At 44.1% G+C, this 71,831-nt stretch overlaps 3 long non-coding RNA genes across 3 annotated transcripts; 1 reads left to right on the top strand and 2 right to left on the bottom strand.

Moving 5' to 3' along the window:
* Positions 1–17,885: 17,885 nt before the first annotated feature.
* LOC119152736 lies at positions 17,886–20,875 on the bottom strand. Its single transcript, XR_005105868.1, has 2 exons — positions 20,632–20,875; positions 17,886–18,728 (listed from the first exon to the last, which is right to left on the bottom strand). It is a non-coding gene; the product is annotated as an uncharacterized LOC119152736 (long non-coding RNA).
* A 1,213-nt stretch (positions 20,876–22,088) lies between these two features.
* Positions 22,089–38,297, top strand: LOC119152737. Its single transcript, XR_005105869.1, has 4 exons — positions 22,089–22,173; positions 31,483–31,568; positions 36,036–36,260; positions 38,223–38,297. It is a non-coding gene; the product is annotated as an uncharacterized LOC119152737 (long non-coding RNA).
* LOC119152738 lies at positions 35,154–40,230 on the bottom strand. Its single transcript, XR_005105870.1, has 3 exons — positions 39,581–40,230; positions 39,410–39,453; positions 35,154–35,700 (listed from the first exon to the last, which is right to left on the bottom strand). It is a non-coding gene; the product is annotated as an uncharacterized LOC119152738 (long non-coding RNA).
* Between the last annotated feature and the right edge of the window lie 31,601 nt (positions 40,231–71,831).

Raw genomic sequence — 71,831 nt, 5'->3', positions numbered from 1 at the left:
ATTGTACCTGGGGAGGTATTTCAAGAAAGACAACTCCTTGAGACAAAAAGCCAAAACAACAGACACGCTAGGTTGCATGCCAGAATTGTTTATTCCTCAGTTAATCAGCTGTGTAATGAATGTCCAGAAACAATCCCTTCTGCCCAGGTAGTTTAAGTTTCAAACTTCGTAAGCTTTTTGGCCTTCATAAAATGGATTACATGGAAGTTGGACAAAAAACACATGTTTCTGAGAACATTTTGGTTCAATAAAAAAAAAAAAAGTGGCAAAGTTGGTGCCAACAATTTACTACAGAATATCCGAACCAGATGTTAAACTATAATTCCAAACAATTTGCCAGAATTATGTATTTACTTTATTCTTTAAGTCAAACTAAAGATATGCATGGTTTTTATTACTTGTGGATATAAACAAAAATGTGGTGTGATTACAACTAATATAAGGCAGACAGTGCCAAACAGTCGTGATTTCTCCGACTACTGCACTAGCTAAAGAAAATTGGAAGCTCTGTGGGCAATTATGTGTGAAAGGGTCGTCAAAATGTGGCTGCTCAGATTGAGACATATCAGACTGCAGGCTGCTTAGTCACCAGATAAGAGCGTTGGCCAGAAGCTTCTATTTCTCCCCTTTTCTCACAGAAGTACAATTTTTCCCCCCTGGAGAGAATGGGGAAGAGATCTGCAAGGCATGCTGAGTTACATTCCTAACTAAAATAATACATGGACGGGACTCTTGTTAGGAGATACTTGTAGGCAATCTCCGGCTTGCTGGTTCTTACCCAGATGAGCTGCTATCCGATGGTTGAAAAGACAGACATTGACATCAAAATTGCAATCTTGAAAGGACAGAGTGAGTTTTAGCAGCAGTTTTTATGACATTATATGTCATTCAGGTTATAAAGGGTTCTAGCTGGCACTCCCACAAGCTGAAACAATCTTTACCTACTGTCAAGAGGCTCTCAGAAAACCTCAAATAATTTCCTTGAGTGAAGTGGCTACCTCAGTCAGCTGCGGCTTGACGTGGAGAACTGCTGAACATCCTGTAACACCCAGATCCCCAGGTCGGGCTCCAAATCAGCAGGGAGAAAAACACATCAGAAAGTAGAGAAAAGAGTTTTGAGAAGAGGCTTTGACTCAGAGAATTTTTCAGCGGATTCACCCAAGTCGAATCCCTCTGTGTGTTATATGGAAAAGAAGAATCTGCAAAAGATTTGCTGTGGAGTCTCTGGTTTCATCCAGACATTGGCTTGCTGGGACACAGCGAGCTCTGTCTTCTGACCGAGGGATGTGGTGTCAGATCCTGCTCGGAGGAGCATGGGAGCTCTGCTCTTCTGCAGAAATCCTGTTTGATTTTGGGAAAAGCATGCTTTCATGTAAAGCAAAAAGGAGTTATCTGGGTCTCCCATCTGAAGAGCACCTGCTACATAAAGCATCCTCTTCGTTTCACATGATTCAAGGTTAACATGTACTTTGTTATGGACAGGATCAAGACCAGCGATGAACGGGCTTCCTCCTGCAACACGAGATGCTTTTGTGTTTTTGAACCTGCCAAATCCTGAAGCAATAGCTGCAGGAGAGATGAGAATTACCACTGCAATATTAGTGCCAAAGCCCAACACAAATAGTTTAGTGTCACAGCTGACATTTTTATCAGACACACCCAGCTTATGTGTGTTTATGATTCAGTTACGTGAGGCAGAAATTGAAGATGGGTGAGATTTGCTAGTCCTAGGGTGTCCTTCACCTTTGCAATGCCAGATTCTTCTGACGTTCTGGTTCCTTGGTTCCTCCTTCACCTTGCCTCCCTTCTCCACCTCACCTCCTCAAGGAGCCACAAGTGATACTTGCAGTCAAAGTGGACATTGGCAACATTTTTGTTTTGCTCTGGAAGAAACTATCTTGGCATTCCTGGCCTTCCAATTTGTACTAATCCTACCAGCTTGTGGCTAGGCCAAAAAAAAATATGCTGTAGCCCATCATGCTAGGACTACCAGAAACCCAGGTCAGGTAACGGGACTGTAATTCCATGGGGCTCGCCAAGAAGGAAACATGCCAGTGTAATTATAGTGGTAATTATAGCACCGTAGTCACCGCCCACAAAGTACGACTCTCTGCAGAGTACAATGATTCCAGAATCAGAGTCTAAACAATATAATGATCTTAAATTGTCCTACCCGCCAGTCGTGGCTCTCCGTTGGATTGACCTCAGATTGAAAGTGAATCTGCTTCTCCTGTGAATGGCCGTGCAGATGCCAGCAAATACACATGGAACGGATGGTTTGCCTGCCTCTCCTGTGCTTGTTCTCCACTGACTCACTTCAGCCAACAGCTGATGCTGAAATTAAGGCTCAGCTTTTGTTTTCACATTGGACCCAACACATTTGAATGCAATTCTGCAGAGCGGGTAAGAGCAGTGAGACAGAAAAGCACCTCTACAGTCCTATCTTGGGCTCTCATCAGCTTCTCATAAACCACGTTTGACTTTGTGTGTGTAGACGGTCTTCCCACGGCTTTGGGACTTCTCAGTGCAGACCAGAACAAGAACTAACCTGTAGATCTGTTCCCGTGGCCTAATGACAGTTGCTTGGTGGATCCTCTCATTTCACCGTACGGGGTCTAGGCAGATGCTCTGACGCACAGCACAGCCTCTAAACCCCCTTGGCTTAGAGACACCGGTGTTCATGGCCTATGTGACATGGTTTACGGGTTTGTGTCCTTCCTGTGGAATAACGAGAGCTGTGGATTGAAATTCACGTTAAAAAAAAAAAAAAAAAAAAAAAAAAAAGCTTAGTTAATCATCAAGCCCAGACAGTTGAGAAAGAAAGATTCCCCAAGTCTTTTCCTCAGTTTTGCAGGACTTGCAGGCAGCATGTAGAAAAACCAGGGCTCGCTGCAGCGAGCAGAGTCCACGGTCCTGCTGCTTTGCGGGTGTGCGGGTGTGACACGAGCAGTTACCAATACTGGAGCAGGTGACTTTTAAAATACAAATTAAAGTCCTGGTGCTGTCATGTGGTCTACTGATTCCAGTGGGACTACTTGGATGCAGGAATCTGCCTGAGCCTTTTTTTTTTCAGGGCTGATGCTAACATCTCTTTTCAAATTAAGTTTATTAATACCTTCAATTATTATTTATCACAAAGTAACATGCGGTTTGCCACTATGATGTGCATGTTGCCTGCATCACCTGTGTCTGTATTTATTCTGACATCATTTAATGTGGTTTTATTATGATTAATTAAGATGAGGGTTTTCTTTGCTGTGGAAGGCTTTTGTTTTGCAGTGCTGTGGTGGTGGGAGCTCTGTCCGGTTGTTTGTACATCGCCATGTGCTTGCTCCAGGGACGTTGTGCACAGTGAATCCACAAGCATGCATGCCTGCTTTCAGCGGGATCTGATGCCAATGAAAACACATTCTTTGAAGAGATAGGTAATTACTTAAGACTTTGTCTAATGTTATAACAGGACCAATAGACTATTTGAACCAGTTTAGCATTCATAATAATACGTGGTTCGGAGCTGAATAAAAGGCTATAATTCTTTTCAGGGGTTCCACTGACATAATAAACCACGAGAGTTCAGCTAGTCAGCAGAAAGCAAAGATTGGATTATAGCTGGGCGCATCAGCATGGGACCGTACATGGTAGTTTCTCATGTCTGTGAAGGGATTATTTCAGAAGGTTTTTTTTCTCCTTATTTGAAATTACTTTAAATCTATAACCCCGAATGGAAGAACTGCTGTTTTCTGTGAGAAAAATCCTCAGAGATAATATTTGCCATCTTCTCTATCCTAGTGTAATCAGATTTTATTCTGGAAACGCCTCCGTGAATGCAATTTTTCCAGTCTTTCACCAGTCCAACAATAAACAAGCTGTGGTGCTGCAGTACCGTACAGCTGTATGTGCACATCTGGCTGGTGCATGCATGTCCCCCCCGTGCTATTGTTCAGGTGGTTCTTCTCCCACCTGCTTAAGAGTTTTGCCCATCTATGGACCAAGACTTGAACCTGTATTTATTTAAATGTGTTCTGTATATGGGTTGGGTGGGTCCTTTCCTGGCACTATTTCAGCTGCAGCTGTTTTCATGGCAAGTAGTGGGTCCCAAGTGCTAAATATGCTTTGATTTTTGGTTGATGTCACATTGCATTTATAAGTAGTTAGGGACCATTTTAAAACAGAGATGTGTTTATATAAATATTTTATTTTTTGATAGCCTCAGGAAACCAAGTCAATAACTGAGGAAATAAATAGGCATGGAAAAAATCATAAGGGTATTGTTTATGAGTAGATTATAGTCAGATGATAATAACAAGCAGAATGAATAAAGTGGAGAGGCAGAACTGACATGACAGATACTAGCTTTAATACCACGTACTGAACTTTCAGTACATCTTGTTTTAGGGTTCATATTTCTTGAAAATCCACAGGAATAAATTGGACTCTGGGTAAGTGGTTCAGACAGAGCTGACTGGAGGGTGGAATGTGCAGAACAAGACCACAGGCAGGGTGTCCATGGTCTTCTGCTGCTTCCCAGGACTCTGCTCTGCCTTTCCAGCTCTTCATGTTTAGTCAAGTTTCTGTTCTGATAATTGATGGCCCACTAGCCAAGGTAAATACTGCCTGTGCTTTTGTGTCTTCTTTCATCAGCGTGCTTTGCTGGGTGCCCTGAGAGCATCTGCTGAGATTCATCTGTGTGTATGATGCCCCAGCAGGAAGGCCGGGGTTGGTTCTCCCCAGTCTCACTGTGCACATGAGGTGCTTCATCCCGTGTGGAAAACAGGCGGGCTGTCTCTGGCTTAGCTGTGTAGCCGTCATGGAGCAGACCCTGCTCCAGGGGAGCAGAGCACGAGCAGCCTGGAGGAGGACACAGCTCCCGGTGGTACGTGGCTGGTAACATGGCTCTGTGTCAACCTGTCTCACCCTCGTGTTGGGGAATATGATGGAGAACGGGCACAACAGCCTTAATACTGACTGTCTAGCTGCCAGAGTCTTTCTGGGAAACTGTTTGCAGGGCACAGCCTTAAGACCAGTATAAATTGCACTGAGGCCAGCCTCGGCTTGGATGGCACTAGGATTGGATTGCCAGAAGGTTTTTCAATAATAACAGCAACTGTCCTAACTAGTGACATAGTACTGCTCTTTTATATGATTTATGGGAACACTGTATGCAATGATTCCAGCATATACAAGCAGGACTGAACTTCTTTTTAGCTTCCTGAATAGAGGCAGCCGTGTAATACACACAGGAGCTTAGTACTCATGGGAATATCCAGCACTGCCTGTGGCTGGAGGAGCTGTTTACATCCATCATTTCAACTGGCCCCATTAGGAGTTTTTGAAAACAGCAAAGAAATTTCTCTTGTGTTAAAACTAGGAGACCAGATAGCCTGCTAGCTATGTTATGTTTCCACGTTCATCTGCCCACTTGAGTAGTGTAGTCAGGCGTGGGGATGTTGTTTGTATTTGGGTCTGGATTATCAGTGAGTATAGAGCTTGTATTGTCTTGGCTGGGCCCAGCATTGTGGGCAGACTGTCTGACTGCAGTGGGTTGAGTCCTGAGATCATACCAGCAATTCTTCTTCCACAGCCAGTCTCCCACTATAGGCTGCTGGAACACACTGGGGTATTTCCAAATTCTTTTCTGCATCGGTCTGGGAGGGTTAAGGAGTTCCCTCAGCATTTGCCTTTCTTTCAATGAACGTGTGTGGCAGGCTCAGTGTACTAAGCAGGCCAAAATCTTCGGGTTTGCATTTGCAAAAAAATAGACTGTTCAGTTCCTTCATTGCTGGGTATGATTTGTTAGGTATGGAAACCACAGTGTACCCCCCAGCAGAGCACTCCTTACACAGAACAATCCAGGGCACCCCTTGGATGTATGGGTATACATGTCTATGCATACTGTACGTATACACATTCCTCCCCATGTGCCTGGAAAGCAGCGTTCAGTGCAGATGTCCTCAGCTGGCTAAGGAGCGGTGAGAATAGATTCTCACTGGCCTTGTGACAGTGTTACGCAAGAATAAGTCAGGGAGCCGGGGTTGTATTTTGTGCATCAACAAACCTAACAACAGAGACCCGGCCTTGGGAGGCTCAATTCAGCAGTTTGGGCGTGTTACTCATCCTGAAAAAAACGGGGGAAGCAGAGGGAATATAGCACACCCCAGGCAAGTCCAAACTTACTCCTGGTCTTCACATAGAACGTCTTGCAGTTTAGTAGCAGAATACTGGATTTTTGCTCTCAAAATCTTTATAGATTCTTCAGGTGGCACAATCACTGCCTACCAGTCATCTCAACTGGTTCAAATGCAGATCATCATCATCTTGAAGGTATTTTGGGAGAGATTAGATGGACTTGAGATCAGCTCGGTTTTGAAGTCCTCTGAATTAAGATAAATGAGAATGGATTGACTTTAGGCAATTTTAACTGTCTAAAGTGCATTGAGTATTCCTTTTTCCAGTCAAAAATCTCTATTAATTAGCTGACATAATAGTTCTGTGCCTCTTCTGTGAAGTTTTGAGCAAACCTGTACAATTGCCTGGAGCCTACAGACAGCTCCAGCACCTTAGTGTTCCAAGGTGTTTCTCCAGAAATAGACAGACGACTAAACGTCCCAGCAGGAGGATGTGATTTCTCTCAAACTGATGTCTAGTCCCTGCACATTTAAACTTTATCTCATTAAAATGATTTGGAGTCCATTACTCTCCTACCAAAAGTTCCCTCTGTGTTTTAAGGACACAAACAACATAATCTAAGCAAAGATGTTTACATTTCTCAAATCTTGGGTTAGATTGTGGGTCATTCTCTGACGTTATCTCTTGAAGATTTATGGGTTTGAATGACATTCAGTAGAGCAGGGTATTGCTGTTTTGCCTTGATATTTGGGTTCTGTTTTAGTCCGTTGACACCATATCTAAACTGCAAACATATTTCACTCTTGGTGTTTTATCCTGGGTGTCTGCTACGTGGAGATAACAGTAGATTTGTTTGTAAATGAAGGTTTCAACAGTCAATGCATATGCCTAAGTATCTCTTGGCATTTCTTACTGCTGCAATTGGGTCTGCTGAGGGCAGTTAAGGTAGTTGCCTCTGGCTGTGCTCCAGGATGTGATTTTTTTCTCTTTCATTGCCATCTGACCAGTGTGATGATGACAGAGCTTCTGTAGAGCTCTCTCTGGTTTGAGCACAGCCTGATTTTGGATAAGGGCTAGTTTCTAACTTCTTAATTTCCTGAGGAGGGACTAGCATTTCGTGAGAGCCGCTTTTCTCACTACATTGTTTCTCTTCCTTCTGCTGTCACGTCTGCCAGTCTTTGGCTCACTGAACTATTTCAGAGCCAGCCTCTTCTCCTGTGACACCAGGTACACTGAACTCTTTCCCTGTGACATAACTTTCCACCAGACACCTGCCACTTGGTCATGTCATTCTGCTGCAGAGTACAGTCTTTGGGCCAGCATGAACGGGTCCAGCAGGGAACAGCTAATTCCCACCAGTCAGTAGAAGTGATATAAACACGTGGAGAATCCTTTGTGTCATGGATGGGTTTCATGAGGAGGCTTCACCACAATTGTACTTGGAGTCCACATGGCGACTCCGTTCATCTCTGTCACCCTGGATGAACAGTGGGGAAACCATGAATTGCCCCCCAAGTCAGCACTTGTTCTTATTCCCATCCACTGGAAATGTCTGAAAGATATTCAGGAGAAAATGTATTAGCGGAGTTAACAGACAAATGAACTCACTCCAAAACAGCACCTTACTCAGCTAATTTAGCTGCAGTTCACAGTGGTAAGACAACAGGCAGGTGACGTGGAGGTCACTCAAAACCCCACAGCACTAGAGATAATGATCATTTTATTAAAAATCCACCCCTTACACAGACATGAACTTCACTAAGAGATGGGTTTCTCCTGATGCAGCTGATAATTTGTTTATTTACTTCTCGCAGTTCCCAGGTACTTCAGCTGTGCATGTTTTCCATGGGTCAGTTATTTCTGATCAGCGATGTGGCTTCCAAGCCATGTCATGCCTTCAACGGCAGCCCAGCAGCCAGCGTTTCACCTGGGCCTTGGGAACAGTTGCTGATGGTGACTCTGCTGCTTCAGCAGCTTCTCGTTTTCCCCAGTGTGGTTTCCCTACACTTGGGCAATGCTGTCACTGGTGACCTTTGCCTCTACGCTGCCTAGAAATGTCATCCGGCCTCAAACCCACGTGGGAAACAGACGGTCTCCTCCGAGCTGTGGGACACCTACCACAAGTTTGCACTTGGGTCTCCTCCAGTTTTCAGCCAGTTCACTAATGATCCTTTTTGGAAGGGCTATAGGAATGGAAATTACATACAGATGGGAATTAACAGCTGGTGCTTTAACGAGACCCCTATTTCTCCTTCCCTGAGGGAATCTGTCTAATCCAGGTTCATTCCGTACCTGCTTTTTCTTCACCAAAGTAGATTTTGAAGTTCCTTCTTTCAGTTGTTTATGACCTGACTTTTCACAAAAGCTTTTGAAATGGAGCCCTTGTAAGAGCACGCATCTTTTCCCATTACGAGTTTTGTGTTCAGCTCAGTACAAGCTGCTTCCACAGTCCATCACTGGGCTGAAGTGCTCCACCAGGACCTACCAAACCAGTCTCCCCATTGTGTGTTGTGTGCCAGGTCCATCTCCTCTGTCTGGCATTCCAAAAGGCTATCATTGTAGCTGTCTGCAGAACTCGAGTCCATGCAGGGAACAGAGAAAAACATATTTTACTAATAGCTGTTGCTAAAGCATTTTGGTATAAGGACCTAACATCCTTCATGAATGTGGCAATGGCTTCTCAGCAGCCCTCCGGTCCACACAGCCCCCCATTCGATGTGCTTTTGCAGACTTCTTCATCTGCCCCCTCCTGCACGTCTTCACCAGTAGAAAAACGTTTTCCTAGCTGAAAGCCTTTGCCAGCTGTGCTAATACTTGCTTATAAACTTGCTTTACAGAGATTTCACAATTCCAGCAGGCAGGACTTTACTCTTAGCCCCTGCTTAAAGTGCAGGCTGAAATCCTGAACTTGGCCCTTTCTAAGAAGTACTTTCCCTCTGCAGGCACGCTGCAGGGAGTCTTCGCTTCCCACTTCTCCATGTAAACCAGGCAGTATTCTATGAATTTCAGCTAAAAAAAAATGTTGATTGTGTTCTTTGCAGGGCAATAACAAGAAGTCCCTCACAATACATTTTCACCTGATTAAAAGAGATTATTTTAGTGATTTAAATTTTGGGGCTGAGGGTATTATGTTGGGCAAAGTTTGATAATGGGTGCTGGTGTTTTGTGGCTGATCCTGATGGGTTGTCGTAGCCATTTACCTGCTTATCATCTTTTTTTAACACTTTTCCTTTGAAAGCTCTGGGACAGGAGACTGGAAATCTCCTTCAGTCAGTGCTTGCACAGGCTGTATTCCCAGGGCAACTTAACCAAGCGCTGTTGAAGTACTGCATTAGGCCAAAAGCTGGGATCTCTGTCAGAAACAGATGCAACACAGCAAGAGTCTGCTGAGGGAAGCGCACTGGAGAGGGGAAGCATGTTCCCACGTACTACACCCGCTGCTAGGACAGTCCCCTGGACCCCGGCAGGAGAGGACGGGGCACAGCCTCCACGGGAGCAAGCCTGCCTCCGGCACCGCATCTGCCAGAGCGGCACGGCACCGGGAAACAGGCTCAGCTGCCAACCTGCTGCTCCGCCGGCACAGCTCCGGCCTCTGCCGAGCTCCTGGGTGGGGATGGAGGGCATGCAACTCCCTGCTGGGGTGCCCACCTCCCAGCCTTGTCCCTGCAGCAGGGGCTGGTGCAGATGTGCTAAAACACGAAATCCTGGGTAGCAGCAAATTTGGGTGGTGTTAGGGATGGGAAAGAGCAGAGGGGAAGGGAGAGAGAGGCTTCGTTCGGAACTCATTGACACCTATTATCTGTTTTGTCTCTGCCTCTTCAGCCTTGGGATAATATTTTCCCATATTAATAGGAAAATGTACACATTTCCTTCTGCTTGAAGCCCTGATTTTACAAAAAGGGAAAATTATCTCGGATTTAGACTCCTACTCAGGTCTTTGTGAGCATATTTCTAGGATCAGGTTCTCTTGCCCCCTCATTCATTTGGATCTGCAACCCAGCAGGTATCAGTGCCATAACAATTAACATACAGTCTATCTTTCTTTCATTATTTTTTAGCTTTTATTTTAAACTGGGAGTTCTGGTATTTCTGTGTACCATTTGCACAATGATTTTGTTGCTTTAAGCTTGATGTGTCAGTTGAGATAGTTTATTGCTGTGTTAGTACTGTGACTGTGAAGGAACAGTGTGCTTTCCATCCATGATATTCCTTTTCTGAGCAGATCAGTCCCAATGAACTCAGCAAATGATGTGAGCTTTATTAAACATTTGTTCAGAAAATACATTCCATTGTTAGATATACCGGCATGTTTGCTGACATGACCATGCTGCAGTAGTACGTGATCGGAGCTGGCCTGTGATTTATGATAGTGGGGTTGGTAGTAAAGCAAGGGCTTGTTGCTTCTTTATTTAAAAAAAAAAAAAAATATATATATATATGGGTAAAGCATAAGGGTAAAAATCAAATCACACTTTAAAAAGTATATGATATTTATGAAGAAAAGACAAAAACAATTCAGACTTCAGTTCTGTGAACCCTGACAATGTGCTTTTGAGTGCCCTATGCCAAAAAACCAAGCCCGAGTGAGTCTCAGGCTGTTAAAAAGAAGCAGGAGAAAGAGAGCCAGTCCTTTGCGAGGCGCTGCCAAAGCCTCGAGTAGAGGCAGACGCTGATGTCAGAAGGGAGCTGCTGTGATTGTCTTGTTTGCTACGTGATTGACAATACGTGTGACACCATCCCTGTGCCCAGTACAACTCTGTTGGAGTTTTCCATTGGCTTTGGTGAGAATTGGCTCAAATCCGACATTTGTCTTATGTGTTAATGTGTTAACTGTGTCAAAAACTTTGCAACACCATTGACTATTGTACAGCTGATGATCTATTGGATGATAACTGTATCTGAATAGGACAGACGACCACAGGAATTTCCCTCAATGTCTGTTGCATTGTTATTAAAGACAGAACTACAGTACGGCTCTGACAGTGCAATTTCATTATAACAACAGTAGATTTTCCAGGAAGTTAACTTTTGGCTTGTTACTTAATCACCAAACTAATGAAATGTTGTTAGACTGAACCGAGAACAGTTTGCCTTCAACTGGATCGTTATTATTTTTAAGTATCACTTATATAATTTAAAAATATAATTTGCTGTTATTATTTTTGGTCAAGAATTAAAGTCCCTGGTTTGTGTCTAAGCTTTAGATAAAGAATGTCGTAGCAGAAAGTATGGGAGGAAAGCCCTATGTGCCCTCCCTGACATTCCTGTCACCGAGGGGTTTATTGTTAAGGGTTGTATGTGTATAACTGATGGGCTGAAGCACTTCGTTTGCAGTTGTGGTATTTCATGGGAATTAGATAATGAATCTGTGCAGCAGTTACGTCTGCAGGGGAGGTTGGTCTTACCATTCTAAGACGTTATTAGGACAAACAGTCCACCTAAGTTAAAAATGAAGCAATGCTTCACGCTGCAGCTTTGCTGGTCAAGCCTGGGACCTGTGCCTTGTCCTTTCTCAGTGCAAAGCAGAGCATGTGTTTTTCGACGACCTTTCACTGCTCACAGGTTTTGTTCTGTAAGAACAAAAAATGTAGAACTTTTGTGTTTTCAACAGCTACCATCTCTTAAAGCCCTTGTAACGATCATGGCTGAACGCCGAGGTCCGTCCTTAGGCTTGACTCTGCTTCTTGATCACACTGAGCTCCAGTTGATTTAAATGGGAGTTTTGCCTGAGGAAGAGGGCAAAACTTGGGATTTGGTGCAGTACGTTCTGTGAAAGGACGTTCACCCGTAACCTGTATTGCCTTGACTTGGCAGTATTGTTTTATCTTGTATATCTGACACTCTCCCTTTCACTGCTTACGTAAGAAAATCGTTTGTACTGTCAACAGCTCTGTTTAACCTTTAATAATCAAATTAGTAACTAAAACCAAGAGGCCCAAGTCCTGAGGCCGATATTTGGGTAAAGCTTCCACTGAAGCCGATGGTAGTTTTGTGAGGGACAGGTCTGGAAAAGCCCTGAATTTTGAACTCAGAATTTACCCCAGCAAGCTTTTTCAGTAGCCTCTGTTTCTGCGCTACAAAGAACAACTAGGACTACAGTGGCAGGGAGGGGAAACGCTAACAGAACCTTCCTGTACTTTCCATTTAATGACTTTATTGGATGAGATGTCTGATGATACCAGGTTTTTCTAATTCTCATTTTTATAAGCTATCTAATACGCAGAAACATCAGTTCTGGGCATATGTTCCTGTCCCTGGAGTCTTGTTCAGACATTGGAGAAATATTTTCTAACTCAAAAGATAAACACTTCTGCTAGAGTTCAGGGGCGGAAATTGTTTTCATCGCAGCAGGTGTTGCCTATTAGTTCTACTAGATCTAAACCCCTAAGCTGGGCTTTAAGTGAGATGCATAATCAAGCTCTTACATCATTGTGAGATGTACCGTACTCAAAGCTTTTGCTTGCTGCGACTGTATTTCCTCCAAGAAACATCCTGTTTTGCAATCCCCTGAATTCCCCATGTGCCATACAGCATTAGGGATTTCATCACCTCGTGGGCACACAGGCTATGCTTTCTGCAGAAGACCCATAGGGAGGGAGAGACAGAGTGCCAGACCAGTCCGAGGTTTCTGTATTTCCTGGTAGGACCATGTGCTCTGTGAACGATAGCTTCATTTTTATCCTCCCTCTGGTGCGCTTCATGCTGTTTCCATTCTAGATCCGAGCCTGCTTAGTAGGCTGCTGAAGGCTGCTGATTGCATCACGTTGAGGAAGGGATCATGCTCTCCTCAGTCCTGCTCAATGATTTCAATTCCTATGTTTCTTTTTATGGCCTTGCCCGCTTTGTTTCTGTCCTTCACCTTGCTATCATGCATGCAGTGGACAAAATAGGCTAGTAAAAGGCATCGCTGTTTGTAGAGTCAATTCTTTATCTCCAGCTTTCATCAAGGTTTACTGTTAAAGGTAGTGGATTTATTTGCAGGCTCCATCTTTGTATTTGAGAATAGAATCTATTTATTAATGGCTTTTCACTTTGCATCTTTACTGTAAATCTTTACTTCTTTCTTTTGGACCTAATGTGACTCACCTGAATTCACTGGGGATTGTTAGTTTGGGTTTATAAATAGGTTTGCCAGACCTCAGGGGGTGCTGGCAGGCTCTGGCTGCCCTAAGCAGCTCCACCTGAGCCCTGTCCACACACCCTGTGCCTGCTGGTCCTTATCTGTGTTTAGGCTCAGCCAATGGTGGTGTGGGGCTCTTGTGCTTAGCCTTGCACCTTCATCTTCTGGCTTGAGTTGGGCTTACCTGAGGTTCTGGACTGTGGCTGACCCTGGCTGTGGCTACTGAACTCACTCAGCTCTTGCCCAGGTACTGGGGGGGCTGCATCCCTAGCTGGGGGTGCTGCTCTGCTGTCTCCCTTGGTCCTGCTTGTCTATCCCCTGCAGAGCATCTTGCTCTGTCTCCTCCTGGGCTGTGGGAAGCAAGTTCTGGCCTTCTTTGTTGCAAACACTTTCAAGAGCAGTTTGCCTTAAGGGTTGCCTGTATTTTTGTACAGCTGACCTAGGTCGTGGGTTGAAACCTGCTTACAGTTTTGCTGCTTTTGCACAGATAGTACCACAACCGCAGTACTCCTTTGTTGAGCAGCAACATTCCATTTTTCCACTTTTTACAGTCAATTGTATGGGTCTGTCTAGTACATAGAAGAAAATGGACTGGGTGTATTTTTTTCTAAGCATTTTTGGTTTTGTGTTGTGTGTGGGGTTTTTTTTATAGCAGAAGAAAGGTATAATGATGGCCGCTAATTCACTGGCCTCATCACTGCTTAGTCACCTGTGAAACTAGTTAAAATGGCACCGACTCAAAAAGATGCCAGGCAAAGCCGGAAAGAAAAGATTGCTCCTGAAGCTTTTTGGTGAAACTCACTGGGGCTGTAATCATGTCTTAGAGCTCACGTGCCTTATTAACACGTACCTAGCAGGTGTCTGGAGGGCTGAGGGGAGCAAAGAAAGCAAAATCTTAGCGTGTTTATCCTATACGAATGTTCTTTCGCTATTATGGCACATCGTCCTGTGCTGCAGGATAAAGCACGTGTGGGAGAGGCTGGCAGTCTGGAGCAGCACTTTTCCCTCATCCCACTAGAGGGTGGGTGCAGTTTGGACAAAGCGAGGCTTTGGCTGGCTGAACCCTGCCTGCCTTGGCAAGGCGCGCGATGGAGCGTGAGCGTTAATTTATCACCTAACAAGGGTGGTGGGGCTGCCAGGGTTGGCAGTTGGTACTTCAGAAAATATTTAGCTTGGGGAGGGATGCAAGTGTTTTCCCTCTTTAATTCAGGCTCTGTCATCAGAAGATGTTACGAGTATTAATAATATATAGAGTGAGCCAAATATTTTTCAGTAGCTTAAAACAAAGTGTCTATACTTTTTTTTTTTTAAAAAATTGATTGAGAAGTTCATCTTGGCACGCTTTACCAGGCTCACAGGCACAGCATTTTAAAAGTACTTGTTTCAGAAAGAGGAAAAATTGAAGATTAGACTGTATTTTATTTTGATTTAATATTTGCAAAATAATTCATTTTGTGACTAAAAGACATATAAATAAAACAGTCCTCTGATCACAGTCTCTGCTTTGGAAATGAAGAACACTTTGTGCTTAAAATAAGAATCAGCAATTTGGAAAGAATATGATTCATTGTATAGCTGTCAGTACCATTGGAGCCAACTCCCCTAAATTCTACTTCAGACACAGCAGGCCAGAAGATACCGTTTCAGTTCTGTTTGGAGCTTTTTGTTTTTTATTTATTTTTCATCTGACCTGTTGGTTTGCATTGTAGGAACTGAGAATGCAATCTTGGTTTAAGGTAGAGCTAATTATTTTTTATAGCTGAATTATATAAAGCTTGTCCAAGACAAGGTGGAATAAAGGTTGAAAAGAAAAGTTTATAAAGTTTGGGGTGAGAGAATATCTATAAAAAGCGATTGAACAGACCGACATTAATTTGATGTTGAATAAGGCTGCGATGCTGAATAAAACAGGGAAAGGTTCAAGAAAGAATCCTGACAAACTACTTCTTCTGTTACAAAGACATTAACATAAGTAAGAATAATAATGCTTTTTGACACAAAGTGGAATTAATTTGTAAAGTCCAGTCTGTTGAGAAATCAAAGATTTGATCTTAAGGAGAGAATGTGCAGTTATATTAATCAATCTAAAATAAAAAGGAAGAGAAAATGTTCAATCCTCTGACTTTGACACGTGTTTCTTTATGACAGCACCTGACAGTCTTTCATATCTGGGACAGCACAGTATAATATTATATTTCTGCATGACAGTAGTGGAGTTTTCCCTGGGTCCAGGGCAAAATATTGCACAAGTGACCCAGGTTCCTTGCAGGCTTCATATATCCGTTTTTTAATCTTCTGTTAGAGCATCATCAGTGTTGGCCTCCGCTGGAGACGGGAGACAAGCAGAAGATGGATCACTGAGTCTGTTCTGGCATGATAGTTCCTGTGTGTTGTTCCACAGAAAGGGTTATGATCAACAAAAACATTGCCAGCCCAGGTCACTTGCCAGTTTATGAGGTATGGGATTGCTTTTCTGGTTGATGCAGCCCTGGTTGTTTTTGCTGTTATTGAAATGTGACATTGGCTGACAGCTCTGTGGGATCTCACATATGGAGACTTTGCTCCACAGGGATGGGAGAAACTGGACAAATTGTAGCGGGTTTTCACATATGGGGCCAATTCATGCCTGATGAACCCCTGTGGAAGCTGTTGGCACTGCACCAGCTAAGAGGCTGACCCGTCATATCCACTGACTCATTGTGGTGCCGTTTGTCATGATTAAAGCGCTTGAAATTTTCCCCCTAATGGGGGACCATGCTGAGTTTCAGTGTGTACTGCTCTGCTGCCTGCCTGTTTCTGTTGTTGCTAGATCTTCTGGGGTTGTTTGTGTTTATTTAAAAGGAGAACAGTGAACTAAGCTGGTGGTTGAAGCAGCAAATGTGGTTTAGTTGGATTATAAAAACTTTTGACGTTCTTTGTCGCCTTCTTAAATGTGTGATGTGAATGGGTATGAGAACAGGCAATGTGGATAAAGAGGAAATGGATGATCGAAACGAGACCAGACTGGTGGAAAGAGATGGGAACACTGTGGTGACTTGTTCAAGGATGCTTTCAATCCATCCTGCATCCTTGGAAGGAGACAGTACTGCTGCAGCAGTGATACATGTGTCTTCAGAAGATGGTACCCTAAGAAGGTGACCAGGGATGGAGGGGAAAGGAACACACTGGCATCCGTGGAACTAGGAAAGGAATTCCCAGATCTTCCAATTACATTGAAAGATCTGCACGTGAGCAAGCGTGGGGGGAAGCATCACCAGTGGTCTGTAGCTAGATCTGTGCTATGCGTGGCTGACTGGCCTGGTGGGCCATATTTGCCGTATATTAGAGAAGTGGCTGAGGCCATAGATGTGAAGATACCACTGTTGTGCTGTTTTCCCCAACAATTTATGGCTGTGGTTTAGAAAGCAAAGAAGCAAAGATGTCAGTATGAGTGATTCAGTAATACCAAGCTCAAGCCTATTGTTACGGTCTCTCAGGGCATAGTATGGGGCTTGCTTCCACCACTTGCAGTGTGTTGTGGAGGAGAAGGCTGGAAGAGGAAAAGGAAAAATCCAAGAAAAATATGTGTGAAGCTTGAAAAGAGTAGTAAGGCTGTAGGCTCAAGAAGAGAACCAGAGAGGCATCTCACCTAAATAATCTAAGATGCTTTGGAATGGGCTGAAAGGGTGAATAATAACCTGGCAACTGAAAGAGTTGTGTGGGTTTTTGGTTTGGTGTGTGTGGTGGTTGCTTTGTGGTTTGTTTGTGTGTGTGTTTGTTTGTCTGTTGTTGTTGTTTGTGTTTTGTGTGTGTGTTTGTTTTTTTTTTTTTAAGAGAGCTAGCGGTACTGCAGCCAGCTAGGAATGGCAGTGGGGACACAGTAAAGTAACATGGATGGTGGAAGGAGAGGGTGGCTTGGGGTGGTGAAGAGAACTGAAGGCACCTTCCTTCGTCGGCAGCGGGGGCATGCAAAATAATGATTCTTATCCCTCATTTCACTGTATTTCTGATCACTTGTTCTGTTTTTGTGTGCTGCTGACTTTAGGCAGTAGAAGCAACGGATTACAAAAAAGGAGGAGGGAGTAAGCGTGGTCCCTGGGCTGTAACTGTGTCCCTAAGCCACCACCACCTAGGGCCTGGCTTAAAGCTGGCTCTTCCTAGTGTTTATTAACTGGAGAGGGACAAACATGAAGATAGGTTAAGCAGATCACATAATCTATCCAGTAAGACACCATGGCAGTAAGAACATTCTTTCTTTTGTGCAAAAGTATTTAAATTTTAGTAAACTGTAGTCCATCCCTGGCAGTGCTCAAGGCCAGGTTGGATGGGACTTTGAACAACCTGGTCCAGGGGAAGGCGTCCCTGCCGATGGCAGGGGGAGTGGAACTAGAAGGTCCCTTCCAACCCAAACCATTCTATGATTCATTAGCAGTCAGTTACTTTCTCCATGCACTTAAGCTCACATATAAGTTCTGCCTGAGGTCAAGTTGCTAGCACTGTGTTGTGTATAAATGAGCACAGCAGGCCATAGAGAAAAGCAGTTGTGATCATGCAGAGCTCTGAAGTTTCAGGATAAAAAGCTGATTTTTCATATATGTTCTGATAAGGAAAACTTGTATAATATGTGGAAAGCAATGAAAGCACTGTCTAATAGCAAAGATTTCTGTTTTAGCAATACTTTATTGTATATTTTGGAGGAGGAACTTTGACAGATGGTGGCCTTTCTCCATCATTTGTTTGAAATGGCTAGTGAGGTTTTAGTTTGGAATCAGAAAAACATGAGGCTAAGCAATGTGTGACATACAGGTGGTGTTGGTCATGTTTGTAGATAGACCATGAGAAAAGGGAAAGAGAGGGTGTACACATGGAGGACACAGCTGTGAGATGCAGGTAAAAGGAGGATGCAGAGATGAACATAGGCTAAAAATGAGGGTAAGTAATGTTCAGAGTCAAAGGGCGTAGGTCATTGTTAGTGACAGCGAGGAGGCTGAAGGTGATGCATATTGAGCTGTTCAGTATTAACACCCTTCTTTCTTGAGTTCTGCTAATTCTTTTATGTCCTTATTTTGTGGTCCAGAGTTTTGGACCCTGTTTCATACTCCTTCTACTGAGCACAGCTTTTCCCAGGTGTGCAGGAATGGGGATACTGCTTGGGCTAGAGCACTCCAGCCCCTAAACAAGCAAAAAAGTGCACCCCCTCACCCCCCAGCTCTGCCAGTACTGCTCCAAAGTCAACGTTGTTCCTCTAAAGCCACTGAGGTTAGACCTAGGGATGGATTTTGCCACTGTATTTGGAAGTATCTGTATTCCATGTGCAAGCTGGGCATCTTAAAAACTAGTAATAAAATAATAAAATATAAAGACAGCATTATTGCCTTCCACATCTTTCTTGTGTAATCTGCCTGCAGAATCTCTAGGCAATCTTCTCCCAATCTGGAGGTAGTTTTGGTTTCGCGTATGTAGTTTCTGAAGGGCTACCTCCATCAGTCACTATGCATTAGAGCTGTAAAAATAAGAAAAATAATAATTTTACTCCCTGGAAAACAAATCAAACCACAGTACAGATTTGTCAGCTGTCCAAGCAACTGAAAACAATCAGTAATAAAATGCCTTTAAATCAACAAATAGAGAACCAAAGAAATACCAAGTAAGATTAATTGCTATCAATTGTTCCAAGATTTTATAACAAAGGGGAAGGAGGAGGAATTAGTCTTGCAGACTTTACACACTTTTTTTTTTAAAGGCCAGCAGTTACTCAAGTCAGTAAAAATGAGGTAATTATATTGCAAAATTCTTTGGATGAGAATGAGACTTAGTTCCAAAATCTGAAGCTACATTTACCCACAGCAGAAAATTGCTGGAAATCAGGAGAATAGCAGCTTGCATGTTTATTTTTCCTAGAAGAAAACAATTGACTCTTCAGAACTCGTTTCAGAGTGACTGGAAACAGATGGTGGTGGAGATGCTTTGCAACCCAGAAGCATCAGGGTGGTTATGGATTCCTGGGGCCTTGTGTCGTGTTTGCCTGCCTCAGGCTTAAACAAATACAAACTGGACTGGGAAGCAAAAGAGACTTTTCAGGAGGCAGGAGTTCTCAATCACTGGTCTCTCAAACTGAGAGAATGGGTTCGCAGCTATGTTCTTTCTTTTGCTGTAATTATTAATTAGTTTGTTGTGTGCTAGGGGCTGGGCAGAGCTGCCCTTGCCTTTCCCAAATCCTGAAAAATTTGTGCTTAAATTCAGTAATAGAAGGAAAAAGGTATGCAAAATTCTAGACAGAAGCTTGAAAAGAAGGGGTCGCCACAATCTTGTTCGTGGAGTGGTTCAGTGGCAGCATATCTTCCTGGCGACTGTAACAAAGTTTATTTGTACTGCAGTAACTCTAGGTATATGTGACTGTAATGCAGTATTACACCAATAACGAAAATAAAATCTGTAGGCTGTATGCAGAAGCTCTGAGTGGATCTCCCAGTGTTTGTGGGGATGCCCCACTCCAGAGGGATGCAGTAAGGAAGACTTAGACTTGTGCTATGGAGATCTGTTTTCTTTACCAGAATAAAGCTGGTTGTTCAGTGTTTAAATAAGGCATCTTTTTGTATGATGCTTTTTCAATCTTAATACACCAAGAATTTGAATTCTCTTTCCAAGCCAACAAGTAAATTCATTAAATGGCAATCACGCTATGTTTCTGCTTGCCAGAACACCCAGACCAGGCTTACTATTATTCTATTTGCCATCAAGGACAGGGATATAAATGACTTTTTCTGTACTATATATACACACACACATTATACAAGACATGGACTTTCAATTTATTTTATGTATCAGTCTTCATAGTTTCTGCATTTGTGTTACTTGCTGCATTAGTTTTACCGTTCTGTCAATAGTATTGACAGAATCGGGTACTGCTTCAATGAGTTATGCAGCTAGAGGACACCCATGAAAATACTTTTCCTGATACAGAAAAGTATTTATATAAATGACTAATAATTTCAGACTGTGAATAGTGGCACTCTGTTTACAGAGGATCCTGTATTCAAAGGCTGTCGTATGTCTATACTTTGTGGATTGGGGAGCAGGTGCACGTTTTCACAATGCTGTTTCTTGTAAAGTTAAAATAACGCTGTGGGGAGATTCCAGAGCAAAATCCCACTTTCAGGTCAGACTTGTAACACTGCAAACTGCCTGGGATCTGAAGGTGAAACTGTACTTCTTTTTCTGTTTTCTTTACCCTTAGTTTAAAAGATGAAGATAGGCCAGACTGGCCTGCCCATGCAGCAGTCACTGGGGTGGCTGCAGGTTTTCAGGGTTTGCTGGTGCAAGGTTAATAAGTGTAAAGTTTGACCCCTTGCCCCCCACTTTCTCTCTCTGAAGCCACAACTAAGCCCTTGTGCCTTTTTATTTACCTTGCATCTTATCTCTCTTTGTTCTCCTCTCCCCAGGGGGTTCGGTTCGGTTCGCTCTTTATGGCTTCAGTCTCTCTTTCTCTCTTCTCTTGTTGTCATGCTGAGCCTGTGGAGTTCTCCTTACTGAAGAAAGGCTAGAGTGAAAAGTCCCTGCAGCCCAGTTCTCACATAATCTGACCTGAGTTTAATCCAATTTGTCTTGGCAGGGAGTTTTATAGCTGGGATGGGCAGCCTCAGAAGAGCAAACCTGAGCTGGCTGTACTGTAGCACACTCATGCCTTGTTGCATCACAGCTGGCTTGGTCCTGGCTGAGAAAGTGTTGTAGGTTAAGGTCTTTAAATAAACTAAAAATGAATGGATAGCCTGTAGAGAAAGGGCCTTGCATTGGTCTGCAGCAGAGAAAGAAGCTAGGACTGGGCAATTAGAGCAACATGTGTGTATGACTTCAAGGGCACTGAGAGAGTGGGTGGTTCCTGTGCAAGTCATCGTCCTTGGAGGTTTATTCCTAGCTCCACTCTTGCTAGTGCCATCTCTTAAGACCTTCTGGCCCCTGAACGAGCTAGCGGCTCTCCGTGCTGCTCTGATGCGGGAGAGGAATATGACTGTTGGTGACATCAGCTGGAAGTATTGATGGATTTATAGGAGAGCCTTTCTGCAGAGCGTTTTAATAAATAATCTGCTGAACTAGTTCTTGGTTCTTGCCAGCGTACACTTCTTCCCCTTGCAAACAGTGTCACAAAGATGCAGCAGAGCAATGAGTCCATGTGGCAAAATCTGTGGTGGATGGGACGGGTCTTTCCCTGTAGTCATTAGTAACGCTGAAGTTGGCATGTTGCTTCAAAGGAGTTACTACTTAACTCTGTTTCAGGCTTGTGAGCATTTTGGTGGGAGCGAGGCTGGAGAAATAGAGGAGGTAGTATAAGATTGCACATTGCCTCCATCCCGATAGCACCAGAAACCACAGCTTCTTCTAAGTCTTTTGACCCAAACACTGTGGTCATGGTGGAAGTGTGAGTCCATAATGCAGCTGAGGCCCAACTCTCAACAAATAGTTCTTCAGGTGCTTTCTAATTTAGAAACATGGCCACAGTGCTTTGGATGTGCAAAGTACTCTACCCATGTTTACAAAGCCTTGCAAAGGCATGAAATTGTGTTCCTTGTGTTAATGTTCCATTTTAATAATAGCCATCAGGCCTCCTAGCTAGTCCATTTCAGAGCATTAATTGAACTTCTTGGGTGCTCAAAGGCATTAACCTTTGACTGTAGCACATACTAGAGGCAAACTAATCATTCAAATGTTCTCCCCAGCGTGCCTTATTGCTTAACCGTACTGTAGGAATGTAGCATATCGCTGGATAAATCATTCACCATGATATCATCAGAACTGCTGGTTTGCCATTTAATTCTAGTGAGGTACAGAATGTTTCAAACCATGGCAATTAGCATTTGCATGGACTGGAAAACCTGGCTGAATGATATACGTGCATTTTTGAAAAAAGGGAGGAGGAAGAACAACAGAAGCAGTGAGATGCATGTTGGCAGGTAACTGCATTTTTCCCCCGGGCAGGTGCCTTAGCTATGTGGTAGTTTACTTGTATCTCTGCTGATCTGGACCATCTGCCAGGTCTTTGCCATTACTGTGCTGGAGGCATGGGGTTTGTTTGACATAATGTTGTGTTATAATGGAGAGTACTGGGATGTAGCTGTGCACGTATCCTGAAAATCCAAAAGTATCCAGAAAAAACAATGGAGATGGTTTAGAGATTTGTGTTAGAAAGTTTATTTTCCCTTGTTTTGCACCCACTGTCTGGGGAAGTTCTCTATGGGATGTTAGTTTTGAATATTTATAGAATTGTGGAATCATTTGGAAAAGACCCTTAAGATCGTCAAGTCCAACCATTAACCCAGGACTGCCAAGTCCACCACTAAACCATGTCCCTAAACACCACATCTACACGTTTTTTGAACACCACCAGAAGTGACGTTAAGCTGAAAATGTTAGTCAGTTTGCTAGCTTGGACCAAAGCTGACTGTCCTTCCTGGGATAAAACTCACCCAGAGTCTTAATGCAAGTTGGCTGAGATGACAGTGTTCCAGACTTCCTTTCTGGTACTTTCTGGACTTCTGTAATGAGCTATGGTTGGTGAAAGCACCAGGAAAATGAATTAAACAAAAATAAATAAAAAATGCATTGACAACTCATCCTTACCACACAGTTAAAACAAAGAAGCAAATAGACCCTCCCAAATCCTGTTCTCCCACTCCTTTTGGTCTCATAATTCCTGTTCTAAGAGGGGGGATTCCTCTCCTCCACCCAGCTCCTCTGGGTGCCCCCTTGTAGCCTTTCCTCTCCTGCTGGCTGAGCACTGAGCTATCTGCTCATCTGTCCCAGCAGTAGCTATTTGGAAGTTCTCAGATCACTGCATCCCAACAAAATTTTGGGTCTTTCATGCATGTGGAGACTATTCTGGGAAGGAAAGGGCTGTCTGTCCAAAGCCAGAGGCAGAGACAAGTCCTCATCATTGATGCCTGCTGATTCCAAGAAGTAGCTTTGGACTGTTCTTGTACAAAGGGCTGTCTCTGCTGCCTTGGGGCTGATGGGGATTTGGAGGGTAGCCACGCATGAGTGATTGCTCCCAATTACCCGTCATTGGTCCTAATGAGAGGGACTTTGGTACCAAAGACAATAAGATAAAATATTCTGCGTCTGTCTGTGTCAGTGTGACCTTAGAGCAATAGGACCAGCTGGTGGTTTCCAAATTACGTGGCCAGTGGCTACAGTCCTGAAGGAATCCAAAAACCTCCAGTGTGCCTATGAGCAAAATGAAGAGGGATGTGTAGCTACTGGCTTCATTCTAGGACACTGCAGTCCCTAAGTCTAGCCTAAACTCATTGCCAGAGCAATGAAAGAGCAGAGATGAGTTTGAGGAAGCGCAAAAGAACATTAGCTCACCCTGGAGGTCTTAAGCTGCCAAGGTTTTCCTGAAAAGGGAGCCGGTTTCATGCAGACAGAATACAAGGACTTGAATGTCCCCAATAGGAAAGTTTCTATTAAAAAAAACAAACCCAGACATGCACTTTCATATTAATGTGAAAATTCTTCTGTTGTTTATGAAATCAACTCTTTAAGGGGGTGGCGGGGGGAGAAAAAGAAAAGCTGTTTGTTAGCAAAATGAAATCCAGACAAATATTTATAGCTGCTTTCAAGTAGCTTGTTCTAACATGAGTTGACTATCCTTAATACCTTCCCTTTAGCACCATTAAGCATCTCACTGGCACTCAGAACAAATTTATGAATGTCTTATAAAAGTCAACAAGCCGCAGGAAAAAAATAAATAAAAAGGAGCCTTATGCAAACAGTGCTTCATCGCAAGAACTCAAACAAAGAAGGTCATATTCATCATTCACTGACAGAGAGGGAAAGCCAAGCAGACTGATGAAAGATGACACAAGACCTGGCTGACTTTAAATCTCCACCTAACAGGAGTTTCTGTAGGTGCTTCCAGGGTGGCCACACTCTTTGCAATCTGCTCCTCTGCCTCCTGCCACCTCATATGCTTTGGTAATTGCTGCTCTCCATCAGAGCATTGGCCTTTGTGTGGATGCAGAGGTAAGGGTGAACCCCAGGAGTCTGACCTGCAAAATCACTTGAGGAGATAAACTCCTCTCCAATGAAGTGTGCTGGTCAGTGGGTTTAATAAAACCAGGTGGAGGTGGCTTATATTGTTGGAGCCTGTCCATCAAACAGATGGATAGGTATCAGCACAGGGGAGCTGATGGTAAATCAGGTGGCCAAATGTGACTCTACATGAGATGGGAAGTGAGTGTGACCTAAGGTAATGTTCCCGCTGGATTAGGCTGTAACGTAACTTTTCTCTGTGGCTTTTCACGAGTTGATATAAAGGGGTTTTAGTTGTTGTTGGTTATCTGTTGTATTTAAATATTGTGGTATACAAACAGCAATTCATTAGGAGCTTGATGCAGTCAATGAGTCTTTTTATCAATTCCAGAAAGCTCCAAAGTCGGAAGGGTAATTTCACCATGAAAATGCCATTTTCAGTGACAACTACATGGTGGATCTCCAGAGGTCCAGGGGCTGTAGCAGGAGGAAAGATCTTATCCAAGGCAGTGAGGTTTGGCTCAGAGCATTAGTGGAAGCCAAGTCATCATGCTGTACTGTATGTACTGAGACATTTGGGACTGGGTTCAGGTACGGAGCATGGGTCTAAGTCTGGCTTTAGGGAAATGATAAAATCCTCGGAGAGATGGGGACTGTGGAAGGGATATGCCTTGGAGGATGAGAGATGGGGAAAAGGTTAGGCTGCACCACAGTGTGTTGATAAGCCTGGGTTAAACCTAGGATGAGAGGGTTTTTTTAGCATGTAGCTGGGTTTTTGGCAAAACAGTCATTCCGACTGGAGAAAATTCCTTTCTTGTGGCACCTGTGTCATTTCTGATGAATCACTGAATTGTTCTGCCAGCTCTCAAACCTGTGCTCTATTTTCCTTTCCCCCAGCTTTTGGAAATCTGATCAGAATTGAAACAGAGAAGGGTTTTGTATTCTATTCTTCCCATGATAGAGAAGTATATGTGTGCACACAGGTCACACCACACAGATTGCCAGTGTGATGCAAGCCCAGCGCTGCATTTTGCTGAAATGAGAGTAATTCTCTCCACATAGCTGCAGGGGCAAGTTTCCCACAATGTGACCACTTTTACAACTCTATAGCCTCCAGAGCTGTCAAATACTTTGAAACTGGATAAATGCAGACCTTTGTTACTGTTTGTGATGTTCCTGTGTTTGAAGTTACCTGGCAAAAGGACTGCTACCGTCACACATCTGTTTGCAGTTGTTTGGAGACCATGTGGCTGATGCCAAGCAGAGAAGATGGCTCTAAGGTCCTTCCTGCCAGGACCTTGGTGTCTGAGCTGCAGGGAGGATGGAGCTATGGCAGTCTGAGCTCAGCCTTACGCTGTGGCTGTGGCATACCAAGCTGTCGACACCCTGCAGCCCCACGGTGGATATGCAGAGAGTGGGTTAGCTTGTTTCCCTGCTCCAGGACAATGTACGCTAAATGACTCTTGCTATTGCTATCCCTGTTGTTTTTATGCAAGGGATGCTGAGAAGCTCTGTTACCAAATATGAGTTAGAAACAGTCACTGTTCCTTGTTAAGATTTAATGCCACCTTCACGCGCAGGTCACTTAAACCTCACTGGGAGTGGGGGACAACTTAAGTGTGTCTATTCTAGCTCATGGGGCATCATAACCCTGTGGGAAGGCAGCTGTTACAGGACGGTTGTCATTTTTACCTGTTAACTCATGTTCAAGCAAAAATGCAAGATGTGTGCCCGTGAGAGAGCCTGCAAAGTCCAAGTGAGGGGAATGGAAAAAGGCAACCCTTCAACTTTCCATAATTCACACAGAAAAGGATTGGTGGGTGATGGTGGAGGCTGGGGTGGGTGGGGATGAATCAAGCAGGGGATGATGAAACAGCCTCATGGGTTTTACCAGTTCTAGCTAGGGTTGAAGTCTGCCTGCTGCAGTTAGACTCTCTCCTGCTCTGCAACCATGCAGAAGTTGAACAGTTCAAGAGTATTTGCTGCTGTAAATTGTTACCCAGAATCCCAGCGCTTTTGGCTGCCTATGGATTCTCTCTCATGCATGTCTTCTCCTTCAATATTTAAGGTCATTTTCTGTTTTATGGCATGACCTAAACTGATAACAAACCCCTCAATAGTTACTTTATCCACTTATTTTCTTCCAAACATTTTGTCTTGCTGAATTATTGAGTCGGCTGTAATGACCTTGATGTAAACATGTACTTTTGAACTTATGTGAGGATCAAAGACAAAGCAATGTTAAATGGAGGCTTGAAGCTGGAAATGATCCATGTGAAGTTGGCATCAGTCTTCCATCTTTTTTCATTCATTTTTGGAATGTGGAGCCCAGAGTGAATTTGCTCAGTTCAAAAGCAAAGAAAAGTAATTTTTATAAATGCCAGTGCTACAACAATTGCGGTGTCTGAAAGTCAATCTGCCTTGTTTCTTGTTTTAGTATGATCATCATCAATATAAATCATGCAGAAACAGCACAGAAAAAACCCCACACCGTGTTATTTTTCTGATGGCTCTTTTGCTTGGATTCTCTGACTGGACTAAAATGCCAACCAGGAAAAGTAGTAGATCTCTCTCAAATACCTCAACCTGCACTTGACTGCTAATGTGTTATTTGTCTGTAGTAATTCTCTCTGATTTCTTTAAAAAGTGAAGAAAGTGGGTGTTCAACATCACTAGGCTGTGTTTATGATATTGTTTTTACTATTATTGACTTTGAGACAAATGGACCAGCTGTTTATCGTTTCTACAGAGAGCAGCCAAAACTGTACTTAATAGTAAAGTTAAAACTTTGCTGCAGTGATCTGAAGAAATGAGGGATGAGTTGTGCTGGCAATAGCAGTTTTGCTTCACAGTTTTTCTGACTGCTGGCACTGGAATTGAAAAGTTTTGTAATCTATTAAAACTGACATTTAGCTTTGCTTAAGGTGACTTAGAAGTCTAAAAACAAATGCTCTGGAAATCTTAGATGCTGCTGTGTGGACCTGCAGAGAAACAGCAGTCCTTTTCAGAAGTGGCCTCTGATTTCGTCGACCTCCCCTCTTATATGCGTGACCTGAAGTACTTGAGCTGAGATTTGAGAGCATCTCCACCTTCCCTTGGCTTTAGCTGGAAAAGAAAGGTGGCCATCTGGGAAAATCAGGCCTGCTTTGTCCATTAGGTTGGACATTCAGAATGAGGAGACATATTTAAGCACCCTGACATACTGGCTGATGTTATGAGGGCAGTCAGAGCTGAAACAACTGCAATAACCCAGTTTCTCGGGTCTCCTACACTTTATCTTGTATCCTGTGCTTCTCTGTTGGTAGGTGGTAGGAACAGAAGGCTACCTGGGGTCAAGGACAAGAGTGGTTTTGTTTTTAAAAAGAAAACAAGTTGTTCCCCTCGGCTCGCCTCACATCCCTCTTGATGTTGAAATTAATAAAATCCCCCCCGTATCTGTCACAACTCCTTTATATGTTTGTTGGGTTTCCAGTGAGTAAGTATCTATAAATGTGTAAGAAGTTAATTTTCCAGGCTTTTAGTGGCATTAAACTGTAGATAGGTTTTTATGGAAACCTGATCCTCCAGCAGCTGTAAATCCCTAACAGTAACAAAAAAATTTGCTTTTTTTTCCAGCCACACAGTCTTTAAAATATTAACAAGTTTTTTAAAATTTTATTTGTACCAGTAGCCATTTTTGCAGCTGTTGAGCTGATCAACACTTTCATTTTTCTTCACTCCCAGCCCATCAGACATTTTTACATTTTTATTTTAGTTTTTTAACACGGAGGAAGCTGCGTTGACTTCTTGGTCTTATTCCTAAAAATATATTTCTAAGTGTAATTAAAGAAGGCTTGTCACTGGTACGTGCATTGCACAGAAGTCCTCTCTGATCCTGCGGAGCAACATTTTGCAGGCATAAATATGGAAAAGGCTGCTGCCGTTGTGACATAGCAACAAAATACTTCATATTTATTTGTACATGCCAGCCCAGTTCTGACATCAGTGGCACCAGAGCAGAGTCAGATCTGAATCTTCTTGGGACGTTGCAGTGCTGCACTGTGGCATAATGCTGGGACAGAAAAGGCTCCCAGTAACTTTCCGCTTGCCTCCTGGAGACCCTCTGCTCACAAAACCCGCTTCCCTGAAGAGGTTCTTGACTCCCAATTGATATTCTGTGCCTTTTATGACCCTCCAGCCCTGGCTTTGCCAGGAAAGGCAATGTGTTGGTAGGCTGTATGTAGCTCTAGAGTAGGGGAAGAGGACATTCTAAGGACCCTCACCCAAGGTCTTTTCCAACTTGTGTTAGACCCACTGCAAGGGACAGCCTCACTCTACATACTCGTTGTGGTGGAGAAAACTGTCTGATGTGGAAGGTGGGTGGGTAGGAAAAAACTTTGAGACTGGCCAGGATCCTGAGAGCTCATGATGCAGGAGAGGTCAGCATTGCCCATGCTTCAAGAACACCAAATTCTTTTAGACTGAGTCTTTGCATTGATGTGCCATTTGGAATGGCCCCTGAGACCTTTACACCCAGTAGTAGTGCCAGAGGGATTGGAGGGGAGGTGAAGAAGAAAGACTCAAGGTGGTGTTTCAGTTCAGACATTGTCTAGTATTCTCTAGTGCCTGGCTGCAGCTGGCTCTGCAGCACTAATGGTCCTGTCATCTGCCTGTGAATGTTTTACAGGTCCATCTTGGTTTGGATAAAATAATAAAAACAATTAGGAAAGAGCGTCAGTTAAATCAAGCATAAGAGCTCAACAGAGCAACAACTGAAGAGATCACAAAGGGCAGATGAGGAAACCAATGTCTGTGCTTTTGCTAGTAATTTTGGTCCTTTCTAGTTTGTAAAAGGAGGTGTATCGGGGAAGTTGCACAATCTGGAACTTGAATGGAAAATGAATAGGATTCACAGAAACAGACAATTCTCCCAAGGGAAAAATAAACTCCCAAGGAAGTGAATGGCTCAGTATTTTGAGCACACGGGTTACCAGCAAATGAGAATTTAACAGACCTGGCTGTGTATGATCCTTCTCTCTGCTGTGTAGCTCCGGGTTCAGAACACCTGTCAGTCATGGCCAGTGGGGTTTTGGTGTGGTGAAACAATGTGCCTTTATCCCTTCACTAGCAAGTGGTTGAATTTAGGTTGGATTTGGTGGGTTGTACTGACTATGGCTGACTCGATTTCAAACTTTTTGCTCAGCAAGTATCTTCTAGCTTGTATGAGGGAAAGAAACAACTCACTGAGGCAATCACAGCCAAGTGACATAAGCCCCAGCGCCACCCATTCCTGCTTGGTGCATTTCAGCTTTCAGTTATTGTAGAGCAGGTTTAAAAATAAGCTGACATTCACTGGTTTGTATCTGGGTTACCTTTCTCCTTCCATCGCCTTTGAGTTGGCAGTGCGTTCTTGGGCAGCACTCCCAAGTTTCTTGGAGGAGGCCATTTTTCACACCCTCTGATGCAGAATGCTTTGGGACCACAGTTCTGCATATTTTCACTGTCCTCTAAAGACTGATGTGGGACAAGATCCTGCTCTCCTTTGTTTAGTTGTTCTAAAAATCGGGCCTTTTGCTTGGACCATTGCCCAAGTATTTTTACAAGTCCAGACTTTCACTCTGCCCTTGAGAGCTGCTTGGGTTTTTTCTCAGAATTTTGTTTATGTATGTCTCTCCCTAGCCTGGCTTTTGGGGGGAAGGAGAAATGCGCAAGAAGAGCTAGAGGATATTGACATGTGTGATAAGTGGTTATTGTTTGTAAATGAAAAAAATCAGGTGCTCACCTTGGCCTAACATCCCAGGTAAGGACAGATCATCTGACAATTGGAGCTGTTGTACAGCGAATAGGGAACATCAAACACTATTTCGTTCACGATTACTTTTTTTTCCCCTGCCCCAGCAGAACTGTGTTGGCATGAAATCTAATCTGCCCATCAAAGCCAGTCCTATCACAAGGCCATTCCTTTCATCACTGCCGTGAGGCAGGGTTACATCAGACAAGGTGAAATTGCTGAAGTCTATCCACCACTACCCAGCAGTCACGTTCCAGATAGGCACGTGGTTTGATCTGTCTCGCTGCCCTCCCTTCCCTGTGGCAGCATCCTTTTCTCTCGAGCCAGGGAGCAGATTTGCAGGCTTTGCCCCTACTAGCAGAACATGGGATGGCTTGGCTGTGCTGTGAACTCAGTCAGGAGGCAGTTTGCCTTCTGCCTTTTTAATGTGGTTGCTCAAAGATACCTACTGTCATGCTCTGCCAGTTTCCATTAGACACAGGCAGAGGCTGCTCTGGGTTTCTCAGCCCCTTGGAGCTTTCTCCAGAAGTCCTGCCGTATCCCAGGGACTGCGGTGATTTAGCTGATGTGGATGCAATGGCCGTGGAAATGACACAGGATAGAAAAGAGACAGTTCAGAAAAAGCACCTACATTTCAGTTTTCCAGGTCTATCAACTCCTAAATTCCCTTTCAGGAAGGAATGTGTTTACTATTTTGTTTCTAATAAGGTTTTCGTCATCTTCCCCTTTTCCCTAAAATGGAAGAAGTAAAATGTGTTGTTACACGGCTGGAAACAGAATTTTCTGTGTCCAGTGTCCTCCTGAAGAGAGACGTAACTAGATGCATAGTCAGAAGTGTCTATAGAATTGCACTGTACACGGGACAAATATAGTTTTACAAATTGACATCATTGTTACAACTACACTGTATTTGTATTTCATGTATTAATTGCAAAATGCAGCCTATTCCTATTTGAGATAGATTTCAGCTGACACGTGCTCTCTCTTGGTGTTTGTAGTGGTCTGAAGCTGGAGTGTCTTTTGACTGCACTTGAGGTGTGCAAGTAAAGGAGCTTACACACAGGAGTAAATTGTAACCTGGATTTGTAGACCTATTCCAGCATTACTTGTGCATCTGCTTCTGTGTCAAGTTTTGGGATTGTATGCTCTGTGTTACATATCTTACTGATGATTTTTACCTGCCATAATTACAATTCCACTGTTGAAAATGTGTGAGTGAAAACGTAAGCGTGAGGATTCAAGGAGAGATCCATGGTAAACTGTCTGACGAGCAGCTCTTGAAGCCTACCAGACATTCAGGGTTCCTGCTGAAGTTGGGGAGTAGGTTCAGAAATGAGGAAGAAACCTGAGTGTGGACTTGAAGACTGATGAATCCAAATGAAAACTTCATAGGAATAAGGTAAGAGGCAATGCAAGGGGTTTTTCTGATTTTTTTTTTTTTTTTTTTTTTTTTAATGTTTAGGGCCCATCCAAAGCACAAACAGTGGATGAATTCTACCTCTGCTAAGTTCCCAAAATGAAGCAAAGGCAACCCATATGGAAGCTAAGGTAACTTACATTTCTGTTACTTAAACCATTTAGTGACATTCCCAATGTCATAAAAAAGTCGCATTATTTCTGCCTTAAAGAATTGGACAAATCAATCAAGTTCGAGCCCTGTCTCCTTCCTTGCTTCTGCCTATTTCTCTTCTGCTGTGCTGGTTGTCCTGGCAGTGGAATGATTCCAGCCACGTGCCCATCACTTTCCCCCTGAACTGCCTACCTAAGGTCCTGGTGCTGGGGATGTGCTTTGGCTACTGTGGAATATCATCAGTTCAATGGATTTGTGCAGCTTTGTCAAAACGGGGATATTGTGCAGAATACTGGTCTAACTGGACAGAACTGGGCTGGACCGTCTTTGGAGAAGGGGGTTTCTTTCACGTCTCTGAGAATTTGCTTGGTTTGTCCATGTGAAGTTTTCTAAACCTTCACAATGACAGTGTGGCCATGTACTGGAGAATTTAAACAGTGTTTTTGCAATGACTTGCAATCTTTAGTACCTGAGTCTGTGGGAAGGAACAGAGAAATAGCTGTACCGTGTCATTGCAGAAGTGCAAGTAGTCCTCTAGCTTGGGTCTGATGTGGGTCATAGCAGCTGTGTAAGGGGAAATCTGTAACACAGCCAGAATATAATGATGCTTTCCTTGACTATACCTTCCTAGCCTGCAGTAGGCTGCCACTGAGCAGCTTTTTGAGCCAAAGATTTGTTCTTCTTTTCCCCTCTCCGAGATCAGTGGCAGCTGTGGGCACTCGGTAATCTCTGAAGCCCGGACTTCTATATTTAAGTGTCTAAATATAGTCGTAGAGGCCTATGAGCCCATGGGTACCATTGAAGTGGACTGGAAATTTCCCATTTGCCTTTTTGGGGATTGGATCAGGCCCTATTTCAGGTAACCAGCTTAAAAAAAAAAAAAATGGATTAAGTGGCTCGTGCAGGATGCTGGAACAAATGGGACAAATGGCTGGCAAGGCTCAGGAGCTCTGGATGCCATTCCTGCGCTCCGACTGCCGAATTAAATTCATTCTTCTGTAGAAAGAGCTCAGGCTGGTAAGCATGCAGTAGAGGTGCAAAGGCATCTTAATTGCGTCTTCTCAGAGGACAGTGCTGCAGTGCTATTTCTTGCTCGCTGTTCTTTACAGCAACGTCTAGAGAGAGCAGCAGCTCACAGGATGCTTCAGTGTGACTTCTGCTTAATTAACAATAATAGACAGAACCTCCGTTTGTTGGCCCAGAAAGGACTCACGATTTTCAGTTCTTCTGTTAATCCTGAAGTGTCTATGCGTATCTCGTTATATAATTTAGCACCTCTATTTCAGATAAAGGCATTTAGAGAGGGGGAATGCGCAGAATCATCAGAATTTGCCGTAGCGGGAAGTGGGTATAATTTGGGGATTTATCCCATACCGGCTACAGCTACTAAACTCATCACGGGGAGATGAGCCAGCCTAGCAGGGAGCTGTGCTGCAAGTATGTGCTGGGGCCCAGATCCCTTTCCCTTTGAAGGAAGGGAGAGTTAAACCATTGACTTCATTGCAGTTGGGTTAAGCCTGTAAATAGTTCCATAACACTTGCATATTATTAGTTACTCTCATGGCCAGATCTAAGCATACTTGATCTCTGGAGGAATTTGACTTTGCATACAGTCAGACATTCCTCATTTCTCATTAGTTAGGTAAACACATGTGCAGAGAAGTTGGGTTTGTTGTCTTAACCCAGTTGCCTCTTCCTGAGAGGGTGATGAATGCTCTTTCAGAAACTGGGCAGAATATGGCATTTCTGAAAAGAAATCTATAGCTTGTCTCGCAGCAAACTATGGCTGTGACAGCTGAGCAGGGAAGGCTCAGGCCCTGCATAGGTTGAAGTCTTTTATGATGTGGGGCCATTGGCATCTGCTCTGTGTGTCACAGAACATAAGGACAACAAGTGGGTGATTCAACAGCTGGGATGGGAATGGAGGGGAATGGCAGTGAGCTGTCATCTGATGGCTATAGCAAAGGGAATGAGAGGCTTTGGAATACTGTCTGTAATTTAGCATGATTTGCTTTGTAGTATATTAAGCTTATGTAAACTACTCCCCCCCCCCATCTTCTATTCCCCAGTATAATTGCATGCCTGTTCTTTTGCAATCATACACAGGGAGAGACTTTATGGATTTATCATCAAGAAAAGCAATCAGTAGGTGCACTTGGTACATCATATACAAATGAGTGGGCTGCAATACTAGTGCTGGAGTGGCAGCCAAAAGGTGGGAAGCTGGATGCACACAAAAGGAATATGTCAAGGTCTGAGGTACTTGTACACTCCCTTCCTCAGCCGTCATGGGGAGTGATCACACGACTCAGCGCTGGGTTGATCCAGCATGGTCTTGTAGTGGGAGATGGCTTAATGCACTGGAACAGTCATCCTAACGTGACATGACGAGGGCATGGCTTGGCTATGCGGACTCGAGACCTTATTAGTATTGCTGCTAACGTTTGCAGTTGGGTTTTATCACTCATTAACTTGTTAGCCTGTTTTGATCTTCATTTGAACAAGGCCAAGTTGCTGTATCTTAATCATATGCAGTGTGCTTAGAGTTTGTGTTCCCTGTCTAAAAACTGAATGAGTTGCATCTTGTCTGGTTGGTATCTCTGGGCAAATTCCATGCAGAAGGCACTGGGTAGCCGCACCCAGGGCCAGAAATTTCTCAAAAACACCAGGGGTTGTTTTCTTTCCAATGCCACACATGCAAATGCAAAACACAAAGCTAACCATTTTTATTTGCAGTTTCCAAGTACAAAGGCTTGGACCTGGATGTGTGGGTAGGAAATCAGTCTAAAATTAGACTTACCTCACCTGACCTTGCAATTAAGCTCGATATCTAAGAATCCGTGGGAATGATCCCCAGGCCTGAAGTTATTGCCTGTTGTGAGCTGGGCTGTTTCCCTGTCTGAGGGTAATACTGTATTGTTCTCTTAAGGACTGAGTGAGTCACATCTTACATGAGCTGTTTTATCACTCTAATTAGTCCACATATTGATGGGGGTGGAAAGAAGGGTATACAAAAGGACAAAAGCAAAACATATTAGCAGTCCCTGTAAACTTTTGAGGCTCTCCATATGATTTTCTAGTCGAAAAATAAAACACTTCTAACTTGTTTCATCTAGACTGCAACAGTGAAATGTCTCTTCCATATGTCAGTGGTATAATCTACATAATGAACAAAACTTCACAGATGGACTGGCTGATGCAACGGACATTCTTTTCATAAATTGCCTCTCACTTTTATAATTTTCTTTCGTTTCCCACATGATGGGCTGAATATTGACAATTACTGAGCTATTACTTCCTATGTTGCATAACTTATAAAAGTGCTATAATTCAGTGAGGTGAGATTTTGTTCCAGAATAATCAGTGGCACAAAATACTTAGAGGAAAAGAAGGCAGACATTAAAAAGAGAGGACCTCTCCCCCCTCAAAACCCCAAAGACTGCTTTAGAATGTGTGTACCCTTTAAAAACAAATAAACAAACAAACCCCATTCTGATTTCATACTTTACTTTTTGACCAATGTCATTAAGTTAATGTGTGGTGTGGTGTGTTTTTGTGTTTGTGTGGTTTTTTTTTTTTCTCTTTTCCTCTCCCCACAATTTCTGCAATGATACAGCTCTTCTGACTGTCTTGGAACTTGTTTGTACCCTTGGCTTCTGAAGTTTTAAAAACTTGTTTTAGGTTTTATTATAAACGCTTTTTTTAAACTAAAGGCCTTTTAGGAATGCAGGAAAATATTTGTTTTGAAGTCTTGCTTTCACCTTTGTTGCTTTCCTTGGCCAAAGCTCACCACTTATTCAAATTCACAGAGTTCTAGGACTTCAGATTTTATTTCCGTAACCCTACTTGGTAGGTTAGAGATCAAATCCTTTCTGGATCTTCTCTCAGTCTTTCTCCAAAGATGGTTGGTGGTGACGTGGTTTTAAACTCTGGTTCAATCTAGCCTCCCAGTTATTGCTGGATCGGAGAGGTGAAGTCAGAGAGGTTGAATTTACTATGACCATGTGTCCAGGACCTGGAAAAGCTTTGTGGAAAACAAAAGTCTAGTTTGTATGAAAGACGGCATTTTCTCTTGCTGCGTTATTGGGATGCGTCATCCCAGCCAAGAACCTGGAAGACATTAAGGTAGATGTGATTGTCACAAACATTGAGGGTTTTAATTATTTTAATGGACCAGCTGCACTTTTAGAGAGTATGAGGTGGAACTGCAACCCACAAGTAGGTATGAAGGTGACATTTTGGTTATCCAGGAACAACAGTAATGTGCAAGAGTTCTCAGTTCTCATTGGGTATGTGTATGAGGAGAATATAAAATTTTATGTAGTGATGGTTTCCAATAAAAGGAAAGATAGCTCACTCTTGGAGTGAAACTCAGACATTAACCTGTCCAAAGAGTTTGCCTAAGGCCTCCCCAAACTCACACTCTCCTTTTTTGTCTTTCATAGTTGCCTGATTGCTGAGTCTCCAGCATTTATTCTGTGTCACTGCCTATGTCTGCCATCCAGCCGAAGGTGTGATTGCTCCACCTCGTGTAGCTGTACCAATAGCGGTGTAATGGCGCTGGCAGATGCTTGGTTGCCAAATATATTCACAAAGTCCCAGGTAAGCATACTGAGCCTGAGCTGAAACTCCCGCTGCTGCCAACCGTACTTCTGTGCTAAATAGATCAGGTATTGATAACACCACCCTGGGGATGTCTGAAAGAGCAATGCTAGTTCTTTGAATTGTAATGGAAATGCATCTTCAGAGGTTCTTTACAGCTAGGAGCGAAGCCATACTGCTTCAAGTAATAGGCAAGTATGGAGAACGTGCAGTCCCTTCCCTAAAGATTGTATGTGCCCTCCCAGAGAGGTATTTTTTGTTGATTCAGAAGAAATGCCAACGCCTCAGCTTTAAGCTGAAGCCTTTCATAGGGGTTTCCTTTCCATCTTTTTTTAGACTCTTTTCAGGTGTTGCACTAGATCATATCTCCCCTCCTGCCCACTTGCCTGGGACCATGACCTCTGAATGCCTTACTCTCTATTTTAGTCATATGGTCCCAATACTTTCCGGCACAGAGCTTGCAGCCTCTGCTTTACAGGGTGAACCAAAACCCAGGCTGGCTGAAACAACTCGTTCAGGGACTCACCGACAGGTGGGGGCTGAGCTAGGAACTGGGTCCATGTCTCTTGAATCCCAATGAAGTGGTCTGCTGGCAGCTGTTTCCTTCTCGCTTTTAGAGGAAGGTAGAGAATGTCATGATCTTCCAGAAGATCAGCATTCTGCTGAAATTGTAGTTCAGCTGAAACAAGCTCAAACCCCACTTGTTAAACCTGGGTGCCAGAAGTGAGATGCATCCACTTATATTTTGTCACATTAAGGCATGCCACTTCCAGAAATGATGTCTGTTCTCAGCTTCCAGAGCTGCACTTACCCACTCCCTTTGCAAACCACACACTCTCTTTTGAAGCCTAGTAGATGTGCTGTGCCTATAGAGCTCATTGGGATTGGTAAATCTGGAGCCAAACTGTAGTCTCTAAGGGTCACTGATACCTTCTTGAACTGGGGGAAAAATGTCATCAATGTCAAAAGTAATCACATGCTTCAGGCAGCATTTATGCTTTGATCAATTTGAGATTTCCTTGGGGAAGGGAACAGAGACCATCCATTCCTGGTCCCACCTCAGGTAATCCATGGCAGAGGGAAGGAAGTGAGCTCCTGATTTGTTATGGGCTGTTTGTAACACGGTGCAACTGCTACACAATGGAAAATGAGGTTGCATTTGTAGACTGAATGATTCCTAGTTGAATATCCATTCAGTTTTGTCCTTTTCTGCTCATTCGTCACTAGTATACAGACCATATTTCCTCTAGCATTTTAATTTCAGGTTAGCAACTGATTTGTTAAAAGTTGTTAATCTTTGGGATTTTACCCACCTTTGAGCTCGCTGAATACATAATAAAAATGCAATATCCAGATTATATCATATAACTGAAATTTGTTGGAGAATACACATAATATTGTCATTGTCTCCTTGACTGGATGAGTTTGTAAGCATTTCCAAAGCAAAAGCAAATGTGCTTTCCATGAGCACTTCTGCCAGTAAAATCTGATTTTTCCAAAGCTTGTGGCAAGCTAACACAAAAGATGTGTGAGCATGCAAAGAGCAAATCTATATAAATATTCGAGTGAACATTCACACTGTTAACTCTTAAGCTGCCCTGGATTTCTGCATTTCTTTTGGTTGGGAAGGCATTTAGTCTGTGCAGAACCTCTGGTTTAGATGGCTGTTATAGTCTGGCTTTATCCCTACATGTTTTCATGGAGACAGCTGACTTGAGCAAGTTGTACTGATGCAGTGGGCCACCCCACTTAGCGCTGCATTTCCATTCTAGCCTGCTTTCCTGGGGACACTGAATGGAAGGAGTATCTCGATGTTGTTGAGGTTGGCTGGGACCTCTGAAGTCCGGTCCACCGAGTCCAGTTCTGTGCCTGCAGGCAAGGATGGCTAAAGCAGGCTCCTCAGGGCCATGCTGAATGTCTCCAAGGATGGAGACTCCACAGCCTCTCAGGGCAACCTGTTCCATTGTTCAAACCACTCTCACAGTAAAGCAACATTTTCTTGTGTTTAAATGGAGATTTCTCTATTCCAGTGTGCCCATCGCCCCTTGTGCTTTCACTGAATACCACTGGGAAGATTCTGACTTTGTCTTCTTTTCTCTACCCATCAGGTATTTATCCACTAAGCTCTGTATTCCTGCAGTCAGGCAATTTCCTAAGAACTTCACCATTTATTTAAAAATAGGATTTTTACTTTCTCAGTCAGAGGGCCATTTAACATTTTTACTCTGAAGGCACAGGGACTAGGAGGAGGGTGGAGTTTGGCTTAGAAATGACATCCAGCCCTGTACTCTCTCCTGCAGAACGTGCTGCCTCCCACACCGGCAGCTCTCCTCTCCGTAGCGATGTGCACACCTATGGCATCGTGTCGCTATCACTCCATAATATTAGGCAAATAGCTTTTGTTCTGCTTGCCCATGTGAGGGAATGTTAGCTGGTGCAGGAGAGAGAAAGGTGTATTTGCTTTCATAGCTCATGCTGAGACACTAGTGTCATTTACCCCTCCTCCTTTCCATCTTCCTCGTGGTCTTTGCCTTATTATAACTCTGCTAGGGACAGAGAAAATATTGGCTTCCCTGGCTGGTTAGTGCAGTGGCAACTCTTTTTTTTTTATTATTTTATTTTTTTTTTTTTTTAAAATTAGTCCTAATTAAGGAGTTGTCTTCATGATTTGTGGTTTTGTATACTGGAAAGCAGGCCAAGGCTGTCTGATTTCATTTCTGTAAAAGAATGTAACTCCAGTTCCTTGCCAGTTTATACCATTCCCCATGCCGGGCAGTAGATAATTTCTCATGGTCCCAAAGCTTTCAACAATACTCCATTATGTTTCATGACTCATAAATGGGCTGGTGCCCATGGAAAGCCATGTGTCTCAGTGCAGGCAGTACAGCTCCCTGCAGTATGTTTGAACTGATTTCATAGCCTCCAGACCTAGCATGGTTTATTATTTTCATGACTTGCTCACTGTTCTCATTGTTGCTAAGACCATATTGCATCAGTAGCAGGGATAAAATTAAAGGCCCTGGTGCATTTTGATGCAAAATTAAAAGCATGATATGGGGAGCTTCAAATGAATGCAGAAGAAAACAAGATCAAACAAAAGGCTGAACTAAAGTTCAGCGCTAATAGCTCTTTGAGATAAGCGGCTCATATAAACTGTGGCGACAGCTGATAGATAAGACGGTATTATCTGGACCTGTGGTGATTATTGCTGGCTTACCTGTGCGCTCAGGGCTCCGCTGATGAATGTTGCACACGTCCTCTCTATTCAATCAGAATAAATTGAAGGATTAGAAAAAATATGATACATGATCTTGAGTCTGCTCCTGCAACTTTTATGGAGCTGAATCAATGAAGCCAACTGTTAACTTGCATAATTATCATTACTTACTTCTTTCAGCCTGCTAAGTGCTGTGCAAACACACATGAAGCCACAGTCCAGACCTCTACACCTGAGTAAAGGTTGGGAGATTATAGTGTTGCATTTATGGCCCAATCCTGCTTTCATTAATGTCCATGCAAAAACTGCTGGTTGGCTTCTGTCCTCAGGATTTTTTTAATCCTGTTGTGATTTCCTGGGGTTTTGATTCAGTTGGCATGATCCCAGCAGCCTTGTGATACGGGGAGGGCTGTTCCAGAGGGGTTAGTTCGGAATGGAAGCCAGAAGGGGATCAGTTTAGGAGGGTTGAATGGAGTGGTTTTGTCTGCTGTTTTAAAGCCATTTTGTAATACTCGGATAACTGATTGAAACTACTGCCAGGTACTGTTGCGAGCATATGACTGTGGAAATAGCTCCTTGAGTAATAAGAACAACAGAATTTGAAAAAAATATGATTTGCATTATTTTTCTTGGTTTTTCTTTTTGTTTTAGCTTGGCTAATAAAACTGAACAAGTCAGTATTGCATTATTTGCCTAGTTAGATTCACTTTCAGATGCTTACATACCAGGCTAAAACAACATTTAGGTTGTAATACTATAGGTTGAAGCCTTATTTATTTTTTAGTAAACAATCCCTTCACATTTTTATTCCTCTCTGTCTCTAATAGAACCGTTTATTCAATCTTAGATATTTGAATTTTTTAAAAAATTGCTCTCAGATTTAGCCTCAAAAAAGCATGTGTAAAGTATTTTTAAAATGCACGTTCTTATTGAAGTTGCTCTTTGTTACATAATTTCCCATTTGCTATTTCTTTCTTTTTTCTGATTTGGCCAGTTACGAAGTTTTTAATGTACATATTTATTTGAGAGGACTGAATATATTTGGTCTAGTGAAAGAAAAGTATGTTCTATAAACAGATCTGTTCCTTCAGCAGAGCTTCATCTGTTTAGTAATGTTTTTGGAAGGAGTTGCGGCAGTAACATTGGAAATGTGCTTGGTTGCTTGAAACAATCACTGGGCATTTGTACAGAAAGCAGAGATTCAAGTCAAGAAGCTTTAAGAAGTAAAGCATGTGTGGATCTGTTGTGATGCCTAATGATTCATTTAGTGTGCTGTGATTAATGATTATAATGACTATATGTGGTAATCCTGCTACCACCCTCACCTCCCCCTTCCTCTTTCACCCCTTTTTCCCTTGAAATAGGCAAGCAAATAAAAACGCAGCAGCAGACAGCACCAAAGGCGTTGTTAGGCAGGCTTGGCTGGCAGCAGCCATGTGTGTTTACCACCCTCAGCAAGATTCAGAATTGATTCAGGAGTCCAGGATTCCTGCAGCCTGGCCCATGCTTGTGGCTCCCATCGATTTTCCACAAGCTACAACAGAGAAAATTCCCCACTGTGGGCCCGGCTCAATGACTGCAAACTATGGAGGATGCAGTCCCTCGCTGTAATTAAAAGTGCCTTCCCATTAGTTTACATAGCTGGAGCCCAAGGACCTGGATTTGTTCGCTGGTGCTGAGGGGGGCAGGAGCAGTCTAGCTAATTGCTAGATGAGCTTTTCCGTTGCGCAGAGTCTGGTCCCGTGACCCTAGACAGGTTTCATCGCAAAGCAAAGGGAAGATTTATTTATTAAAGCACCAGGCAAAGGTACAGATAGATAGGGAAAAGATTTGGAAACAACCTAAAAACCTTGTAGTGTGCAGCAGCCTGGGGAACTGTTTACCCAGCTTTCCTGAAGAATGCCCTCCTTCCATCCCACCTCTGACCAACTCCAGACTAGCCACCTGCCTAGACATGCTCCTTGGGGATTTTTCTCTCAATTCAAATACAAATGCTATGCTGATAGCTTGCTCAGGAGGTTGGCAGCTAACCTACTCCGGGTGCAGTTGCCTGAATGTTTTCCCCAGCAGCAGAGGCAATCTGGAAGTTTTGCCCCCACCTTTGGCCACTTGTTCTTGGCGCTGTACCACATAGTTCATTGCCCCCTCAGTTGTGCTGAGGCAGCTCTTTGTGGAGACATGAAATGATCCAAAATTTTTAAAAAAACAACAGCCCGACTGCTATCCAAAAGAAGTTTCCCTGACCCAGTTTACTGCATAGTCCTACAACCAGTTGCATCAGCACAAGCAAACAGGAGGTAAATCCAGGTGTAGGGATGGGAAGAGGAGACCTGGGTCACGCAGGAAACTGGGAACTTCTCAAACTCTATTTTTTCCTGGAAAAGCGTTGGTGTAATTACATCTTCAGGTTGTGGTTGCAGAGTACCAGAGCTGTGCATCCTAAGGTAGTAAATTGAGGTAGGTCACGGCTGGGAATGCGGTTGCCTTCCCATGGGCACAAGATGCAGAATCCATACCGCCTTTGCTGTTTTATTTCAACTTTACGCAGGTGTCAGGAGGATGGAGAATACTTGATCCAGCATAAAGTCAGAGCGGTGCCGGCAGGTGATATTTGATCTGGCATAAAGCCTGCTGGTACAAAGTTGACATGTTGAAATGTTTTGAACAAATTTGAACCGGCAGAGCTTATACCTGTCCTGCATTTTGCCCCATGTGGCTGCAGCATTTTTATTCAGGTTACAAACTGGACTCAGTGTACTGTCAAACCATGGCATGGAGATCTCGCTCGTCTTTCCCCATCACAGCTCTCTGCAGCAAGCTGTTGAGCTCCTGAGCCAGATATTTCCTTCCCACCTCCATGGCCCCCAAGCATCCTCAGTGCTGTTTGAAGTTAGTGCTGCTCCATGCCTCCATGTCATCAGAAACATAATTAAGAGCATGGATGCTTTGCTACACCCTGCTTGGCTTCCCACAGAGGCTGTACAAGACCTTTAGATGTGCCATCGCAACAGCAAGCAGACTGGCAAACCGGGTGCTTGTTTGGACATGAGCTTTTGGGACGAATCTGCCCTGTTTCCTGCTGTCAGGATTTGGGATTCCTGAGGTCTCAGAGGGAATGGGAAAAGCAAGTGATCTCCCCAAAGGTTGAGGAAGGTGGAAGAAGTGGCTGTTTCCATCACTGAGGTGAAGTTCAGAGGCAGGTTGTAGATGGAAAATGGGAGTGTTCGCTGCAGGTAACATGGAGTTAATGCTCTTGACCAGCAGCTTGTGCAGAAGCTGTTTATCTGTTTACTCAAAACACAGGCTTTGCAACCTCTTCTTTGAAAATTGTTCCAGGAAGTCTGGTTGCTTCTAATGTTATGCTCTGCTCCGTAGCTCCTGGCCTAGCTTCTCACTGGCAGATGTGGACAAAAGCTGCCTCTTGGCAGGAAAGGAAGGTTTGGTTCTGATGTCCATCAGGACCAGAGCCTCTCCCATGCTGCTGCTGCTGAGGAGATGCAGAGCTCGGAGTGACCAGACAGTAGCTGTTAGAGAGCAATTACTGTCATGGGTCAGATTTGTTGATGTAATGAGTTAATGCCTAAATAAAATTAGTTAAATCCTAGTTTAAAATAGCGTGCCGTCTGAGGAGTGGTATAAGCTGATGCTTTTGGATATACATTGAAAATGATTTCTGTCTGAAGGCTGTGAAAAGTGAACTGCTGGCTGAGGACAAGATACTGTGTTATTGAATAAACATGAAAACCCGTGGAAAATATGGGCCCAGATGTTGAAATAGCCTGGGCTACACAACTGGGAGGATTATTTTTGAGCAGAAGGCTGTAAGTCTGAGGACATAACGAGGAGATATGTGCAAAGGGTTAACTAGGTGCATTTTCCTGAGTGGTACCTGGTATATACCCATAGTCCCAGTGGCAAGTCTGATGTGTTGTGAGCATTAGGCCTGGCAAAGTATTTTTGACAACGGTATTTAGACATGCAAGTCAACACACAATTACTTTTGTTTCTCTTTTTCTCCACTTTTTTTTATGCCTAGGTAAAGGTACCTAGAAGATGCTTTGTTCCACTATAGCTCCCTTCACCTCATTCAGACAAACTTAATATGCTTTTCTGGACAGGAACCAAGTTTATATTTGTGCCAGCACCCCAAGCTTGTGCTGACTTGTACCATTGTGGCAATAACTACTAATGAGTGCAAATGTGTTCCTGGAAAACCCTTGACGCTGGAGAGGCATCTCTGACTGGAATGCTGCTTCTGGCTATGAAATAGCTGAACACCTGTTCCTTGCTCAGTGCAAAATAATAATAAAAAAAAAACAACACAAAAAACCCAAAAGACCCTCAGGAGCTCTGCTCCCTTTTTAATTTCTGAGTGCCCCTGTCTGCAAGGCCTGCTGTTAAAACTAAGATTTCTTTTTTATTCTATGATCTCGAAAATTGCCATATTCCTTTATCAGCTCAGAAACAAATGCTACTCTTCTGTTCTTGTGTGCAAAGGGCTGCCATGATACAACAGATGGAACTGAGGGTTGACCATCAAGAAACAATTCCTGCAAAACCCAGAAGGTGGTGGGAGGAGTGATATTTGGAAGCCTGTTTGGCTTGGTGACATGAGGATTTTTATGTTCTAACGCTGACCTCTAATCGCGTGAGTCCTGCCTAATGAAAACTATGAACTGGGCCATATTTGTTGCTTAAATATATTTGTTACGTGCTTGGAGTAGGCTTTTTCTGCTAAGTTTTTCTTCACGGCTGCCACCAATGCCACTGTGCTGGTAGATGTATTCATGCAGGGGGGCTGAACGTCAGGTCTCACAGTTCCTTCTCTGAACAGATTTCTTCCTTCTCTGGGCCAATGCACTGACCTGACCAAAGCATTGTGGTCCTGTCATGTGATTTTTGCTTCATTCCATTTGTCCCTGTAGTTATGTTGTTATATCAGGTCACCCTAAGCCCCTGTTGGCTGACTGAAGTGTGCTCTCGGGATGGGAACAGCTGCAGGAGCTGTTCCCAGGAACTGCTAGTGTTGATGGGGACAAAACCAACCTGAGAGTCCACTCAGGCGCATGGATTGATGTAGTCAAACTCGCTCTGATTTTGGTGTGGCAACACTTACTAGGGGACCATTAGCCCTTTCACTGTCCTCCTAGCAATGAAAAAAGCAACAGAGAGATGCTTCAAAAAACCCAGAAGATGCCTCAGACTGTTGGAAGGATCTCATCTGTGCAGTGCCCTGCGTGGTGCAGCCTGCCTGGTCATCCCACGCGCACAGTGCTGGGGGTTGGTGGTAGCCAGTAGCGGAGGCACATCTGTGTCATTCCAGAAATTTGCTACAGGAGGCTGATTAGCAATGGCTTGAGGATTACCTGCGAAGGAGGATTTGGGTTGGATATGAGCTAACCAGGCAGCGTTCCCAGGTTGAATCCCGGCACTATGTTATTGCCCCAGGCTTTCCTCCAACTGATGTTCCTTCTCCATTGCCATGGTGATGAGGCTGTTGAAGGCTGTGGAGGGGCAGACATACGGTACTGCCAACCTACCCTGCTCCCCACCACAGAATTCAGCTGCCACCATCAGGTGTAAAGCCCCATTATTACTCCCACTGAGGTTATGGGGATCTGTTCAGCTTTATGGGAGCTGCATCTAGGGAAGAAGAGAATGGGTATAAGAGAAAAAAACCCACAAAACCACCAGAACTCTGAATAGCTTTATCATCATCTTTAAAAAAAACAAACCACACCCCCCAACAACTCCAAAATCCCCAATGAAACAAAAAACCCAGTCATGGAGTCAGGCTGTCAGCTGGTATAAACTGGGCTTGCTCCTAATGGCTGAGGAGCTGGCCTGTGTACATGCAAACTCACAGCTGGCTTTTCCTGCATTTATTTTGACATCAGTGTTGTTATTTTTTTTTTTTTAAACAGTACACTAGTCACATCACCTTCAGCTCTGAAGGTTTTACTGTTGCACCAAAATGGACTTTCATCCCCCTCTCTGAATCTTGAAGGGGATGAAGATTAAAGGCTCTCATCATCTCTAGATTAATTTGGCAGCTATCGTCCATCTTGGGGATCCGTAACTCCTCCAGGGCTGGGAACAAACAGTTCTTGACTGTTTTCAAAATCTATCTGTACCAGGCACTTCATCATTTTGACTTTATGATACATGTGTTCACAGAAATATATAGAACCATTTTAATAGCTTCAAGCTGTTCTAGGTTGACCTACCCTAGTAGGTACTGGCAAAATCTGAACCTATTACTTCATTAGATGCTGTTCATGAGACCTGGATGGAACAGAGGACTGGAAATGAAAAATAGTTTTTTCCTTTCTTGGGTACTGGTGTGAATTTGAATGTAGGACAGTCTGAATATCGGCAGATATGAGTTTAAGGTGTTTCAGTTCAGTTTCCAGGGAGCTGGAGAATCATATCAATTAGCTGCCTTTACCTTTTTCAGCTGCGTGGAGTGATATATGGAATGTTCTTTCTGCTATTCTGTCTTTGCCAGGCCAAGTTGTTCAGAATGGTGTTAAACAGTAACAACAACAACCAAAAAACCAAAGAAAAAAGAAAAAGAGGGAACAGCTGTTTCCAGTGATTAGTAATGGGGTGGGAGGGAGACAACAGCTCAAGATGTTTTCCCAGCCTGGAATAGGTGCACAGTTGTGTTTTTTACAGCTCTGTCCACTGTCAGCGAAGCGCACCTGGGACTGTGGCAGGGGGTGCAGGGGGGGTGCCCCTCCGGCCACCTCCTGCCAAGAACAGGCCTGTGCTATGGTTGTCTGGTGGAGAGGGGGACAGTGGAGAGGGGACAGTGACCCGGGTGACACATTTCTGTGCCCCAGTTCACAGCAGTAACTCGGAGTAGCGTGGTGACAGGGTCCCTGTTTTGTCATGGACCTCGGAGCAAAGGGCTGCTTTTGTACGGGGTCTGAACTGACGCTTCCAGGCTGGATTTCCACAGCCTGGTGGCCCAATCCCCTGGACAAACTTTGCAAATAGTCTGTAATTTCTGCATGAAACTAGATTTATGGAGTTGCCTCTGAAGGAGATTTTTGAGAGCAGCACTTGAGCACAAGCAGTCAATATTTGTACATTATGGCATTAAGCTGTCCTCAGTAGAAGAGTAATTATCTAATAGCACACTACAGCTTGGAAGTGGGAAGTCAAATACTTTTTGCCTGCTGTTAGCTTAGTTACTTTGTCTATACATTGGGGATAAAATGAGAACCCCCTACAACAGACCTGTGGAGCTGTTGCAAGTGTTAATAAATGTTTGCAGAGCTCTCTAAAGTTCTCCGATGAAAGTAATTATGAACATGTGAAGTGTTAAAATCTTTTTGTAGACTTGGCTGCTGCGAAAAGGACTGGAATAGAAGAAGCTGGATCTGAATGTTGAGAAACTATTGAAAGCAGAATTTGAAAGAGAATGGTTATATATTAAACTGTAACCATGAGAGATTTTGTATATTTAACGAAAGGCAGATCCTGTGATATTGACACAATGTGCCAGGCTTTTTTCAACCCTGCTGAGCCAAACCACCCGATTTCCTGGTAGGAATTCTGAGAAATAATACTCCTATCTTCTATTTAAGATGTGCTTTAATTATTATTACCCATTACAGACTGTCAGAAGTACAGATATAGCTATTTCCCTTAGAAGCTATTCAAGAGACATTCAGGGGGAAGAGGAGTTCACAAATAGTTCACATAACCTCAGAATTAGACCCAGAATACCCCTTCTCCTTCCCTGTTTGTATCTCTCTTTAAAAAAAAAAAAAATACTGTTTTTTAATTACAAGCTAGGCAGTGACTGTCTACCTCCCTGTGGATGTATAGTGCCCCAAAAGCCCCGTTCTCGGCTTTTTGGTGGCGCTGTATTAAAAATGTTTCATAATAATAAAGCTTCCAGTGTTAATGGTAAGGGAAGAAGACTCAAGCCTATAACTGGCTTGCATCCTCCTCTGCAGTAGCCAGTGGTAACAGACACTCTGTGCCAACTTGTAGCATCAGTTACACCCAGACAGCCCTCGGACTGTAAGGGACAGTAGACTGGGTGATTTAGCTCTAATATCACCAAACTGGAAAAAACCAAAGCCAGGCAGTTGATTTTTTTTATAATACCATATATATTCTTTTTATTGAGAGACTAGATTTAATAAACCCTTAATGGTCTGTTTAGAAAAGTCCAAGCCAAGTCACAAACTTAGGAGGATGGGTGTGGGCAGAGATGTTAACAGAACAAAGTGGCTGTCTGAGTCGGCCAAATAGACTTATGCAATTATATCTAAGAGTGGAGCTACTACGTAAGTGAAAAATGAAGAGTATTTCTGTCACCCATGACTTGGTGCAGAAATCAAAGCAAGGAAGCTCACTTACCATTACATGCAAGAAACCCCAAAGTCTGGCGTGTTCCAAGAAGTTCAAATACACTCTGTCCTGACTGCTGGGAATTGAAGCAAACATCTTAGGTGGTTTGCATGTCATGCCAGACAGACCTACCAACTGAAAACAGGACTACTCCCTGCCACGTGGAGAGGCAAATTATCAGGGGGAGGGGGGGAAATCCATAGTCAAGGTATTTTGGAAGGTCTTTTTAGCTGTAATGGTGGTGACATGAATGCTGCTGTCAGACTGGAGGAGACTTTAGGAAGGCAAATCCCAAGCATGTGATGAGGGATGTATGGCTAAACACAGAGGGCCCTTGGGCAACTCAGCCTTAACTCATGCTGGCAAAAATACACCCTGGAAAAAGGTGGAGTTACCCCTACTCATATGTTGCGACATAGGTTATCCTTTCAAGGCATAGTAGTGTTATAGAAACACCGTGAGAGCATTCTAGGGCTTTCTACAATGAACCTCTGCCCCGTGAACCTCACCTTAGCATAGCAGTCTCAATGTTACTGTTAATTGTCTTTCATGGTTCATTTCTGAAAATATGCCTTTTCCCATGGACTGCTATTTTTGCAAAAAAAGCCGTTGTGATGTCTTTGTCTAAGTATCATGCAGATCTGGTCAATGACATGTAAAGAAGCCCGTTAAGAGCTACCTGAATTTTCTTGCACATGTACTTCCATTGACTTATGAAACGGTGTTTTTATTCTTCTTTCCTTAAACAGCTGTAGACATTCTTAAATATATGGAGAGTGGCTTATACGTTGTAGTTCAAGTCAGCTCCTTGCTGACATCGGCTAGTCAAGGATGGCTCAAATGAAAAATACAGCACAAGAAGACTGAACTGAGTAATGAGATTCTAGATTGATTTATTTTTTAAAAAAACATGTATTTAAATAAGAAGTGGATAAATGTTGCTTATATGTCAGATATCCTTAAATGCAAACACATCACCTCTAGGAAATACCCAAGATATACCATAAGGGAGGATGAAAAAAATAAATCCAAGACTTACTAGTCTGTGGAATTATCTTTTAAGGAAAGTAGGGAACTTCTCCATGATACTAAAATGAAATGGAAAAAAAAAAAAAAAAAAAGCGATGACATACCTAGGTGGAATACACATGGTGTGACAGATAGGTAAGTCAGAGATTCCTAAGGTATCTGTGGATAGTTTCCGTCCTGAACCACTTTAGCCAGTAAAGCAACTTTTAAGCTTGGATGAAGGGTGAAGTTTTGAAACTCGGAGTCTGTGGGGGTGTGATTCACCTGACCAAATACAGAGATCTCCATCTGTGCTCACTGTCTAGACTGCCGTCACAGTCAGCAGAGAGAAAACAGGCATTTCTAGGGCATGATTTGCCTTCTCCTAAAATAGTCATCTGGGATATGTCAGGCAACTGCTTGGAGACAAAAGTCCAAAGATGACTTAGCAGGATGGAAATTCGTGGGCCAGAAAATTGCGTTCTGTGATTCAGAAGCCGGTTTTTAGAGCTCAGTTTTTTCAATACCTACGTTGAAGAGCCATAAACCAGGAGGCTTCGGAACCACAAGCTGACCTGAACCGAAATCCCTGAGGATTTCATCAGGGGGTAGCTGTTCCCCGCAGGTCTGAGCTGCCTCCTGCGCAGCGCATGGGCTGTGATGGGAGCCATGGTGCAGCTGGCCCATCTCTCATACCATTTTGAACAGCCCGCAGGATAATTCGCTCTTCAGTGATCGCTTCCCAGCTGATTTTAATCATTCCTTCCCACCGAAAGCGTTATCCCAGTTACAGACGAGTCTGTCAAAACTGGCCAGAGGAGGGCACCTTTGTGCTATGGGAGACCTCCTGGCCATGGGGCCGAAGGTGCTGCTTGTCCCATGAGTTGTTTTTGCTGGGCACTTCCCTAAAATCCTCCAGCAGCAGGCTTGGCTCAGTGTCTGCCCCCTGGCACAGGCGGTGGTGGGCTCCTTCTCCTTTCAGACCTTTCATTCTGTTGGCTTGTCATTGTGGTTATGTCTGCTCGGAGGTGACGAGCCAATGCTTTGCCTATGGAGGAGGATGGACCCGTGCTGTGGAGTTTAGGTGTGGATGAAGGTGCTGGTGCCTCAGTTCTAGACTCTGGATGCTGGGAGCTTGTCCTGCAGGAGGTGGCTGGGCTAGCTGGTGTCCTGGGATACTTTACTGCTAGTGAGCTAGACAGGGTGCAAGCTTCAGGGCTGCCACACAACTGACCATTTCAGTGTTAGCACCCTGGTGGCAAGCTCATGGCCTGGGCCAGGTATCGCTCTGCTAGATGATGTCCAGGCATGCCTGGAGACAGCATGGCCAAAGGCTGTTTTCAACAGGCAGTATTGCCAAAGATGCACTCTTTTGGTAAGGAAGAACATCTCTATCTGTGGGCACGGGTGGTGCCATGTCGTTCAGCCCCAGCACTAGAAAGCAGACCCCGGCTGTCCTGGTTTCATCTGGGATGGAGTTAATGATCTTAGGTGCTGTGTTTCGGCTTTGAGGTGAGACTTTTCAGTTGCTCAGGCCTTGTTAGGGAAAAGGCTGGAGGGGCACAAGGAATGGGGAGGGGACACAGCTCCAGGCCAGCTGACCCAAACTGGCCAAAGCAGTATTCCACACCATGGGATGGCATGCCTGGTATCTATACCTGGAGGGTTGGCTGGGATGGGCAGATGGTGGCTCAGGGACTGTCGGGACATCGGTCGGTGTGTGGTGAGCAGACACATTGTGCACCACGTGTTTCTTTCTCCCTTTCCCCCTGGATTTTATTCTTTCCCTTCCCCTTTTCATTATAACTGTTATTGTCATCATTATTATTGTTCTTTCATTTTTATTCTATTTCAATTATTAAATTGTTTTTATCTCAACCCTCTAGTTTTACATTCCTTTCCAACTCTCCTCCCCGTCCCTCTGGGTGAGGGGGAGTGAGCGAGCGGCTGCGTGGTACTTGATCGCCAGCCGAGGTTGAACCACCACACTGGCCTTTATAGATCAGCGATATGGGGGCTGCCTGGGCATCCATTAACTTGTGTTGGTTTGCAATTATGGGCCCTGTCACGCCAAGTGCTTGTCGTCATTTGAGACACTCTTCCCTTGAAAAGGTGATGCCATTCAAATCATAGAATCATAGTTTGGGTTGGAAGAGACCTTTAAAGGTCATCTAGTCCACCCCCCCTGCAATGAGCAGGGACATCTTTAACTCAATTGCATAGCAGTGAAGTTGGAGATCTGCTTAGCAGCCGTTCCTGCAGAGAAGTATTTTCAGGGAAAGTATTTAAAACATTAGCGGTGGGGGGTGGGGTGGAAATCGCAGGGAAAGTAAAATCCGTACGTATTGTGCATATGTTTGCTTTAAAGAGTCGGTGACCCCTGCTGAGTTTCTTGGCACTGAAAGCCAGGCCAACGAGGACATCACCAGATGGGTTCATTACCAAAGCATTTTCATTATCACCCCTCGGGGCCAGCCCCTCATCGTCCTCCTGGTCGGAGCATGGGAAGGAACACTCTGTTCCGAATCCACGGAGGTATGAGAACACAGGGGGAAGTGCTTGTTTCTGGGACAAAAAAAGCCACAGTGACTGATCATGCCACACAAGTTCATGTGAGAGGCTGAAGGCCAGTTTGCTGGTCTTACAGCCCCCCTCTCTCAGCTACTATGTGTAAGTACATGCAAGTTCAAATGTGCTATTAAGATCCAGTAAATGCCAGTGGAAATCTGGTTCATCTCAGATGTGGCTCCCCTGGCATGACCCTATCAGTACATTAATTCCAGTGGAGCTCTCTGGAACTCGTACAATGACAACATGAGCAGACAGAACATAAGCAAACGGAGTAAATCTTCGTTCATCCAACCTGAAGGAATTCCCTACTGCAAATGTACAAATGCCTTGAATTTGTTCTGACTTATCTTGCAATGTTGGTTCTCCGAAAGCAGCAAAATGATAATACTCAACACTCAGACCCCTTTAAAAACTAAATTTGCAGAAACTCAAGATGTCAGGTTAAACTGATAGTGCTTTAGTTCTTTCCCAGGGAATTGCTGTGCGTTATTGCAGGCTGTTAACTTTCCCAACAGTTGTCAGTTGCAAACAAATACATCAGTATAAGGCTTTGCCTGCCTTGATCAGGCTGTAAAGGCTACATTGATGCAAAAGATTGGTGTCTTCAGCTATTCTCACTTTTTTCCTCTCAGTGTAAATATGTGACCCTGGATTTGTGGAGTCATTGCTCTAAAATTGGCATGGATGAAGGTCCATAAGTGGGTTGAAGACCTGTTAATGATTTTGAGTTAGGATTTAGTGGAGTGGGTAACCCCTTTGTGCTTCAGACAACCTCAAACACTGTGGAAAACTTGTGTGCTAGACTTGGAAGTGTGCAGGGTGGAATTTCTATCACCTCTTTCCCAATTATCATTGTTTATGCATGAAGCCACCTGTCTTCTTGGTACCTTGCCATGGTGAAGTTTCTTTCCATGTTCCCAAGAGAAGGAGAAGACTGATAAAAAAAGGAAGGCATTTTAACATTTATGAAGAAAAAGAAAATACATATTGCAACAGACCTGGAAGGGTCAGAATGGACTGAATGTTCCTAAACCTTTATGGTAATTTGCTTCAGCAATTTCCATCATAATTAAGAAGCTGATGCTGAAGCCGTTATTGCTATGAGTCAGGCTTGCGAGATCTGCTTCTACAGCACACGTAGCTGCAGGCTGCCCATATTCAGCATTTAAATGCTATTAATTTAGAAACGGTTACTAGAACGATGTCTGCTAAATGCAAGGTTTAGAGCAATACAGATATACAAAGCTGATAATAAACCCCCGCTGTAGGGAAATGAGCAAATTTTATGCACGCCTTGGGTCTCTGCATTCACCTTTACCCCCAGGAATATATCAGAGTAATTTTGAGGGAATTATTTTAGGCTGCTGAGTCCTGTCTGTTTCCCTCTTGCTGGCTCTGCCTTTTCTGATGGCGTGGATGTGAGGGAGCAAATCCCTGTTCAGCTTGGTGAAGGCAAATGTAGCAAAGGTCACCTCTTTGCCACACTTATTATCTGTCCAAAGCAGTGTTTCTATCTCCTGCCCATGTTGAGTTCCATGGGGGCTTGTTGGATATGGAGTACTTCTGAAAAGCAAGCTGTGTTACTGAGGTGCCAAAATAGGGACACACATTTTATGTGTTTTCCCTTTGAGTATCATGGAGCTGTTATTAGGCAGATGGTTGGTATGAACAGATTTCAGCACTGGAATTGTTCGTGAGTTGTCCCCTTGAAAATTTGCTAGTCGACGTTTCTGCTTTAAGATGAGATGACTGACTTTATTATTTTTTATTTTATTTTAAGTGAGAGAATAGGAAATACTGAATAGTGGGGAATCTGGTTCAACAGTCAGCTCCCTTCCTGACCCGCAGATCGAGTTACTGGTAAGAAGGCTGGCAATTACCCTGTGGAACACCCATTAGGGTGAATGTTCATGAAGAGCCGGATAACAGGGAGCACAGACTTGTCTGGAATTTGGATAGTGCTCAATAGGTGCAACACCGGATCATCCTTCTCTGCAAGGCTCTGCTTTGATTCCTCCTCCTCCTCGGGACAGGTGTTTGCCAGATTTGTTGTGTGATGTCCACCATGGGGAGCAGTGAATCTCCCTGCCTTTGTGTGACTCCTTCTTTTCCAGAGTGGTCACCAGGAGACAACTGAATGAGCAGCATCGTGCTGGTGCCTTCCAAAGCGACAGGATGTGTTTCACCAACCTTGCTAGCATGTAAGGGTCTGGCTTTCTGCTTAGTCATTTTATATTCTCTTTGAAAATAATTAATCTTCTTAATTCATATTGAAAGGGGATGGAAAATGACTCAAGAAAAGGTTGGTCCTCTGCTCCTAATAATTATGATCTACACCCAGTTGCTTATAGAAAGCTATGGGGAGGTGCTATTCAGTCACTGTGTCAGATTTCTGGTGTGGAACTGTCTGGTGCGGTGAAATGTCTGGGATGGATGCTCTTGTGGCTACCATAAAAGACCAGAAGTTGTGAGATCTAGCTTCTATTTTAAGTCTCTGAACATAAAATGAACTGGAAAAGTCTGTGGTGCATTTTGCCTTGCACGCTATAGAAAGAGAAAGCACGTGCAGTGTGCTTTGAGTTTCTCTATCACCAATCTACATTGCAAATGCTGTTAGGTGGGCACGTTCTGCAGTCATGTCAGACCTGACACCACTGGATCATTTTAGTATCAGCCAGATGCCACGAGAAGGCAAGTACTTCTGGTTATGAGCTGGGTCACATTTAGAAAAGAAACTTTAATAGGCACAGCACGGTACATTTGGGATGTATCTGTGAGTGAGATTGCTTTGATAGGTTGTCTCTTGGGTCCTCTTCTTTGGTCAGCTACAGCAGCTGGTTCTGCTTGCCTCTGGCAGCCTGTGCTGTGAACATGGAAATTCTGTGGATGCTTTTTGAATCATATCCCTGATGTTAATTGTATATGTACCCTAAAAGGTAACAAAAGCTATTCCTACAGCTGCAGTGAATGAAACGCGTGATGGCATTCCTGCCCTGGACACAGCACATGCTGATGCAAATAGTACTCCTGCACTTTGGGCTCTGCAGCCCCAGCACAGGCTGCCTGCGAGAGTATACCCTGCAGCACATTCATCCCTCGCTGCACAGAATCTCAAATATCTTTTTGGATGTCTGCGGGAGATCACAGAAGTGAAATTGTTTTCTCTGAGAGCAAACGCAAGATATTATAAAAAGCTTTTGCAGTATGACTTGGGAGCAAGAATTACTGCATGCTGTCTAGTAAGAATTCTAATGCTCCTATAACTGAGTTATTTCCATTTTATGACTTACCAAAACCCAAGGTTAACCTGTTAGCTTGCATTATGGCTAAGGAAACAGCCACAGAATTATGCAGCAACACAATTTCATATTAGTCCTGAAGCTAAGCTCGAACAGAAATTGACAATCCAATCTGAGTTAATGGTGACCATATAATAGCAAGAAATAACCTGAGAACACTTGCTTTCACAGCTCTAGGTTGGTTCCTGGGGACGTGAATGAACTGTAAATCCCAATTCTCCCTTCCTTTGGGTACAGAAACTCTAGGTGAAAATAAAACGTCCAAATAATTGAGAAAGTGTTTCATGCAAGGATCTCAGATAATTTACAACCAGACTTGTGCTACTGAAAAATTTTACAGATTTTCCTTAGCTGATCTGAAAATTCAGAAGAAAAAAGTCTTGACTTTGAGTTAAGCAGGCAGGATTAAAAAAAACCCAAACTAACTGCAGAATTGAAATGGCTTCACTTTAGGTAGAACAAAAGATGTTGTTTAATCCAGATGTTGTACTTTGTTCAGACTTTAGAATGTTTCAAAAACATAGTAATTTTAAAAAATTACCAATGTGACTGATTTAGAAAATCTAAAAGTTTTTTCCTAGTTTTTTCCCCGCTTTGGTATGTATGTTATTCAATGGAAAGAATTTGCTAGAGTCAGTATACATCCAGCCAGCTTACCACTGCCCATTTTGTTTTCCTTCAGCTGACGGATTTTGGCCAGTTCTGTCTCCAACCCCCTTCCCCAGGCAGTGGCAGAGACCCCCACCATCGTGGGCTGGCCCTGGGCAGCTCTGAGAAGAGCTGTTACCCTGGTGGGGAGGGCTGGATAATCTCCCTTGGCTAAGACACACAGATGAAGACCGTGGGGAGCCTTTGAGATTGAGGCATGACCCCCAGAAATGGCTGGGTTTGGCAGGGCTGCGTGGGGCGGCTTGTGGCCACTGCAGTGATAGTTCTGGCTTACAGGACCCGCTAACGAAACACAAAGTTCCCTCTGTCCCTGGCGTGGATCGAGGTATGGCCGGGTGGAGAGCTATTGACCCAGTACAGGATGTCTGTGGGATGGGAGGGAGGTTTTTTGGACGTGAACCTTGAGAAATTCTGCAGGAAAAAGGTTCTGCAAACAACTTCATTTCATCTCGATTTCTACTCAGATGTGAATACTCGTGGTTTGCAAAGTTTGTTCAAGAAGGGGTCAGTCGTGCAAATCTGTCGTGACGGACACTGGAGGCATCTTACTCCTTTACATCAAAACAATTTGAACAGGGGAAAATAGCGGTCTGCTGCCAGTGGCAGGGAGCTCTGAGTGCTGGCGAGCCTCAGCCTGTGGTAGGTTCAATAACAATAAACGTGTGTATTTTATGCTCCCAGTAATAACCCAATTAGAGGCACTTTGAAAGGAGATAGTGCTTGATCTTTCTGTTGAAAAGCTGTCCAAAATGCAGAAACTGAGAGAGACGGGAACAAATTCCTTGGAGCTCACATCATTAATAATGTTTGGACGGAGCAAACAGACCCTGGTTCAATAGGTTCTGACTCTCCTTTATACCACTTATGGGAGAATTAGAGAAGGACAACTAAGAAATTCAGTGCACACAAACTTTCTGAGCTCCTTTTCCTTATCTTGCCACAACAGTATATAAAACGGTTGTTAAAAGCCTGTGAAACTAGTAGGACCCCTCTGGCTATAATTGCTATTGCAAAAAGGTGGCTTGCAGTACTGAGGGCTACCCCCACCTTTAAGTTCCCAACATGAACACATTATTCATGCATGACTTATATGGCTTTAAGTTTTCAAATCTGTTTTTTCCATGTGTGCATGCATATATCCAACAAGTTCATCCCTGGGAGAGGATCCAGCAACGTCAATGTAGTACTGCAGTATGAGAAATAATTTGATAGTACAAGGGGAAGTATGGGATTAGGGTTGGGTAAGAAATTGTAGCAGTCATTGTTGAAAATCTTGGGGTAAGAAATGTGCTGAGCAGGATCTTAAAGGTAGTGGGGCACTCAAAATAACCATTGAGATACATTTGTACTATACCTGTAAGAACCAAGTGAATGACGATTTAAGTGCATATTTTTTTGTTTTGACTAGAATGGTGAGTGAAGGAGCTCTGATCTCTGAATTGATCAAACCTGTATTTTCCCCTCTAAAGGCTGGTATGACAGACTTGTGGTCAGATCTGTGTCAACGGTTGTTTTCCTTGGTAAGGCTTACAGTCAGAGAAAGCTCAGTCACTTCTGGCACAAAAAAAAAAAAAAAAAAAAAAAAAAGGATGAAGAAACAGTAGAGAAGATGAAAGTAGTAAGGAGATGGAACTTGCTAGCATGAGGTTGCAGGAAACAGAACAGAGGAGGATAGGAACAAGTGAAAGGTTATTTGTTAAGTGTTGTCTTTCATTTAAACACACAAACAAACAAACCACTTCTAGTTGGGCTTGGCTGTATCTGCAGGCTCTAGAGCTCTGTAGCCTAATAGGTGACTCCAGAAGAAGAAATGCTACTTGCTTTACTTGGAATGGAGGGGACACGGATGATGAGAGAGAAAAATCCATGCAGTGTGATAGAAAAAAAAAAAAAAAAAAAAAAAAGCAACCTTCAGCATGGAAGGACCATGCTGGGAAAAATGTGAACAGGGATGTTCCTGTTATTTGTTCCAGTACTTAATATTCTAGACAGAGGGCTGTTCTCTGTATTTCTTTGTGTGACCTTATTGTGTATTTGGATATATTTGCTGGTGACCTGGAGTTTTGGATGGGCATTGGCTGGAAAATTTTTCATTACAGAGATTGTTTTCCTCTTTCATAATAGGAGAAATTTAACTCTTCTAAGAAAGGACAACTGGGGCCTTATTTCTGTGATAATGCCAATAATAATAGTTACTATTTTCTTGTCCAAACATTCTTTCAACACAAATGACATTTTGTACAAAATATATTTTTTTCCAAAAATATTTAAAATCTTTTCTAAATGCAGTGGGAGTTTTGACATTGATATAATGGTTGCAGTATCAAGCCCTTGAGGGAAAAAGGCAGTATGTTCTCCTTTGATCTTATATTAATCTTCTTGCTATTGTTATCTTCATTTCAGTGAATCTTCTCTGTACAAGGATGAAGTTGGTGTCCTGTCCTCAGAATCTCTGGTGGCCCTCCCTCCTTTTGATACACATGAGCATAACTTCAGTTACTATTTTTGGCACATATACAGGATTAGTTAAAGCAACTTCCTCTGAGCTGGTGGCAAACAGAGACAAGGATACCTCTTCTAACAGAAATGGGTGATGAAGTGGCAGGTGCCAGGTCACTGTTCATATCATAAATAATTCTGGCTAATGTTGTTTGCATTTCTGCTTGTTTATACCTAAACTGGTGAGATGAACCTGCACCACACATCCAAATTCTCATTTTGAAGTCGCTGACATCGCTTTTCCCTAATGGTGTTGGCAGCAATGGGGCCAGAACCTGGTGCCGCTTGCTGGGCTACGTGCTAGAAGGTTTGTCTTCCTTTTGAGGAGACAGTGGTACTGGCTGTCTTTGGCAGAGATTGCCCTACATCACTGACAAGTGGAAGGGCCATATCTGGAGCTATTGCCTGGGGCTGTGCTCAGTGCAGGCACCTGTGGTCCTCTGGTCTTTGTGCTTTCTGTGCTTTCCAAGACAACCAGGAGAAGTTGTCTGAAGTTGTCTGAGCTCCTTCCCTCCCTGTGCATTTGTGCGTCTTTCTAAAAAGAAACAAGACCAGGAAGAGAGGTTTTATCTTGATATTTGGGGAGGACACGTGGGCACCTGGGCTCTCGAGCTGTGGGGTGCATGGAAGAGCTATGGCTGCCCCTTTGTGTGGGCATGGCCTCGGGGGACAGCTCTGGTTCACAGGAGAGGGAGCATGGGAAGGAGGATGAAAGATGAGATGCAAAAGCATCTTAGATGTCTTTTTGCCTCAAGGATAAATCTGCAAGCTTCTACAGGATCTAGGGAAGATGGGGCTGAAAAATGCCGTATTTAAAACAGCAAAACAGTGAACTGTTTATTGCTTAAATTCCATAATCAGTATGGCCTGATGGGGCCTTAGTTATATACTGTGGTTGAAATGACCCCACATGTCTTCCATTCATATGATTTCCCCTATGCAGGTACATGGTACACATATTTGACATGCCAATATAGCACAAGGTCTGCTGCTGTCCAGTACAAAGCAGCTGAGATATTAGAAATGTTTATATAAAGATGGACAAAAGAGATAACAAGAAATGAGTTCTCCTGCTCAGTTGCTAGCAAACAATGGTATGCCTTGCAGTCAGCCAGATGCTGGCTAAATGAACAAACCTTGCACTATTGCACTCTCGAGCTGGTGTACTACAAGGGGAGCGAGTGCCAGGACTGGGGACCATCCTTGGAGAGGCCACGGCCTTTCCCAGGAATTCTTCCTGCTGTGCATCGCAGCCAGTTCCAAGTGCTGCAGTAAGACAGAGTCATGCCTCAGACCTTTCCAGATCCTATAGGAAACATGAACCACATCCATATGTTGTCAGAACTGGCTAACCCCCCTTGTAGTCAAAACTGCGAGCTGAATAACTGAAACCTTGCATCAGATCTGGAAAACAAACTGTTCTGTTTCATACCCCATCACCATCCCCAGTACGGATAGCAGGGATAACACTTCAGCTGGCAGCGTTGGCCATGAGGTTTAACAGAATGCAGCTTATTCTTCCATGACTCTCAGTCCTGGAGTGCTGACAGCAAGCGACTAGGAGTGGGCCAAGGAAATTGATGCTGGATGCGAGTCAGGTACAAGGCTGAATTCAGCTTGGATTTAATACTATTGAAATACCACAGGTGGTTTCTGTTAGGGTTTGGCCTCATATGGCAAGACTGAAGTCAGGTCAGCTGTTCAGTGAGATCCAGCACTGAATTCTCATGAGCATGGTGAGCTGAGTGAGATTTCAGTCACACCTGAAGCAAAAAATTGTCCCTTTCCTGTCTGGGTGTGAATTTGGGACCAGAACTCACAGGGGCTGGTGTGAAGTGTACACAGGCATCGGAGTGGGCTGGGGTGTGCACACATTTTAGTTTTCTTTAGCTTAAATGGGATTTGTACGAATGAGCTGTAAGACAGGTCTGACACTGGATCCTGTGACTGGAGGCTGACCCTTCACCCTGTTAATCCACGAGCGGTTGTTTTATCAACTTCCAGTTGGTCGCAGAGGAACCTCAAGGTGTATTTTCAGAGAAAGCCATGAGGATTTTTGAGGCGGGGAGTGAGAAACCACAGCAGCTCGTTAGGTCATGAGTTATGTCCATGGATACGCCGAGGCTGAGCCATGGGGGAGCCCTCCGCAGCCCACTGGGGACGGGCGCTGAGATGCCAGTCGTGCCGTCGGCTCTGGTTTAATCCCGTGCGTTTTGGATTGCGCATCGCTTGCGGCTGTTCTGACAGATACTGTAAAACACCCACCGATGTAAAGACAGGGACTTTCCAAGCTGTTCAGGGATCCAGTTTGCTATGGGTTGATCAGGATTGGCTTTTGCTAACCTGTGTTGGTTAGAGCAGCTCTGGAGAAGTGCCAGAGACTGGAGCAAGATGGAATTATAGCCACGGTTAGCTATGAGCAGAATACGGTCATACTCCCACACTTCCAACATGATACCACAAAGCAAGGATGATTTCAGTGCTTTCCAAGCCAAGGCATATAAAAGGAGAAAAACGTGTCTGTGCTGGGTTGAACTGATCAGCCAGGAGCCCAGAGAAACCTGTTGGTGTGAGATACAGACCAGAGGGGACATCACCAAACCTTGATGCGATAAGGCCCTGGGGAGTGGGTCCTGTCAGGCTTGTCTCGTTTGTCATGCAGTAACAATACCCCCCTTTTTTTTCTATTTTACCAATATAGAAAGTACACTGGAAGGCAGTTGCTTCTGATATTTTTCACTTACACTTCTGAGGTGTTAAAGAGACAGTAAGAATTGGAATCAATAGCCCTTTGTATAGATACACGTATCAGAACGGAACTGCTTTTCATTTCCTAGACCAGATTCTGAGCAGTCCTGCCTCGAATCGCACACAGGCTGTAAAATACGACCAACAGAGCTCCCTGGTGAGGAAGCAGGAATTACCAAGCATTATCTAGCAAAGGTAGGTATGCTGGACTTAAAGATGGAGGAAACGAAAAGTTTCCTTGTCTATTTGGACTCTGGAGAGATCTGTAGTGGCTGCAAGGGCCAAGGGGTAGCACCTACCACATCCTTAAATTTTTAGGCTCAGTATTAGTAGGAACCGACCCCAGTCTGGGCTTCATCTCTGCTACATTGTTGGCCAACTCAGTCACCGGTGATTTGATCCAGTATGGTCATTAATTAGCTGGTTTATTAGCTCATTTGGATTTGTAACCACAGTTTAATAATTGTATTCTACTATTCTTGACTAATTTGACAGTGAAAAAAGTGACAGTTATCTCAGGGAGAAAGCTGGCTGGTTTATTAATTTCTAATCAAGCAGCACAGAGGGTTGCTTTTTTCTTTTGAATTTCAGCAGCACCAGTCACAAAGGTACAGAGATTTTGAGCTATTTGACTCTATTTCTAAAAGAAGACTTCTCTCCCTCACACTAGTTTGATCTTAAATATTCAGCCTGCCCTCATCCCCCGCCCCCCCATGCACAGAGGATTTGGAGGAGTCTGCATCTCAGTGTCTGGTTTTTGCTATCCTTAGCCAGTAAAATGGTCAAACATGGCTTCCAAAATACACAAACTGCGCAAGAGCTGGTTTTTACCAAAAGGCTGTTTTCTGCAGAGTCATTTTTTGCTTATAACTATGTACTAGCAAAGCCTGAGGGGACTGTAAGATGGATTTGTGGAGCCAGAGAGGTGGTTTTGGTTTTTTTTTTTTAATCCCCTCAAATTTCACCTGTATTTCTGAGGTCGAATCATAAAGAGAAAAAGTTTCTATTAAACAAAAAAGAGAAGTGCAAATCCTTATCCTCCAGCTCTGGGTTTACCCAGGTATGCAGCTATATCGTTTTATCACTGAAGCATCCATTGCATTAGAAAGCCTTGTTTACACGAGGTTAAGCCCCCAGCTGATGGACAGAGCTGTTTCAATTTCCCTCAGTCATTCCCACTACAGATTGTATATTCAAGGGAAAATCCTCACCGCAATACTGGACATGCCACGCTCTTAGCCGACTGACGTTTATTAACTAATACAAAGTTGCAAATGATGTACCAACACAGCTAAACAAAAGAGCCCAGTGTTGAGCCTAAATCAAGGTCCTAAATCATAAGCCGTGGTGTGACAAGCTGCACGATGTTTGCCAGTACTTTTAAAATGGGGCTTTCTTGCCAGGCTGAGAATCCATAGAGCCTGGCCAAAGAAAACAATGGGAGGGAGCCAGGGTTCTCCCAAGCCTTGGCATGAAATCCACAATAGTAGCTTTGGCTGAGGTCCATGGACTCAAGCACATGCTCCATAAGGTCACTTCAGAACACCATAATTACTTGGTATTTACTTCAGTGATTTTTGCAGACAAAAATAATAATAATAATAAAAAAGCAAGTGCCACCAACACAGCTTAGGGACTCAGTTACGATCCCAGACCTTTCCTGTCTCGGGGCGCCCTGTCTCTGATACTGTACGATGCGTGGTCCAAATGGCTAAATAATAGCAGTGATGGTAAGTAGTATGGCACGCCTGGGGAGTGAGAGTGGACTTTATGTCCTGACTTGTCCTCAAACTCGTCAGCAGTGTTTGTCACTGCCATTCAGTGGCCTTTGGGGGTTTAATCCAGGGGTCACTGCTGAGTTCACCTAAGGCGAGTGTTTGCTTTTGCAAATACCCTGTTCTCTGCATCCTCTCCTTCCTCGCAGTCCTGCTGGGGAAGTCATGATCTGAGCAGATTGTTAGGACTGGAAAAGAGTCCCAAATCTGGTTCTGGACAACTCAGAGCAGAAGAGGGAAACTGAAAAGACAAGTTTATGCTCAATATCAGAGCCTGGATTAGACGGTACAAAAAAACCTCTGATCCAATATATTTGGTCCTGAAGCTCACAATTCAGAATGTTTGCTAGTGGGACCCTATATGTCCCTTACCCCTAGAAATGATCCCCCCAGCACAGGGGAAGGAGCAGGGTTGAAGATCCTTGTCCTGCCTCTGCTCTTAGGCATGGAGTCTCCAAGCCTCAGCCTCAGCTCAGTAACACTCAGCTTTTACTATTTACACTTTAAAAAAGAAACCACATTTGATTATTCAGCATTCTTCTTTTACATTTTTATTGCCCTTTGCAGAACTCCTCCGAAGGCCAGAGGAAACCTTTCTGCTTGACGTATTTAATCTTTTAGCACTTCATAGTGTCTTTAGACAAAAATGTCCAACATGCATATGTGTTTTGGCAGCTCTACTTGTGGCCTCTGTTCTGTCTCTGGCCTTGAGAAGCAAAAAGAATGAAAGAAAAAAACCCCCACCCTTAAACTGGGTCAGCACTGTTCCCTTTATTTTTGTTGATAGCTCCATTTGGGATTTATGCATTGATAGAAGAGAAGGAGGGAAAAACATATGCCCCAAGCATATGTCCTTGAAAAACAATGTCACATCTTAATTTTCTTGGGCTGGCAATGCATGCATTCCACGCTCTCTGTGACGTAGAACTAATGAAGATAGAAGTGCAAGAAAACCTATAATCAAATCCAGTACATACCAGGCATAGTACACCAAGAAGCACACCCGTCTGAAATCTCATGGTGCTGGAAGAAAAATTCAGGCCATGCAGCCGCAACTGTCCAGTATTTCTAGCTGGTGATTTTTTAGGCAGGGTTCTGCATCCACAGAAAAACAAAACCAAGCAAAAGCGCTTCCTGGCATCGCTTTGCATCACATACTTGTAACCAGCAATATTCGGAGAGAGGCTCAAATACGCAGAAGTGCAGTTGTTAGAAAAGACTAAAGGCGTGAATTGAACATTTTCCTCTGGTCATCCAGGGTCTGTTTCTCTGTGCTTTAATCCCTTGTGTACCTCCCAGGAGCTTTGTGTGTATAAACTATGTGTTGCCGATACCATGGTGATGATTAGCAACCCCAAAAGAGACCACCAGCCCTTTCAGCCAGGATGCTCTGTGAGCCCGGGGTGAGGGGGGCTCACTCTGGTACACAGCACTGGGCAGCTCTGCCTCCCTGGTGACAGCACTCTGCTATCTGCCTGTTTCCACCCAATTTCCTTTGGTGTAGGGCATAAATTCCTCCTGTGAGAAAAGGTTTGACATTTTTTACAGACTTGCGTGCACACAGTGATTTGCACAATGAGATCCTGTTGTCTGATGGAGGTTCCTGTGGTACTGTCTATAGCAGCAGGGCTAGAAATCACAGAATCACAGACTGGTCGGGGTTGGAAGGGACCTCTGGAGATCATCCAGTCCAACCCCCTGCTCAAGCAGGATCACCTAGGGCAGGCTGCACAGGGTTGTGTCCAGGTGGGTTTTGAATGTCTCCGGAGAAGACGACCCCACAGCCTCCCTGGGCAGCCTGTTCCTGTGCTCTGTCACCCTCAAGGTAAAGAAGTTCTTTCTCACATTCAGATGGAACTTGTTGTGTTTCAGTTTGTGCCCATTGCCCCTGGTCCTGTCACTGGGCACCACTGTAAAGAGCCTGGCCCCATCCTCCTGGCACTCGCCCTGAAGATATTTGTAGCCCTTGGTAAGATCCCCTCTCAGTCTGCTCTTCTCCAGGCTACACAGGCCCAGCTCTCCCAGCCTTTCCCCACAAGGGAGATGCTCCAGTCCCCTGATCATCCTTGTAGCCTCCGCTGGCCCCTCTCCAGCAGTTCCCTGTCTCTCTGCAACTGGGGAGCCCAGCACTGGACACAGCACTCCAGACGTGGCCTCACCAGGGCAGAGCAGAGGGGGAGGATCGCCTCCCTGCCCCTGCCGGCCTCGCTGCTCCTAACGACCCCGGGACACCACTGGCCTTGGCCACCCGGGCACACTGCTGGCCCACGGGCGACTGGCTGCCCACCAGACCTCCCAGGCCACCCCCAGCCTGTGCTGGTGCCTGGGGCTGTTCCTCCCTGGGTGCAGGACCCTACACCTGCCCTTATTGAGCTTCATTAGGTTCCTCTCCACCCAGCTCCCTAGGGCAGCCTTCTGCGCCCAGCAGTGCAGCCTTCTGGTGTATCATGTAGTAATAATAATAGTAGTAGTAATAGTAATAATAAAAATAATAACAATAATAATAATAACCTAAACCAACAGCTGGTGGGAGAAGCAGCAGAAATGTGATGTGACTTTCCAGGTATCACATAACAGCTCAGTGTCAGAGCCCTGAAAATAAACGCCCTGTGTATCCTGCCTGGCAGTTCAGTGCTCCGGGCTAGAGGCGACAGCACTGGCTGGTGATGTCTCCCGATCTGGGTTGATTTACAGTCTGTGTAGATTCAGGGAGAAAGAAAGGAATAATACAGATTGTTCTTCATAACTGTGGATTTCCATTTTTTGCTGTGTTATTTTAAACCCTAACCTTAAAATCCTGTTAAACTTCAATCCTGTTAAACCTAACCCTGTAAATCCTGTTATCTTCTACCCCAGACCATTGTAACTTAGCCAGTATCTTAGCTGCCTTGTGCTTTAAGAAAGTGGCTCGTCATTGAGGCATTAGCCCAGGAGCTGGGAATGCTTTTAAAATTTCCAAGGCTCCTTTATTTTCAGAAATCCCCTGGAAGTCACTTTGCTTCTGTGTCTTTAAGTGCTCACATGTAGAAGAGGAATCTCAACTTTTCTGTCAAGTGTTAGATCAATGCATAGAAATTTGGGGATGCCCCAGATTCCTTAGCTTGTGGGTTTTATTACCAGGATTTTTAAACTGCAGTGATTTGCAAATGTCATCCACATATGACTGGTCCCTGCCAGTCCACTGCCAGGCATCTGGGATGTGCTGAGTTCCTTTGCCATCAAATGGTTCTGTCTTCACTAGGAAGTTACTTGTTCTTGTGCACAGTAACCCCCAACCCTCTTCTCAGAAATGGGCTGATACAGCAATGCTGCATGGTTGGCAGGCAGTCCTCTAAAGAGTATAATCCTTCAAAGTAGAAGTTAAATGCTCACCTTGTATCAGTTCCTCTCACTGTGCTACCCCCTGGTTTGTGATCTGCTGGGTTCTGGCTCCCCTCCTCCCAAGCATGCTGGGTGAGCTCCTGTGGAGATGGAGCTTTCTTCATCTTCCCACTGTCTCAGCCTTGAAGGGAGTCACTCTGGGGAGTATCGAGCATTGCGTTATCATTTTGCAAAAGTGTTAAAGACAACACGTTTGATGTTAGCTTTGGCAGGGCCAGGATCACATCAATTGATACTGTCCCAAGCTGGAGGAGAACTTCCAGAGTCTACAGTTATTTACCTACCACTGACCCAGTGAGGGAAAACACAGGGAAAAGCATGAAAATGGTTAATCTGAGATGTTTGGGCAGGCATCTCTCCGCCTGTCAGCTTTACATCCCTCCCAGATGTGACACCTGATAGGGAAGCCACTGGTGGGAACTGACAGAAAGATACAGAGGAGGCAGATAAGGAATAGCATGAAATTGTCTTTTTGCTTCCCTGTGAGTGCAAGGGAAGAAACCAACAGGTGTTTTCAAGGGGCAAATGGCTTGAATCGAACACCAGAAACCCAATTCTCATCTCCCAGGATAGTCTTCCTAAGCCTTCTGTGAACCTAACTTCTTGGCTCTGGCCAGCAGCTAAGTACGGTTGTTGAGTAGATTCAGATATCTGCACATCTGTAAATAATGAACGATAGCAATTACATGTTCTTTCTGAAAGACAAAGCAGTACATTGAATACTGTTGGCAGGGAGCAAAGCCCAGGAGGACCAAGCTTAGGGCTGCTCATTTGAAACGTCCCCTCTATTAAAGGGGCACAGTTATGGTGGACTTGTCTGGAACCTAGTGCTTCCAGCCTTCATGGTTCCTGTTACTGCCACCTCTCCCGTGGTTCTTTTGCAGGCAAAGTAAGGGCTGACTAATATCGGAAGGATTTGCCTTTCCGTTCCCTCCTTCCCTCTTCTGGCTTTCTTTTCAGTGCTCCTTTCTTTAAAAATGACACGCAGCAGCTTTGATCTACAGACCTGCAGAAGGTAGTTGGGGAAACTGAGGCACAGGCAAAGGTGCAGCACTGAAAGATGGCACAATGTCGATGTGGGAATCAGCAGCAGAACCAGGCAGAAAGCCAGTCTCTCCTGATTCCTTGTCCTGTGCTCAAGTGTTAGAGATGCCATTTCATTTCTGGCAAAATAAGTAAATCCTTGCATGTGTTGCCCCTGGCACATTTCATACACATTTTCAGCATGTGAAGAGCCACCGATAGCCTTCTGCAGTACAGTAGATTTCAGAGTCTGGCTTACCTTTTGCACATTTGGACCCCCGCGCTTGGCCATCCCAGGACCTGTTTGCATGTTACATTTAAACCCAACAGCGGGGAGTAAGCCTGTTTTGGTGAAATGAGTTCATGCATGGAACCGTGCCAAAGCTTAATGAGCAATCAGAAAGGTGAAGGAACATTCAACGTGCTTATTTGTCGCTGCTGCTGCTGCTCCCAGGGGTGTCCTTTAACCCTCTGAGTTCAACATTATATTGTGCAAGTTTTGTTTTTGTGCTTAGTGGAGTGCGTAATTGTCCCATTCATGACTTGAAGAACTCTGAATGTTCAAAGACCATTTGGGGAGCAGGGGGGTGGAGGGGGAAACCCAAGCAGATAAGTGACCTATTTAGGCAAGGTTCACATTGATTTCACTTTCTGTTTGGTTTGTGTAACTGCTGCTAATACGGGGACCTCTTCCATCAGCAGCAAACTCCAGAACCGCTGACGGGAGGTTATCTCACTTCTTGGTTGTTAGTGATCTCTGTGGTATGTGGTGGAGCCTTTGAATAGGCACCGAGCCTGCTACACCTGGAGTTAGGTTCCAGCTAAAAGAAGCTGATAAGTGAAAATAATTGGCTTTTTTATCTCTAGCTGGAATAAAATCCTCCAGCTCCTCATTCAATATTCTGGAACATGAAGTGACAAATTCAGAAGACAGTTTGCTTGGGACTCTCTAAAAGGATAAAATAAAATAAAAGAAGTTTTATTATTAGTATACATATATAGGGACGTATATGAAAATCATGATGAGACTGTTGCCATGTGCTGTTCCTCCCCTGCCCTGCCCGGCCAGCCAGCAGCGGGGAGCAGCCCCATCTCCCAAAGGGAGGTCTCAGGGGGATGCAGGAGGTAAAATCTGCAGCTGCTGAGTAACCTCTGATGGTTACACAGGCACTTGGGTGGCAGTGGTGTTAGCCATGCAGGCAAAAAAATGCAGGGAAGAGACAAAAGACAAAACCAGATCTGTGTGCCTGCACACTTAGAAATGTGGGCCATACAAAAATGCCAGGTTTGGAGAAGATAGAGGGATGTGCCGGCTTGGAGATTTGGCCCCGGACCAGGAACATGGCTGAAGGCAGGGGTGGAAGCTCCCTGTTAGAGACAAATTCAGCTGTGGTTAAGGTGGTTCTTGAGGGCAGTCTTTGTTCAGGCAATTTAAAAAGAAACATGTAAACTTACACCTGCAAGAAGCACATTCATGTGGGTCCGAGCTAAACCTCGTGGAAGTTGGGAGGAATCTTTCCACTGACTTCAATGGGCTTTGAGTCCAGGTCCCCAGTGATTGGTCTGAAGTGACACACAGACTATTTTTGTCTGACAATTTTTTCCTTTCTGTACTTTCCAAAAACACCAGTAAGAGAAGAACAAATGAAAACTTCATCTGTTTTGCTGAAGAAAAACTGAAGGTTGTATTATTCACTAGTATCCCAGAGCTGTCTGCAGAGATTGCAGGCTGCATAGCTGGAAAACTGAGAGGTCTTATTTTTTAAATAAGATAAGTAATCTAAGCTATTTACATTTTTGTTCTACAGATTGAACCAATGGAACGGAAAGATCTCTGGAAACATTAACAAATGTGGTGTTTACTTGCTGTAGTGCATTACTGATCGCAGTAGGCATATGAGATAATTTTTTTCTAAATTTGTAGAAACAACTAACAAATTCTGCAATGATCTATGAAATAGGGCACTTGCCAGAAGTAGTGTAATGCAATGGCTGGCAGTATAGAGCGCTCTGTGCATTTCAGTTCCGTTTCCTTAAAGTTCCTGTTATCTTAACTTTTCTTCTTCACCCGTACGTGGTGCGGACTCTCCTGCGGCCGGATCAGTGGAAGCCTCCAACTCTCTATGATTAAGGCACTAAGCATCAAATCCTTCTCTACTGCCTAACTGCAGAAGTTTCAAAGGAGTTTGGTTGCTCTTCTGTGTCTTGATGTAGTTCTACAGGATGTTACAGTTGAATAGCTGTAGATGGGTTGGTATACAAACTTTCCTGTTGCTTTAAAAGGAATGTGTAAGAAAGCACTGACTGATGCATCTCTAGAGACATCATGCCAGAGCTTAACTTAGTCCTCTTTTTTAATAGAAACTTGGATCTCAAGCACTACTGTTGTGTAATGACAGGCAAAAGGAAAAACTAACAGGCTTGCTTTCTTTCAAAATCCTTCAGTAGGCTTTAAAGAGGGGCTTTGCTAAACAGCACCATGTATAATGGCGAAAAGATGACCGAAGTGCTGATGAAAAACATTTTAAATGTGGTCAAAGCAATGTGATAGATGAGTAAGTTGGGGCTGGCAGTCTTTCCAAGCAATGTGTGAGGCTGTGTTTTCCTACACCTAGTTGTTGGGAGTGCCTTTCCCAGAGGCATGATGATCTGAATGACCAGTGAGAGGTAGTGGCTCCCCTTGAATCTGGGGGGTGTGTGTCTGTGGGAGCTGCGACCCCTCTCTCTCACTCCTCTCTTTTAACCCTGCTTCAGCTGATCTGCATCCACGTGCATGCAGATGTGGTGTTGGTGTCCTGGTGTATGGATTCCCGGGAGCAGGGCACAGCAGTGCCAAGCCTGTCACACGACAGCAGGTCCCCAACCTTTCCTGCATGTCCTACTTCCAGTAGAAGACTGGCTTTTAGAGCCTGTAGCTGCCCACTTACAATTTTTGCTAAATCATGGTCATCCAACGTACAGTTTACACTTTCACAATGCTTCTCATCTCCATCCACAAGAATCTGTCTCTGTATTTAATGTATTTTGCCCTTTCATTAAAGCTTCTGCTGACAGCACGCTTGGCTGGGGACGCACCAGCTCACAGAGCGGGTTATACGATGGCAAAAGCAGCGTGTTGTGCTCTGAAAGAGCTATTATTACTGCTTGCATTTTCAATCACAGAGCTGGACTTTGGCTTGCTACTTCACAGATTCCAAAACCATAATTACTGGCTGCTGCCTCTGCTGTGAAACACTTTATTAAGTCTTTAGAGTCATTAAGGATTTTCAGGAAATTTATGGGAGCTCAGGTCATGTTGCCTGTTTGTTTATATAGCCCAGGATCTGCAAAAAAACGTGGCCTGTAGAGTTTCTGTAGTGAAGGCTGCACTCACCCACATCTGCTTGAGAGGCTGATGGAAACTGCCTGTTTCATCTTACGTTGCCCTGGCTTTCCGTGAGCTGTCATGGGCAGTGGGATGCAGCCCTGCATCAACGAGCAGAGAATTATTCCAGCAAAATTAAGCAAAGCTGCTGGACTTGGAGCCGATTTCTTGCTGGAGACAGTGACATCTAGAGCGGTCAGTCTGGACGCTGGTGCCATAAGCTCAGGTAAAGCTGCCACTGCCCGCAGCGGGAGTAAGGGCTGAGCTCAGAATGGGTAAGAAACCTGGGAATTGGTCCCAGGTGTTTTAAGGGAGTATTGTTTCCTCCCACCTTGGATCTAAGGGAGCCAAGGGGAGTTCGGAGCTTGCATGGCTGCTTGAGCCAGACAAGGTGTGGCTTTAGGATCGTGCCTGACTGAGCAGCGTTAGTATTCAGGAGCATGGCTCAGAGGTGCAATTCATCACCCTAAATCCCATAATTTAATTCATCTGCCCCCCCCCCCCTTTTTTTTAATAAAATTTACACTTTGGGCTTTGCAAAGGCCCTGTTGTGTCACAAACATGTGGCATCAAACATGACTTGCCCAGTTATCACATGGACGTGTCTGCCATGCTGAGGCAGCTTAGCAGTGGAAGGCAACCTACCGAAGATACCGTACCATGGCGATACTGTGTAGTGTTTTGGGGTACGTTTGCAGTCCAGTTACAAGGTATGTGTTAGTACAGTCCTCAGAGCTAGCTTTTTAGTCCACTGTTAGAGATCTGTATTTTTAAAGCTGAAATCAGGAGTCCAAACTGGCAACATTCAATGTAAAATAATTGTGCTGTCATCTTTAGGGCATTCGTTTATTGCAGGATTTAAAGCAGCTGTAATGAAGAAGGCCATTTACGATTACAGTCTCTCTATAATTGCATGTAGCACAGTCTAAAGATAATTTCACAGCAACCAGCTCTCTTCTTCTAACACCGGACCATCATGGTCTGTACTGATGTCAAAGCAGGGTCTGATGGCTGTTGCTACAGAAAAGGCTTACCCCATTCTTGTGGAACAGAAGAGCCCAGTGTTTCTGCCAGCAGCCAGACTGGTGTGTCTGCATCTAGGCTGCTGTGTGGCTTTGCAGCCAGACCACGTTATTTATCTCTGGGTGCTCCCCGGGATTTACCCGGCTGGTCCCTTGGGATGGAGCCGTGGGTCTGCGTTCTGCTTTCCCTAGCAGAGTGGATACCTGCTGCAGGCAGGCTCTCCAGCTGACTGGGAGCTGATAACCCTCTGCCTCTCCCACCTGGGCTTGCAGTGACAGCACATGTACAGCATCAGGCAGACGCAGTGGTCTGGGCTCTTCCCCAGCGCCTCTTGGGATTGCCTGCCAGGGGGTCAACAGCCTGAGCTCAGCTGGAGAGGGAGATGCCAGCATGCGCCTCTGGATCTCGCGATTGCCTCAAGGTGCTCCAGAGACTCAAAAGGTAAGTACAAGATTGGCACTTGTCCAATAACATAGGATCATTTTCCAGTATTCTTGTGTTAATGATAATTACAGTCAGCTATGGCCCAGAGCCTATAAAGCTTTCCATCCTCATCTGTCTTTACATACCAATAGGTGTGTAATGTAGGCTAGTAATGATACTAATTATTATCCATGAATTTCAAGGTCGTAAAAGCCCGTGCCAGCACAGGATTAGATAGCTCCTGACTCTCAGACCTTTAACAGGCCACT

Source organism: Falco rusticolus, chromosome 8, assembly GCF_015220075.1.
Source record: "Falco rusticolus isolate bFalRus1 chromosome 8, bFalRus1.pri, whole genome shotgun sequence".
Taxonomy (NCBI): Eukaryota; Metazoa; Chordata; class Aves; order Falconiformes; family Falconidae; genus Falco; species Falco rusticolus.
Note: the sequence above shows the minus strand (reverse complement) of the source record. Positions and strands in the feature narration are given on the sequence as shown.